A 72,089-nucleotide genomic window follows, 5' to 3' on the forward strand; every position below is an offset into this window, starting at 1 on the left:
TTCTGTTGTTGGTTTGGAATTCAGATCTCATCAGGTATTCTGTATTTTATCTGACAACCCTAACCAAGGCAAAAGCCTCTGCACAGCCCTGTGAGAGGAAGTGGGCGTGGGGACTGGGAAGGTACCACCAGCGTAACAGGTTGTACAGAGTAAGGGCCAGGAAGTTTGAGTCCTCAGGAGTGGAAACCTCTTGGAAAACAGACCTTTCAGTCCCCAGAGCCATTCACAAAGTCTCCTCAAGCAAAGATGGGGCAGAGTGTGGCCTGTAGTTCCTGAGGAATTGCTCACACGTGCAGAGAAGGGGGCCTCGGGGATGGTGGGGGGCGAGGCGGGGCAGAGGCGCCCAGGTGTGTTGAGTTAGAGTTTGCTGCGCCTTGTGGTCCACTGTGTAGTGTGGGCCTCAAGGAGTCAGCCTGGGCTCTGCGGCCATGGCAGCTGGCACACCGAGGAGCTGGGGCCAGAACAGAGTCCCGTGGTGGCCCTGAGGACTCCTGACAGTATTGGAGGTAACGCAAGCTGCCGGGGTCCAGCCCGGCTGATCCAGGGTATTCGAAGGGGAGACGGCTTAGGCGACCTATTCAAATGTTAATTAGAGATATAAAGAGTAATAGAATGAGGATAGCTCAGTAGGAAAATTCAGTGGAGAAAAGAGGCTGAGTAGCTTGGTTTACGCGGAAAATCAATATAACCCGTGATACCAGGTTAGCTCTGACCACGGAGGCCGCAGGCGCCCTCTCGAATAGCAGAAGGTGCCCCACCTTAGACACCTTCTCAAGTGGGTCTTAGAAGCCCAGGCAAATAAATGGTCCAGAGGATATCCGCGCTCCAGATGGAGACTCAGCTGGAATTTAAAGGGAAGAATGACATGGGGAGACCAAGCGTTGGTGAGCAAGGCCCGTAGCTTTATTTTCAACAGGGGCTTTTATACCCTAAGTTACACATAGAGGATAATAGGGGATGCAAAGTCAGCAGTTTTTGATCCTTATCAAAAACCAGGGTTTCTTTCCTGCAAATTTATCATATACAAATGGTTTAGGTGATTTACATCATCTTCTGGCCAGAAGGCCTATTAACATTTTATGGCTCTTGACAAAGACTTATCAACCGTAAGACTTATTTTCTCTAAGAGTAATTATTTTAAGGTTTGGCTCCATCTTCTGAAGATAAAATTGCATTCCTATAGAGTGGATGTGTAATGGGTTTACAACAAAGGAAAGAATTTATTACCTTAAGGGTCTAAAGTTACTAACACCAAGGCCACTACTTATTTTTTCTACATACCAACTATTAATTAATACATATTCAAGGATACAATTCAGGGGATGTGAAAACTTGGCAGCAAGCATTGGCTCATCAATGAAATCTTTTACTAGTTTATTCTGACAGTTTCTAACTCTCTGAAAGGTTCTAAGCTATTTGAATATCTTAAGCTTCCCGTGCCTCTCGAGGCTGGGAGACTGTAAACAATCGTATGCATAGCTGTAGGAGTCTGGGTAAACTTGTCAGGCAAGTTAGAGAGCTATGTGAGGGGTTTGGATTTAAACACTCCTAATTGCCCAGGAACTTTATTAATTGGAGCTGTAAGTTAGCTCTTTGACAGAGAGAGTGAGATGGTGGTAGGGGACAGCCCCCAGTAAAGTCAGAGGTGAGAGCACAAAGCAATAAAGTAGGCAGACTCTGGTTTTTTGGGGGTAGATGCTCGAGAATATCCGGGGGGACTCCTGAGGCTCAATCCCGCCTTTGCATATGCCGAGCCTCCTTCCTCATGACCTTTGTCACGAGTGGAGTGTCTCTCGCCGGCTCCTGGCAGCAAGCCACACAAAAAATTTTAGATTGGTGATAGCCATGTTGAAAAAGTGAAACGTGAAATTACTTGTAATAATTTATTTAACTCAGTATGCCAACAATGGGCTTCCCAGTTGGCACTCGTGGTAAAGAACCCGCCTGCCAGTACAAGAAACACAAGAGACTTGGGTTCAACCCCTGTGTCAGAAAGATCCCCTGGAGGAGGGCATGGCACCCACTCCAGTATCCTTGCCTGGAGAATGCTGTGGACAGAGGAATCTGGTGTCTCCTTTGTCCATGGGGTTGCAAAGAGTTGGACACAACTTAAGCTACTTAGCACGCACGCACACGCACGTGCCACAGATGGTTTCAATGTGCAGTCGGACAAAAATTATTAGTGAGACATTTTACTTTTTTAAAAAACTGGATCTTCAGAACCCAGTGTGTATTTTACACTCGCGGCTCGTCTGGGTTTGCCCCAGCCCCACTCTGAGTCCCATTGGTCACGTGTGGCTGCCACCACGGAAGGGGCACATCTGAGACCTGCAGGTGAGTCAAGCCTTTGCCCTGATTCTCAGGTGTCCAGGGAGGGAGGGAGTGAGCTCACACTGTGGAGGCTGGCTTTCCTGTCTTTGGGGTCATCTGATCTTCAGCGCCACCTCAGGGCCTAGGTATTACTATGCTGCTCTTTTGCCTGAGATCACTGGACAAATGCTAGTGGGTGTCTTCAACTGCCTGATTGCCATCACGGTCTGCAGGGATCTGGGATGTCTTCAGGGTCATTCCAGGGGCAGGACTCCCAACCAGCCATTGCTCCCGTCTTCCATCCTCTGTCTGGTCAGCTTGCTCAGGGTTCTGGCTGCCAGAAAAGCTGGCCAGTTCCAGTCAAGGCCAGCCCTGCCCTCCCAGTCAGCCCCTCCAGGTTGCTCCCAGGATGGGATGTGAGCCTGGCTGAAAACGTATCTGGAGTCTGAAAGGAGATCAGCTCCATCCTGCTTTTTGGGAAAGGAGCCCCTGGGGACCAAGGCCCCCAAGTGCCCGATCTTGCCAGAGAGGTAGGGGCACCCCCAAAGCCCGCCCACCTAGTGCTTACAAGTGTCCTGGGGACAGCTGGTGCATCACTATTAAACCTATTCATTTCGCCGGGCACTTGAAGGGCCCCTCTGACTGCTGTGACTCTGCAGGGCAGCCGGAACCAATTTCCTGAGGATGATAGATTTCTTCTCATTTGCTGCTCTCAAGCTGTGGTTGCTTCTGTGTACAGGAGCAAAACACTTTCAAGAGGCCGTCTCCTGGGACTAACCTCTGGGGGAGGGGCCTTTGGAAGGGGAGATGTCCTCGACCCCGTCTGCGTGGCGGTAGGGGTGAGTGGCTCCCGATGCACAGGGATGCCAGGCCCAGGGAGAGGAGAGGAGGGATGGGCAGGCTAGGGCAGAGGATGAGGCTGGGAGGGGGTGAGGAGGGGGTGGGAGGGGAGGGTGGGCTGCTAGCCTGTAGCTCCTGCTTGGATGTCCTCTGAGCGGTGCTTCTCAACTTTGGTTGCACTTCCGAATCACCTGGCACTTTAAACATCCCGATGCAGACTTCCCTGGTGGTCCAGTGGTTAAGACTCCAGGGGAGGGGACCCAGGTTTGATCCCTGGCCAGGGAACTAAGATTCCCATGTGCCACACAAGGGGCCCGATGTAAATAAATAAAATATTAAAAAAGAGACTTCTCTGGACTTCCCTGGTGGTCCAGTGGTTAAGACTCCATGCTCCCAAAGCCAGGGCCCTGGTTTCTACCCCTGGTCAAGGAATTAGATTCTGCATGCTTCAACCAAGACCTGGTGCAGTCAAATAAGTAAACAATAAATAAATATTCTGCCACCAGGCACCGCTGACAAGAGAGACAGATTTTGAAGGGTCCAGGGTGTGGCCTGGGATCCGGATCTTTCAGCATTGCATGGGTCATTCTAACATCCTGGATCCAGGCGCTCTCTGTCCTGCAGGTGTAAACAGACCAAGATAATCTTCTGTCTAGAGAAACTGTCGGACTTGCAAATGGGCCAGGAGACACTGGGCGGGCCAGGTGTGGCCCATCCCCAGGGGTTGCCCGGACCTTTGTCTTTCTTTTGAAGAGGCTGTTCTACAGCTCAGATCGGGGAGAAATTGGGCTGTAGAAAATGGAAACAGTTCCTGTCCACAACGATGCAAATGGATCTCGTCCCACACAGATAGGATTGGCTTCTGTCATCTGGAAAAGACGACCTCAAACATTACCTTTTATTGCCCCATCGACCAGTTCTGCATCTGTTAGCAAGTTCGGTCTAGCGTTCCAGATTGCCTGTCTACATGGCTGATTTTCAGATTTTCCTTTCAGCTGGTCTTAACATCTTATCAGCTCCCTCATTAATTAATGAGCTGGAAACAGTGACTTACATATGTCCATTTTATGTGTGAAAGTGCTGTGTTCAACTTTTGAAAATTATAATTCAGCCCCTCTCGGGGGGAGTGGGGTGCGCCTTCCTGCCCCCTCGGCCTCTCCAGGCCTCCTGCTGTGTCTACCGCCTGGTGCCGGCTGCACCTTCCTGTCTCCCCAGCGAGGCTCAGATGTAGTCACAGGAAGCTGCTTATAGGTGTTGTTTAGTCACCAAGTCGCGTTCAGCTCTTTTGCCACCCCATGGTCTGTAGTCCGCAAGGCTCCTCTGTCCATGGGATTTCCTAGGCAAGAATACTGGAGTGGGTTGCCATTTCCTTCTCCAGGGAATCTTCCCGACCCAGGAATTGAACCTGCGTCTCCTGCATCAGCAAGCAGATTCTTTACCACTTTTGGTCACAACCTGCAGCAATGTGGGATCCTTGTTCCCCAACCAGGGCTTGAACCCTCGCTCCCTACATTGGAAGAGTGGAGTTGTCACCTCTGGACCACCAGGGAAGTCCCCATAGTAGTTATAAATAATTTTTAAATGTCTCCCACATGGAGTTAGATCCCCTTTTCCATTCTTGATACGGTTTTTTACCTTTTTTCTTGGTTAAAGTTTTTCATAAGTTTTTCAAAGAAAAAACTTGTTTTATTGATGCTCTCTGTTTTCTATTTCATGAGTTTTTGCATTTGCCTTTGTTATTTCTTTTATCTCACTTTCTTAAGCTTTACTCTGCTGTCTTTTTTTCCTGGCTCCTTGAATTGCCTGCTTGACTCATATTTTCCACCTTTCTTATTTTCAGAGATTTCGGGCGCCCTTTAAGTACCATGTTAGCTGCATCTCCCGTGTCTTGATGCCCTACTGGACACCTACACGCTGCTTCAGACTTTCATGGCCCTTCTCCAGCTGCTGCCAGCACTTCTGCCAGCACCACCCCCCAGAGCCGGCATCCGGGCTTGAGAACGCCGGGGCTGCACACTCCGTAAATCACAGCCGTGGGGTCACAGCACTTCTGCAGCATTCTGTCGTCAGTACAAGTCACGGGGTCAGCCAGATTCAAGAGAAAGGGGAATAGACCCGACCTCTTGTCAGAGAGCGACAAAGAATTTTCTACTCTTTTCCATCCACCTTCACAATGACTATATGGCCCGTTTAGTCTACCTATATAAAGTTCAAAACAGACAAGACGAATCTACAGCAATAGATATGTGAATAGTGGTTGCTTCTGGGGGCTGGGGCTGGGGCTGGACTGAAAAAGAGTACAAGGGGATTTTCTCAGGCGCAGACAAGACTACAGTGATTGGGGGGGTGTCAGTTACATGGATGTATATGTATTTGTCAAAACTCACCAAACTGGACACTTAAGAGCTGTGGGTTTTAGTGTATAAAATTATACCTTAATAAATAAACAGGCAACAACAAATACTACAGAGTTGTCTTAGTCTTCGTTCTACTCCCCACTCAACACAACACACACACACGCACTCACACCAGAGCTAGAGACAGAGGCTTGAGAAGTAATCTTCCCAAGCTTATTTGGGAAGTAATCCCAGTGGGCAAGAGTGAGGGATGTGGAGAACAGGAGAGGAGGGAAAACCAGTTCAGGACGCATCATCAGTTTTACCAGTGCTGGTGGTGACTGGTGTCTGGTTTGACCAGGACCTTCTCAGGAGCCTTATGAAATGCGTCTCAGGACTGTCTGCCCGGAAGGACAAACGGGAAGCACTGTTTCACTGGCTCATGTGCCCCGTGGGTCCAAGCTGACTTCTTGACGTTAACTCCCTGGTACTTCTGGGCTGTTATGAAGTACCAAGGAGTTACTTGTTGCACTCAGGTGTGACCTCCAGCGCCAAGATGGCACCGATGACTCTTGCTCGTGTGTTCACAGCTCTGGGTGTGCCAGTGTGTTCTAGCACTTGTGGACACAGTGCCACACATCTGCCAGCAGTCTGGCGCACCTACCAAATCCTGGCAGACAGACAGCTGTGCTGCGGGAGGTTACTCCTTACCAGGTAGCTTCCGTGAACCTCTGATGAGCCAGCCTCCTGCTCTCTCGAGTTCAGATGCTTCCAGATGATGGAGTATCTGCTGAGACCAGTGGATCTGATACTATCCATCATCTGCACATTATCGCATCTCCTTCGCCTCCAGGAGTTGGGAGTGGAAATTTATTGAGACAGAAGGGAACTTTCTGGTGGGGAGGTAATACCTCTATAAGGATGTAATCACTCCATATAGTGATGGAGGTTTGGTTAAACAGTGTACAAATTTGTCAAGACACAGTGAGTGTGCACTTCAGATCTGGGCATTTCACTGTGTGTAAATTTTATCTCAAAAGTAAAAACATATAAAGAAATAGCTCTAGCTAATGATATGTATGCTGAGTTCTTCAGGAGAAGTGTACAGATGACAGCAATTAACTTTGCAATGCATCAAAAATTACGATGCATGGGCTGCCTCAGGCAAGTCACTGAACCCTTCTGTTTCAGGCTCAGTCTCTCCATGTGTGCTAAGGGTCGAGTTAGGCCCACCTTGAAGGTAGGGTCAAATGGAATCCGGTTTATAAAACAGTTTGTGCCTGCTACAAATGCATTCTTGATACATAGTTTTTATTCCTCTACATAGGTAGGTAAAGACACTTGCCCAGAAATACTTGGTTTTGGTCTGGAGCACCACTCAGGACAATGACTGTAGGGATTTGAACTGAGAAGACGTCTCATCAAGTACCGTATTTCTGATGTAGTTATTCAGAGATCCTCTACGTGCACCGTTTCTCGGCTTCTTTGATTCTCAGTGGAGCCTGAAAAGAAGACCTAGCCCATCTCACCATGTGTCACAGCATGTCGGTGTCACTGAATTCTTCACCACGTTTGGTCTCCCGTCTTTCTTTCAGAACAGCAGCCACAGGACGAGTAGCGTGCGCGTGTTTTATAAACTCTTTCTCCCTCCTGTCGATTTCTTGGCAAGAGTCTGATTCCATTATGATATGGAGAATCAACTTCGGGCCGCGGGAGGCTCATTGAGGTTGCTGCGATGCCGGGGCATCTATTCATCATCCGCTCCCATGCTGCTTCCAGCCTTGTCACTCAGCACAACAAATGCTTAATGGGTCCTGGCTCCCACGAGGCCTCAGATTTCACCACCAGGAGGCTCTGGAGTGGGTCTGCTGCTTCCTGCTTTGGTGAAAAAAAAAAACCAAAAACCTGGCAGAGGGGTAATTGTAAAGTTTTATTCTCCCATCTCCTCCTTCTCATTTGTAAGGGCTTGCACACACACACGACTTATTTATATTCTGACTCTGAAAGAAGCTTGCCGCGCGAATGCCTGCTGGGTAATTGAAATGACGGTCTTCAGAATTTTTCTACTTCCTGTCAGCGTGCGATCGGTTATCGACAGTGGTAGTCCTGAAGGATATACTGCTCTTGCGTGTGCTTGCGGAGGCTTCCCGAGGGTCTTTAGCAGCCAGTTTGACTTTATTTACAGCGGCTGTCTCTTCCGGTGACTTCACGGTGAAGTGCTGGGTGGTACCCGGTGGTCCGGAAGAGCCCTTCTGGATAGAGAATGATGGAAACATTGTAATAGGAAAGAATCTTTGTATTCTGAGTTCATCACTAAAGGGATGTTGCCATTATGCCTTAAATTACACATAATGGCCCATCTTCGGGAACCCTGCCTCCTAGGTAATGAGCTCTGAAGTAAAATACCTTTGTTTAGGGACTTCCAAGGTGGTGCTGATGGTAAAGAACCCTCCTGCCATTGCAGGAGACATAAGAGATGCAGGTTTGATTCCTGGGTTGGGAAGATCCCCTGGAGGAGGGCATGGCAACCCACTCCAGTATTGTTGCCTAGAGAATGCCATGGACAGAGGAGCCTGGTGGGCTACAATGCATGGGGTCGCAAAGAGGCAGACACGATTGAAGCAGCTTAGCACACATGCACGCCCCTTTGTTTGGCTCATAGGCAACATTCTAACCAGGCCCACCTGTCAGTGACTGCAGGGAGGAAGACATGCACACCTCCCCTCCAGAGGCTGACTGGAAATGTTTGACTTTACTCTCTCCTCTTTCAGTATAGAAGAAGCCTGAATTCTGACTCAAGATGGTTCTTTGTGATGTAAGTACACTATCTTCTTGGTCTGCCAGCTTTCTGAATAAAGTCACTATTCTTTGCCCCAACAACTCGTCTCTCTATTTATTGGTCTGTCATGTGGCAAGCAGTACGAGCTTGGACTCGGTAATAACATCTTTCAGCATACTTTTTCCTCATGGTTTTCCCATTCTTTTTTCTTTATGGTACCTCTAATAATTTGCCCAGGACAGAAATCAGTATAGCAGAGAGCTGAGCACACAGAGTCAGACAACCCTGCCTGCAAATCCTGGGTCTGCAATTGTAGTCGGTGAAATCTTTGCTTCTAATTCTTTACTCCCTCTCATTATCAGAATGAGAAATTGTTGCCCTTTGGGCACGTGGCTCTTTAGTTCTTCACTTTCTGCCATAAAGGTGGTGTCATCTGCATATCTGAGGTTATTGATATTTCTCCTGGCAATCTTGATTCCAGCTTGTGCTTCATCCAGCCCCACATTTCACATGAGGTACTCTGCATAGAAGTTAAATAAACAGGGTGACAATATACAGCCTTGAGGTACTCCTTTTCCTATTTGGAACCAGTCTGATGTTCCACATCCAGTTCTAACTGTTGCTTCCTGACCTGAGTACAGATTTCTCAAGAGGCAGGTCAGGTGGTCTGGTATTCCCATCTCTTTCAGAATTTTCCACAGTTTATTGTGATCCACACAGTCAAAGGCTTTGGCATAGTCAATAAAGCAGAAATAGATGTTTTTCCGGAACTCTCTTGCTTTTTCCATGATCCAGCGGATGTTGGCAATTTGATCTCTGGTTCCTCTGCCTTTTCTAAATCCAGCTTGAACATCAGGAAGTTCACATTTCATGTATTGCTGAAGCCTGGCTGGGAGAATTTTGAGCATTACTTTACTAGCGTGTGAGATGAGTGCAATTGTGCAGTAGTTTGAGCATTCTTTGGCATTGCCTTTCTCTGGGATTGGAATGAAAACTGACCTTCTCCAGTCCTGTGGCCACTGCTGAGTTTTCCACATTTGCTGACATATTGAGTGCAGCACTTTCACAGCATCATCATTTAGGATTTGAAATAGCTCAACTGGAATTCCGTCACCTCCACTATGGAAGGACTGATGTTGAAGCTGAAACTCCAATACTTTGGCCACCTGGTGCGAAGGAGCTGACTCATTTAAAAAGACTCTGATGCTGGGAAAGATTGAGGGCAGGAGGAAAAGGGGACAACAGAGGATGAGATGGTTGGATGGCATCACCAACTCAGTGGACATGGGTTTGGGTGAACTCCAGGAGTTGGTGATGGACAGGGAGGCCTGGTATGCTGTGGTTCATGGGGTCGCAAAGAGTCAGACACGACTGACTGACTGAACTGAACTGGGCATGTGGCTTTGCAGCCCATCCTGCTAGAGTGAGCAGGGTACATGCGATGTGGGAGCCTGGTCCAGCTGAGGGCTTTAGGGTGCCGTGTGTTTGGTTTACATGTCCTCCATCTCCCTGAGAAGAAGACTCAGGGAATCTGGTCCCAGAAGGATGCAGGAGGAGCTGAGCCAAAGCCATCCTGCAGCCTGGAGATGATCCCAGCCGAACCAAAGAGCTGTTAGAAACATAAACATTGGCGGATGTGACTCACTTTCCTTTACAGGACCAGAGAGTAAACAGTCTGGACTTTGTAGGCCATCGGTCTCTGATGCAAGTCCTCTACCCCACCATTGTGATATGGGAGCAGCTGCAGACAGTACACAAACAAATAAGCGATGCTGGATCTAATAGAATTTATTTATTTATTTGGTTGCACTGGGTCTTAGTCGTGACTCGAAGAATCTTCGATCTTAGTTGGGGCATGTGGGATCTAGTTCCTTGACCAGGGATCGAATCCGGGCCCCCTGCACTGGGAGCTCAGAGTCTTAGCCACTGGACCACCAGGGAAGTCCCAGGACATTGAAATTTAAATTTCACGTGATTCTTGTCACAATGCATTCCACTTTTGAGGTGTGTGTGTTTTTTTTTAAACCATTAAAAAATGTAAAGACCATACCTAGCCATGGGCCATGGAAAGACAGGTGGTGGGCTAGATCTGGCCCACTGGCCATGGTTTGATTTCCCCCTAAACCTCAACTTTTTCATCATAAGATGGAGGGAACAATAAAGTATTTCCCTCTGGGGAAATGAAATGATGTATAGGGGTGGCTTTGATGGTATTTAATCTATGATGGTTAATCATTATTAATTACGAGCAGTAGTTACGACTTTACAGCCTGCCATTCTAGTAGAGGGCAAGAGAAGTGCTCTTTGCTTCAAGCCAAACCAAGAGAGGGAATGATTCCCTTGCAAGCAAATCTTCAACAAGTGGGGCTCTGAGGGGACAGCTCTGAAGTGGGGGTCCCTACAAGGAGAGGCTGCAGGCAGCTCACTCCCAGCCAGGCTCCTGTGGATCTGCAAATCTTCTAGACTCCTTTCTCAAGACAGACTGGGGCACAGAGGAGGTGTGCCCAGGAGAGCTTGTTCTGCATCCTCTAGAGTTTTGGGTGTAAAACATAGAAACAGATGTCTGCTTCCACCTGGAGCACTCGAAGGGAGAAATGTGGCTGGAGCAGCTGGTGAAGGCTGGGCAGTTGGGGACTGTGATGAGATGGCCCAGGAAGAAAGGATAGAGGATCCCCCAACCTGTGTCTTCACTGGTCTTAGAAGGCACTGCAGAGGTTCTCATTGACTCCTGCGGTTCCGTGTCAATGACAGTGACCTGAGAAGAGGTGGGAGTCAGGGATTGTCCAGGCTGCCCTCGAGTGGACCACTGGGGAAGGAAGGGCGTGAGGAGACGTGTGGACATTCCTTTCAGAGGGGATGGAGACGATGTCCAGAGTGAGTCTGAACAGTACCCTAGGAAACTCGAGGGGGCGGGGGAATGGTGGTCTCCATGGAGACCACCTTGAGAGCAGAAGCTGCCTGGGGCAGATGGACCAAAGACGGAGTCGAAGGGCAGTGGGTCCCTTCCACTCCTGTCTCAGAGACTTGGCTGGGCTGGGCGGGAGCCTGGGACCCTTGAGAACTTTGAGCTCGATGTGAGGCAGTGATTTAAAGCCAGAAGGATTTGTAATAACTGAAAGTGATGGGGAAACAGCGGGATCTGCCTGGGCCCTCGGTAGGAGACAGAAAGCAGAATTTGATAAAGTGCAGCTGACGGCATTGATTAGAGAAAATATAAAACCATTTTATGTTTATACCCCCGAGTCTGAGATGCTCAATAAACCAGCTACGCAATTGATTCCAATCCTCATATTTTCTCTCCACCCCAGCTCCTCTACCCTGGGGGAAATGTTACAAGCCAGTTTCACCTTTTTGACAAAGGAAGAAGAAAGGAGAGCTCTGCTGGATGGCTACTTGCAAGGACTCACTGAGGCCTAGTGTGCACCTGTTATCACTGGGACCCCCCGAATTAGGTGTGACCTCAGTTCCCTTTCACTCTGAAGATTTGACCTCAGGTTATGCGTGATCCACGTGGCTTATAAAACCACGTGTGCATGCGTGTTAAGTTGATTCAGTCATGTCTGACTCTTTGCAACCCTGTGGACTATAGCCCGCCAGGCTCCTCTGTCCGTGGGATTCTCCAGGCAAGAATACTGGAGTGAGTTGCCATGCCCTCCTCCAGGGGATCTTCCTGACTCAGGGATCAAACCTGAGTCTCTTGCATCTCTTGCATTGGCAGGCGGGTTCTTTACCACTAACACTTCCTGGGAAGCCCATAAAACCATGGAAATACAGCTAAAAGAGAGAATTTATGCTTCTGAGCTCAAAGAAACCAAATGTTTGCTTCCTTTCTGGGTCTTTTCCCCTACTTTTTCTCTTAAAATTTCCCAGTTTGAACTTTATCTTCTCTACCAGTATGATTTAAAGACCTAGAACTTGAGGTACAAGCCTTAACTAATGGAGCTCTGAGGTTCCCCTAGCCTGCTTAAAATGCAAATTAAGTCACAAAAAATAAAGCCATATTCTTTGTATGTCTTAATATAGAGACATATTCTTTATGTATTAATATATATCTTAAGATCTTAACATATGTCTTTATATTATTTAAATGTCTTTAGAATTTGTTGTGGAGAAGGCAATGGCACCCCACTCCAGTACTTTTGCCTGGAAAATCCCATGGACGGAGGAGACTGGTAGGCTGCAGTCCACGAGGTCGCTAAGAGTCGGACACAACTGAGTGACTTCACTTTCACTCTTCACTTTCATGCATTGGAGAAGGAAATGGCAACCCACTCCAGTGCTCTTGCCTGGAGAATCCCAGGGACGGGAGAGCCTGGTGGGCTGCCATCTATGGGGTCGCACAGAGTCGGACACGACTGAAGCGACTTAGCAGCAGCAGCAGCAGAATTTGTTGACTTGAATTTATAGCCATCACACCTAGAAAGCTTTCTCAACTTTGAGAATCTATAAGTGTACACCCAGGGGCTTGGGGAAGAATGGATATGTGTATGCGCATGGCTGAATCCCTACCTGGAACTACCAAAACATTGTTAATCAGCTATACTCCAATACAAAATAAAAAAGTTTATCAAGAAAACAAAAATATCCACCCAGGATTTTCTTCTAGTGTTTCAATGCTTTCATTTTTTACATTGATATCTCTGATCCAAATTGGATTAATTTGTCTGTTAGGAGGGAGATGAGAGGCATGGTTTTAAAACAAATATGTGGGGGCTTCCCTGACAGTCCAGTGGTTAGGGCTCCATACTCTCATTGCTGAGGGCCTGGGGTTCAATCCCAGGTCAGGGAGCTCAGATCCCACTAGCTGCATGGTACAACCAAGAAAATAAAAATAATAAAGCATTTCTTTTTAAAAAAAATTTTAAAATAAAATAAATGTGTGCTCCCCTGAATCATGTAATGCCTCAGTTACCAACTTCCCACCTCTGTCTCACACCTGACAGGCGATGTTCATGTGGGTGATGCCCCCCTCTGAGCCTGCGCAGGACTGAGCAGGTGGCTGGAGGCTCAGGAGCGCAGGTGGGACCCAGACACAGAGGAAAGGTTGTTCTCACAAAGTCAGTGGAGGAGGCTGGAGGGAGGCATTTTCCAAGGAAAGCAGCAGAAAGAGCACAGCAGGTGTTAAGAACTGAACTCGGTGGCCTTGCTTGAGCTAGAAAGTGGGAACAGGAAGCAGGACCCTATGGATAACAGAGTGGTTTGGAAGGTGAAGGAGAGAATGGAGAAACTTAGCGTGGTAGCAGTTTGGCTAATTATCACACAAGAGGACAGTCCCAGCAGCTGGAATTTCCTCTGCTGCAGCCGGGATCTCATCAGCTTTAGGGGATACCTGGTTGCAGAAGCAAGAGGACCAGCTTTGGGGTGTCAGTGCTAGCCTAGCCTAGGGGACCTTGACCAGGTTAATTACTCTCCCTCAAAAGCCTCTACTTCCTCCTTTATACACCAGAAACAATTCCTGTCTCGGGGGCTGTTCTGAGGATTAGGCGAGAACATCTGTAAAGCTCGCAGCACAGTGCCTTGTTCCCTGGGAGAGGTTATGTGTTTATTAATTTTTCTTTTCCCCCACCCCACTTTCTTTTGATTCCACAAGAGGGATGCAGTGGCTGAGGATGCAAAGATATACACATTTCCCCAGGTGAAAAGGGTGTAAAGGCCTTCCAGATCTCTTCTCGGCCCTTTGGGTAAAATCGAGTATACAGGCCTTTCAGATGGTTGTGTTTAGGTTTGGAGGTGGTGGTGAGAATGGCAGGGGTGGGTGCTGTGGGCTGTGAAGCAGAACTTCTTTATAATGCCCAGCCTGGAGGGGAGCAGAAGCTAACCACACACTGTACCTCCTCTCCTAGGTTCCACATGTCCGTAGCTGGTATTTATTGTCTGCAGATTCCAATTGGCCTGGGACTAGAGGAAAGAAACATGGGGGTCTGAAACTGCCGCCAGTACTGTGGGGGCTTCAGGAACCAACTCAGCACCAGTTGGTTGGAGAAATATAATTCCCACATGAGACCCATCTCCTGACTCTAAAATAGAAACACACCAGCAAGGCCGACCTGTAAAGGAGGGAGGAGGCTTACTGGAGCATCTTCTTAGCTCTCGAGTGGTACCCAGTTGGTGACGTGTGGATCTGAGTCATCACCAGCAGCAGATGTCAATTTCCACAGGGGTCAATTTCCATGAATCTTGAAGTCATCTTGTAGCTATGAGAACACAAGTCACCTCTTCTTCCATGTTATTTTGTGATTACTGCTTGAAAGAGACAGAGACAAAGAGAGAAACTGACAGATGGGTGTGTGGGGACAAGAGGGGGGAGGGGGAAAGAGACAGAGACAAACAGAGAAACTGACAGATGGGTGTGCAGGGACGAGAGAGATAGAGAGAGATCGACAGACAGTATGCATGAAGGAAGGAATCTCAATAAAAGAATCCCAAGTCCAGTTTTTGTCTCTCTAGGAGTTCTCATTTTTCAATCTGTCACGGGGATGTCAGTGCTCATGTGCAAACTCAGTTCTCCATAATCCTGCAGCTCTATGGCCCAGTGACAGCCTGAGTGTGGGGACATGTCACCCATTTGTTGTTCTGACCCTGCCACACACCCACCATCCATCAGTCATGGCTGCAGGGAGCAGAGAGTTTCCATGCTCCCCAGTTGTGCGATCTCTCTCCATCTGCTGGAAATGGCCTCTGCAGACTGGAGGCAGTGGGACTGGCCCCAGGTGGGCCCCTTTGCCTCCTCCATCCCTTTGCCTTGGGCAGTTCTCCAAGGTCCCTGCAGCTCAGACCATCCTGAGGCTGACTGCCTTAGAATGACCTCCCAGCGACACCCATCAAGTTGTTCTGGAAATCTCCTTTATTCTGTGCTTCAAGGGTTCCAAAGAAGAGGAGCTTTCTAAGCAGAGGGGTACGTCTGGCCTTGCGGTTATGTTGGTGATGGGGGTGAAACATGGATGTGGCCTTGGCGATGAGGGGGCCCGCGGTGCCTGAAGAGGAAGTGGGCTCGTGGGAGTGTCAGTGGGCAAAGGACACTTGGGGCCCTCAGCTCCTTGCCCACCCCCCTTGCTCGCCTCCCCCCTGCTTCCTGCCAAACCTCGCTGGTCCCCCACCAGGTCCGCACGCTGGCCTCGTGACAACTTGTGCTGGGGTCACGTGGTGGGATGGGAGGGGGGGGTTATCAGTCCAAAACACGCCAGCCGCCGGCATGTTTTATGGGATTCTGAAAGCGTGGCGAGTGGAAGAAAAATCTTCCCCTAAGCTTCCCTCAGAAGATAGAGCGGGGAAAAAAATGAGGAATGGGAGAGATGAAAAGACTTTTTTCTTGCCCAAATAGGAGCCACACTTCAGATGAAAATAACGCATCTTGAAGGTGGTGATAAGATAGGAGAGAAAATTGCTCTCGAAGCGTTTAAGGCGGTCCCTCCCTCTTATCTTCCATGCCCCTGCCCGCGGGAAGACGGTGTTTTCAGCTGATTGAAAAGAACCCAGTAGGTGGAACAAAAGCTGGTTTCTGAGAACATTAGCCCATTGTTTAAAGTGTTTAATTTCAAGCCTTCAACACTTTCTTTTTTTTTTTTTTTTAACAAATCCATGAGGCAACTGTAGGGAGAAAACAAGAGGAGCCTACCAATTAGTGCTGTCTTGCTTGCTTGTCCAACTGCTCCATCTTTTGTTAAAGCCGTAAATGCATTTTTCCAAGCCACTTGGCTTCTCGGATGCTGTATATTTAATCTGCCTGGAACATTCCACAGATCGGGCGCTTTTCAAAGCATTTCATTAGTGCCTGTGTGACTGCCCCATGAGGGTGCACACCCATCCCCTCCCAGACAGTGCAGTGCTCAGCTGAACAGGCAGCCTTCTTGGCTGGCTTTGGTCACAGAAAATGCGTCACTTGTGGTTATGGGTTGACTTGCGTCCCTTCCAGATTCACATGCTGAAGTTCTAACCCCCATGGCCTCAGCACATAATTTGGAAGTAGGGTCATTGCACATATAATTAGTTAAAGTGAAGTGAAAGTCTCTCAGTTGTGTCCAACTCTTTGCGACCCCACGGACTATACAGTCCGTGGAATTCTCCAGGCCAGAACACTGGAGTTGGTAGCCTTTCCCTTCTCCAGGGGATCTTCGCAACCCAGGGATCGAACCCAGGTCTCCCACATTGCAGGCGGATTCTTTACCAGCTGAGCCACCAGGGAAGACCAAGAATACTGGAGTGGGTAGGCTATCCCTTCTGCAGGGGATCTTCCCGACCCAGGAATCGAACCAGGGTCTCCTGCATTGCAGGCAGATAACTAGTTAAGATGAGGTCATTAGGATGGGCCCTAATTCAATATGACCGGCGTCCTTATAAAAGGGGAAATTTGGTCACAGAGACACACATGGGGGAAAGATGGCATTCCAAAAGCCAAGGAGCAGACTTCCCTGGTGGTGCAGTGGATAAGAATCTACCTGCCAACGCAGGGAACGCGGGTGCAATCCCTGGTCCGGGAAGATTCCACGTGCGATGGAGCAAGGAAGCTCGTGCACCTCGACCACTGAGTCAGCGCTCCAGAGCCTGTGCTCCAAGCACAGCAACAAACAGTAGCCCCTGCTCGCTGGAACTAGAGAAAGTCTAGAGAGCAGCAACGAAGACCCAGGGCAGCCATAAATAAATAAACAAGAGCAAATACGAAAAAGAAAAATGTCGAGGGCATGCCTTAAAACAAAACAAAGAGTCAAGGAGAGGAGCCTGAAACACATTCTCCCATCAGCCTCAGAAGGAACCAATGCTGCTGCTGCCTTGATTTCAGACTTCTGACCTCCAGAACTGGGCAAGAATAAACCCCCACTGTTTAAGCCACCAGTCTGTGGCGCTTTGTTACAGCAGACACTAGGAGCTCAGACATCGTAGGAAAAGCCCCTTCATGGTCCAGAGGGTGCGGGAGGCTGCCTCAGTTTCACCATGTGGCCAAGCACGGACCTGGTTTAGGGGGTGGCGTCAGCTTTATTCAGTCCTGTTTCTCAGGCCTCGTTCGCCCTCACCCGCCTGACTCATGCCCGGGACCACCAGTCCAGGAGGACACTGAGGCCGGGTCCTGCTCCTTCAGCAGCCCCTCCCGTGGACCATCAGGTCCTGCTGTGACCACCCTAGAGCGGCCGCAGGTCTCAGGCGTCCTTGCCTGGATGGCACATCCCTGACCTTCAGCTGTCATCTTCCCAAGGCTCTTGAGCCCACATGGGTAAAACACTTCCTTAACATTCTAAGAGGCAGACCACCCGACCCAGGAAGCCTGGCTTTCTAGGATGTGTTTTTTTCACTGAGGACAATTGTCTGGACATTTGTCTTTTAGAGGCCTGCGAGGACCAGTTGGGTACTGAGAACATCTTCTGAGCCCGTTCCAATCACGAGAAACAGGCTAAGGGACTGGATTCTAGAACATGCTCAATGCGGCTGGTGCCTGATCAGCTGCGCCTGCCAGGGCCTGCCAGGAGCAGGGACGAGGCAGGAGGTGTGACTGAACTGGGGACCCTTCATGGGGCAGGGACCACTCTGTAGCCTTTTTTATTTTTTTTTCTGGCCTTACTGTGTGGCATGTGGGATGTTAGTTCCCCAACCAGGGATTGAACTCATGACCCCTGCCGCGGAACTGTGGAGTCTTAACCATTGGAAGTCCCTCTGTAGTCTTTTAAAGATGGGAAATGATGGAGCTGCTTGTGGGAAGTGATTTCCAGAGTGAACAAGGCTAGACGTGATCACTGTTTTGAGGTGGGAGCCAGAAAACTAAGTGGAGAGGCCGAAGTGAAAAGGAGTCCCCCTAAAACCAGGTTCTTCTTCTGTTTATGATTCCAACACTCGTTCCCCTAAAGATTGGGGAGTATCAAAGAAAAGGGGGCCCCTTGCGGGGTCCTCCTGGGTACAAAAACCTTTCTGCTTCCCCAGTTTCTTGTTTGTATGAAAAAGGCTTCAGCCTCCTCAACCTTCCCTGAGTTCAAAGGACAGATTCAAACAGTCACTAATCGGGGAAGGGAGTGGATGCAGAAATAAAGGAGGAGCAGCCAAGAAAAAATAATGCAGCGGTAAAGTGGGTCCTTCACAATATACTCCAAGTTCTTTGACAGAAGCTGAGCCCCCCTCGAAGGTGGAGGGTGGTAACTTCAGGCTGAGCATAAACATGTGGACCCCAGACTGATCGGAACTGGAAGGCTGATGATGGCAATTCCTGGATTTCCTCTTCACCAACCAATCAGAGGAGGGTCACAGACCTGCGACCCACCTCCCAGATTTTGCCTATAAAACCTCTTCCCTGAAAGCCAGTGGGGAGTTAGGGCTTTCTGAGCACTAGCTGAGCCAGCCCCCGCAGTAAACATTTCTCTGCTCCAAGTGCTGACATTTCAGTTTGCTTGGCCTCACTGTGTATCAGGCACAGCGGACAGCGTGGGGCTTAGGTGGGGGCTTAGGTGGGGCTTAGGTGAGGGCTTAGGTGAGGGAGTGGAGGACATGAGTGGAGACCTGTTCTCCACTCCAAGGTAAAAAGGGAACCTGGATAACAAGTGCTACATCTCCGAGGGTTACTGGGAGCTCAAATGTGTCTCCCCCCGCCCCCATTCATGTCCTAACTCTTGGTACCTGTGAATGTGACCTTACTAGGAAATAGTCATTGCAGATGTAATCAAGTTAAAATGAAGATAAACTTTAAAAATTTGTTTTTATTTTGGCTGTGCGGTACAGCTTGCAGGATGTCAGTTCCCTAACCAGGGATCGAACCCGGGTCACGGCACTGAAAACATGGAGTCCTAACCACTGTTCAGTTCAGTTCAGTTCAGTTCAGTCGCTCAGTCGTGACCGACTCTTTGCGACCCCATGAATTGCAGCACGCCAGGCCTCCCTGTCCATCACCAACTCCTGGAGTTGACTCAAACTCATGTCCATTGAGTCGGTGATGCCATCCAGCCATCTCATCCTCTGTCGTCCCCTTCTCCTCCTGCCCCCAATCCCTCCCAGCATCAGAGTCTTTTCCAATGAGTCAACTCGTCGCATGAGGTGGCCAAAGTACTGGAGTTTCAGCTTTGGCATCATTCCTTCCAAAGAACACCCAGGACTGATCTCCTTTAGAATGGACTGGTTGGATCTCCTTGCAGTCCAAGGGACTCTCAAGAGTCTTCTCCAACACCACACTTCAAAAGCATCAATTCTTCGGCGCTCAGCTTTCTTCACAGTCCAACTCTCACATCCATACATGACCACTGGAAAAACCATAGCCTTGACTAGACGGACCTTTGTTGGCAAAGTAATGTCTCTGCTTTTGAATATGCTATCTAGGTTGGTCATAACTTTCCTTCCAAGGAGTAAGCATCTTATAATTTCATGGCTGCAGTCACCATCTGCAGTGATTTTGGAGCCCAGAAAAATAAAGTCTGACACTGTTTCCACTGTTTCCCCATCTATTTCCCATGAAATGATGGGACCAGATGCCATGATCTTCGTTTTCTGAATGTTGAGCTTTAAGTCAGCTTTTTCACTCTCCTTTTTCACTTTCATCAAGAGGCTTTTTAGTTCCTCTTCACTTTCTGCCATAAGGGTGGTGTCATCTGCATATCTGAGGTTATTGATATTTCTCCCAGCAATCTTGATTCCAGCTTGTGCTTCTTCCAGCCCAGCATTTCTCATGATGTATTCTGCATATAAGTTAAATAAACAGGGTGACAATATACAGCCTTGACGTACTCCTTTTCCTATTTGGAACCAGTCTGTTTTCCATGTCCAGTTCTAACTGTTGCTTCCTGACCTGCATATAGGTTTCTCAAGAGGCAGGTCAGGTGGTCTGGCATTCCCATCTCTTTCAGAATGTTCCACAGTTTATTGTGATCCACACAGTCAAAGGCTTTGGCCTAACCATTGTACCACCAGGGAACTCCCAAGACGAAGATACACTTGATTAAGGTAGATTGTTGTTGTCGTTCAGGCATGTCCAACTCTTTGTGACCCCATGGACTGCAGCATGCCAGGCTTCCCTATCCTTCACTATCTCCCAGAATTTGCTCAGACTCAAAGTCTATTGAATCAGTGATGCCATCCAACCATCTCTTCCTCTGTGGCCTCCTTCTCCTGTTGCCTTCAATTTTTCCCAGCACCAGGGTCTTTTCCAATGAGAAGGGTCTTCGTATCAGGTGGCCAAAGTATTGGAGCTTCAGCATCAGTTCTTCCAATGAGTATTCAGGGTTGGTTTCCTTTAGTACTAACTGGTTTGATCTCCTTGCAGTACAAGAGAGTTGGACCATAAAGAAGACTGAGCACTGAAGAATTGATGCTTTCAAACTGTGGTGGTGGAGAAGACTCTTGAGAGTTCCTTGGACAGCAAAGAGATTAAATCAGTCAACCCTAAAGGAAATCAATCCTGAATAGTCATTGGAAAGACTGATGCTGAAGCTCAAGCTCCAATACTTTGGCCACTTGATGCAAAGAGCCGACCCATCAGAAAAGACCCTGATGCTGGGAAAGATTGAGGGCAAGAAGAAAAGGGGACAATAGAGGATGAGATTGTTGGATGGTATCACCCACTCAATGGACATGAGTTTGAGCAAACATCAGGATATAGTGAAGGACAGGGAAGCCTGGCATGCTACAGTCCATAGGGTTGCAAAAGTTAGACACAACTGAGCAACTGAACAACCGTTCTAGAACACTCCTGACTACTGGGTGTGGCTCAGCTGGTAAAGAATCAGCCCGCAATGCGGGAGACCTGGGTTTGATCCCTGGGTTGGGAAGATCCCCTGGAGAAGGGAAAAGCTACCCACCCACTCCAATATTCTGGCCTGGAGAATTCAGGACTATACAGTCCATGGGGTCACAAAGAGTCAGACACGACTGAGTGACTTTCTCTTCACCAGGTCTGGGAAGCCACTGCTGCTGCTAAGTAGCTTCTGTTGTGTCCGACTCTGTGCGACCCCATAGATGGCAGCCCACCAGGCTCCTCCGTCCCTGGGATTTTCCAGGTGAGAGTACTGGAGTGGGGTGCCATTGCCTTCTAGAAGCCACTAGATGGCAGTAAAGACCGAGTTTGGACCCAGTCTAACCGAGAGGGGGTGGAAGGGAGGAGGGAACCCAGAGGAGCCCAGAAAGGGGGGGAGCTTGAGTCACCTGTGTTGGTGAGGGACCCAGGAAGGGGGACCAAAGGCCCAAGGTGTAGGGAGTGTGGGCTGGGAGCCCCATGGTTGGACCCACAGAAGCCTCTTTCTTGGAAGGACGTCCCTTGGGGAGTCCGTCTGGCCTCTCAGTTTTGAAGCAGGCTGCTTTCCAGGGCCCCAGACCTTCCTCACAGGGCTTCCAGGGCCAGAGGTTGATGGTCAGATGGGGCCCACCTGCGTGTCAGGCCAGGGAGACCCAGGAAGTTGGGAGGGGGCACATCTGAGCAGAGCAGAGGCTGGGAGAAAGCTGGTGCTACCACCTGTCAGCTGGTGACCCAGCCAGCTTACTAAACCTCTCCTCCCTTGTGAACTGGGGTCTGGATGGTATCTACCTGGTCTGCTTTCATGAGACAGTGCCAGGCATTCAGTCCAGCCCAGAGCACTCGCCATTGTCAGCAATGCCAACTCAGTCATCCTTGTTGTTCTTAATGGTATAGGGTGACCTCAGAAAGGTGGGATGGGGAAAAAAAGACAAAACCAAACCAAACTTGACTCTTCTGCCTGCATGGGCAGTCTGGACATGGAAGCCCAGCTTTGAATGGCATCGTGGTCCACCCAGCCTTGTCTTAGACATCTTCCCAGGGTGACCCCTTTCTATGCGTCTCTCGGGATATCTGCACAGATATACCTAAGCTCCTTGCCAACTCAGGAGTCACACCATGTGCCAGGTTCCTATTGGGCAGGGCCTCTATCTGCCATTATCTGTGATGGTCAGGGGCGATACAGGAGTTGTGCCCTGGAGGAGGGGCTGGCAAGGGAAAACCAAGGGAGGAAGCCCCAAACTGGACATCAGTCTCAGGGCTAGGCTCACAGTGGGAGCCTCGCCTGCAGTCTATTGAGAAAGGATTGAGGTGGGGTGGAAGATCTAAGAGGCCACATGTGTGAAGGTTCAAGGGGCCACTGGCAGGGGAGAAACTCCAGAGAGTGGTGCATGCCAGCCTTCAGGTCCTTCTGCAGCTGGTTTGGTGAATGAGGCTGAGCAATGAGTGCTCAGAGAGGAGAGTGCAGACTGGAGCACCTTCACCAGGCTCATGGGAGCGTTTGTCTGGTTCTCTGGAGGGAAGTGGGGGATGCTTATGGGTTGGGCAGGGGCTTGTGTGTCCTTCCCATGAGGCCTTCTATGCAGAGTGTTCACTGTCTGTAAACAGAGAGAAAAAGTATCAGTAAGTGAAGGTCTCCTGCTCACTTCAGGCACTGTATTCTTTATTCACGTCACGTACATCACACAGGATCCTTCCGGATCCGTTAGTTCCTCCAAATCTTTGGGAACCTCTGGAGGATCATCTTTCGTCAGCGAGTCTGGCCACATTCTGTCTCCCTGAAATCACAGCCATCCTGCAAGATGCTTCGTGGGCTCTTTGGACCTGGTGTTGACAGTGGTGACAAGGCATCAGGGAAGTTTAATTAGGATGTTTTTAGTTTTTTAAAAATAAATACAACAATGACAGCTAGCATCTGGGGGGTGTGAGTGATGAACTAAGCATTCTGTGTGCATTGCTGTTGCTGTTGTTTAGTTGCTGAGTCGTGTACGACTCTTTTGAGACCTCATGGACTGTTGCTCCCCAGCCTCCTCTGTCCATGGAATTCTCTAGGCAAGAATACTGGAGTGGGTAGCCATGTCCTTCTCCAGGGGAATCTTCCCTGTCCAGGGATTGAACCTGGGTCTCCTGCATTGCAGGCAATTCTTTCCCAACTGAGCCACTAGGGAACCAATGGTCCCCAAAGATGTCCTCCATCTCCTGGAATCTGTGAATATGTTAGTTTCATGGTGTGCAGTCAGGGCTTAATCTTGCCCAGAGAGAGGCTCCGGGGAGGTCAGCTCTGAGCCCTTGAAATAGCCTACCTGATCAGTGTTTCGTTTACCTGGGCTCCTTGGCCAGCCAGGTAGTCCTTGTTAATGATGTGATTTGGTAGTGGGGGGCAGGGCTTGAAGAGCTTGGGCCATGTGGTATCCGCTTGAGTTTTGGAGGGGTTTCAGACTAAAGCCAACCATGTGTCTACATTACTGAAACCCATTGAAGACTCTGGGCACCAAGGCTCTGGGGAGCATTCCTGGTTGGCAATATTTCATCTGTGTTTTTGCACACTGTTGCCAGAAGAATCGAGAGCTGGCCACACGACTCCCCTGGTAGAGAACACCTGGAAACTTATACCTGGTCTTCATGGGTGCTGATTTTAACCTGTGTCCTTTCACTGCAATAAACCATAAGTATGAGAATAATAGATCCCCCCGCTCCCCTGCATTCTACGAGTCTTTCTAGTGAATTATCAAAACTGAAGAAGCTCTTGGGGGTTTCCAAAGTTTGGAGATGGCAAAAGGGACTTTGCAGGTATGATTAAAGTGAGAGATCTGAAAATAGGGAGATTCTTTGGGATGCTTGGCAAGGGGTGGGGAGGCCTAATCTCATGAGCCTTTAAAAGTGGAGATGTTTTTCCAGCTGAAGTCAGAAGAGGAAGCAGAAACACTTGAAGGGGTGGCCCCTCCACCTGCCGTTGGTAGCGGGAGCCCATGGAAGGCATGAGACAGAATGTCAACATCATTTGGGAGCAAAGACTGGCCCCAGGTGACAGCCAGCAAGGAAGGGGGAGCCTGGGTCCTGCAGCTCCACAGAACTGAACTTGGCAATTACCCGAATGACCTTGGAGACAGACTCTTGTCAGCATTTGCTGATTACAGCCCAGCCTGGCCGACGCCTTGATTTTGCCCTTGTAAAACCTGGAGCCGAGAAACCAGCAGACCAACTGGACTTCTACCCTATGAGCTAATTAATTTGTGTTGTTGTAAGCGGCTAAATTTGTGGCAATTGGTTACAGCTGCACCAGGAAATTGATGCATTCACCCTTCCTGAGTTCCTTCCATTTCTGTTTTCCAGACCAAATTGCCTGATCTCTGGCCCCTTTGCAGCAGTGTGTCCCATCCTGGCTGTCTCCAGGGTTCGTTGCTCTCAGCCCTGGCTCCGAGGTGGAGGCCTGAGTACCAGAGTTCAAAAGTATTTCTGAGATTTTCAGTATGAAACAGGGTCTTGGAAGCCTGGAGGATGAGGCAGGGAAGATGTGTTTGGCTCAACAAAAGCTATTTTGAATTTCAACACAAAGATTCCAAATCTAGAAACCTTCTCCAGCACACAGACTGCATGGAAAATTAAAGTTGCTTAAATATAATTATCTGGCTTTATGCTGAGTTAAAGAAACGAGGCACAAAAGAGTCCATTTTCTGTGATTCCACTTCGGTAACGTTCTAGAATAGGCAAAACTAATCTATGTGACAGAAATCAGAAGAGTGTTAGTCTTGGGGTGTGAGTGGGGGGTAGGGGTTGACTGGGGAAGGACAGGAGGGAACTCTCTGGGGTGACAGAAGTGTTCTAAATTTTGATAGGAGTGTGGGATGCACTGGGATACATATTTGTCGAAAATCTTCCAATTGTGTACTTCAGATATGTTCATTTCAACATATGTAAATTATACTTTGATTGGAAATTAGAAATAAAATTAGAATAATTGCTTAGAAAAATAATTGAGTAATGCAAATAAGTCTTTATCATTTAGAGGAAAGGAGCTATAGCTTTGCAGATAAAACAGACTTCTCTCTAGAACTTTGTGTGTGTGACCCCTACTCCATTTTTAATTTTATTTTAAAAGGCATTAAAAATTGTGTTAGTCTTCTTTGCTACATGGATTTCAAACTACATGTGTGTGTTAGTAGCTCAGTCACGTCCAACTCTTTGCAACCACATGGACTGTAGCCCACTAGGCTCCTCTGTGCCTGGGATTCTCCAGGCAAGAATACTGGAGTGGATTGCCATTTCCTCCTCCACGGGATCTTCCCGACCTAGGGATCGAACCCAGGTCTCCTGCATTTCAGGGATATTCTTCACTGTCTGAGCCACTGGGGAAGGCACATGGAACGCAGTAAATCTCATTTTATTTTACTTATTTTAAAATATCTGTTTATTTTTGGTGGTGCTGGGTCTTCACTGCTGTGCACGTGCTTTCTCTCATTGCGGTGCGAGGGCTTCTCGTTGAGGCAGCTTCTCTCGTTGCTGAGCATGGACTTGAGGTGCCATTGCGGCGTTTGGGCTCAGTCGCCCAGCAACACGTGGAATCTTCCCAGACCAGGAATAGAACTGGTGTCCCTTGCATTGCTAGGCAGATTCTTAACCACTGAGCCACCAGTGGAGCCCTAAATCTCATTTTAGCTTTTACCAGTCTAAAACACCCTTTAACAGGCAATCTGGGCTCTGAAGTTCAGTGGTAGTGGACAGACACTGGTCTATTTCTGCTATTCTCCACCCATGTGGGTTCTAATTGTATAGGAAGGTCACCAGTGTGTGATAGGCTGGGAGAAGACGGGGATTCTGCTGTTGGGTTTAGTCTGCCTGAAGTAGGGGCCGAGCACAGGACCTGGAGGTGCCCGTCAGATGGGCTCCAGGCCCATCCCACAGCCCCACCTGCATTTGTATCCAGGAGAGGCTGTGTCTTAACCGAGTGTGTTGAGAAAACATTCCCTCAGGCACTGAGGTGTGACTATTCTTTTCTACATCCCCTAGACTTGGTCTGGCCTTGAGATTTGCTTTGACCAACAGAATGTGGCGGAGGTGGCACGTGACGGGTGCTGTGTGCTCAGTCACGTCTGACTCTTTGTGACCCCACGGACGGCAGCCTGCCAGGCTTCTCTATCTATGGAATTTCCCAGGCAAGAATACTGGAGCAGGTTGCAATTTCCTACTCCAGGGGAATCTTCCTGCCCCAGGGATTGAACTCATGTCTCCTGCATTGGCAGGTAGATTCTTTACCACTGTACTTCCTGGGAAGCCCCACTGCACTTGATGAGTTTTGGCAAACCATGCGCTTTGAGGGGACCATGCTCCAAAAGACTGCCCTCAGTTCAGATACCAGCCCCAAATTCTGGGTCGCCAGATCACACTCACTTCAGCTGGTTGTGAATTCGAGGTTCCCCACAACCATCTTCAGTTTGGATAATTCACTTAGAAAGACTCACGGCGCTCAAGAAGGTGCTGTATTGACTATTACAGTAGTATTATGGCGGGTGGATGCAAATTTGAACCAACCAAAGGGCAAGGTGAAGGGCAGGTCAGGGTTCAAACGTGAAGCTTCCCGTCATCCTCCCCATGGCATCCTCCCCCTGGACAGTGTTATCTCCCAGTCACAATATGTGACAGTCCTCGAATCTTGCCAACCAGGGAAGCTCACGCCACCACAGCGTCCCGAGGCTTTACTGGGGTTCAATCACATACTGCTACACGGCTGATCTTCAGTTTTGTATCTTTAGAAGTTGCACCTGATGTGGCATGTCCCAAAACCCCTTCATAAATCACATTGTTTTAAAATCTAGGGTCTAAGGCCCATCAGGCAGAACATGGCAGCAGCCTAGACTTCACTTCCAGTAGCTGAGGGCAGAGGCCACACCTCCCTTTGGTTAATATTAATCCTTCACTCAGACATCATATAATTTCCAAGCCTAGACCTTAAGAGACCTTGCAGCTTCCACTGGTACCCTCTTGGAAAACCCCTTGTTTGTTGTTCAGTTGCCAACTTTGTCACCCCATGGACTGCAGCACACCAGGCTTCCGTGTCCTTCACTATCTGCTGGTGTTTGCTCAAACAAGTCCATTGAGTCAGTGGACATGAAAGTCCCTGAACCTTGTAAGAAAGCCCAGACTAGTCTCCTTAAGGATGGGATGCCCCACGGAGGGAGATGTCACCCGACAGCCAGCGCCAATCTCTCGGCAGAGTGCATAAAGGCGAGCAGGCTGTCCAGCCTCAGAGTCTCCAGATGACTGCAGCCATGTAAGTAGAGCTAGGCTAGGTTGCCAAATAAAATACAGGATTCCCAGTGAAATTTGAATTTTACATCAACAGTGAATGCTTTGTGTAGCATAAATGGTTGCTTGGGACATATTCTGAAAAATTATTTGTGGTTTCTTTGAAATTAACATTTAACAGTGCATCATGTATTCTTATTTGCCAGATCTGACCATCCTACCATGAGAGAGACTGTGAAAGACCTTCCCAGTGGTGCCCAGACTGAATTGTTGACTCAGGGAGTTAGGAGCAAATAAGACAGTCTTGTTTTAAGCCCCTAAGTTTTGGGGTGCTTTGTTTCACAGCAGTAGATAATAGATGTGACATCTCCAACAGTGAGTCTGAAACAGGACTCTTAAACTTCTCCGGGCATTAGAATCACCCAGAGAGGCTGTCAGCAAGCAGTTTGGGGGCGGGAAAAAAACTAATAGCATTTCAGGTTTAACCTAGATAGAATGTTTTTAGTGTAAAATCAAGTGTTTTTCATTTTGTAAAATTGTAGACATCTTTACTTGGAAAATCTTTGTTTCCTTTAGGAAATTACCTTCTGTTGAGCAGTGATTAAACCATAGCAATTATACAAGCTAATAATAGATAGTTTTTTAAATGCACTTTGCTGAGGCCCACCCCCAGAGTTTCTGATTCACTGGTTCTGGGTTAGGGTCCAGGAATCTTCATTTCTGATAAGTTCTCTGGTGAAACTGGTGCCGCTGGTCTAGGGTCCATACTTTGAGAAGCAGGGGTCAATTTGACTCAAGGCTCAGTGGTAAAGAATCCACCTGCCAATGTAGAAGATGCAGGTTCGATCCCTGGGAAAAGGAAGATCCCCTGGAAAAGGAAATGGCAAGCCACTCCAGTTTTTTGCCTGGGAAATTCCATGGACAGAGGAACCTGGCGGGCTACAGTCCATGGGACTACAAAAGAGTCAGGCATAACTCAGTGACTAAACAATAAAAATAATAGTTTCACGGCCAGTGATTGGTTCAGGAATGACCACGTGACTCCATTCTGACCAATGAGTGCTGAGAGAAAGTCTGCTGAAGACTTCTAGGAAAGACCTTCATAGCTCTTTTCTTCCTTTGGATGATATTCTCTGAATTCAGTGCCTGGAGCTGGCTCAGCCATCTGGCAGCCCTGAGGGGAGCCAGCCTGGGGCCCTGGCCAACACCCTGGGGAAGGCAGAGCCGGGAGAGAGAGAAGCTGGGTCCTTGTGTCCCTGTTGATCAGCTGACAGCAGCCTGCTCCCTGCCCCTCCCCAACAGCTCCTGCTCCGGAGACAGCAAACTTCTTACCTGTAAAACCAAATTGATTCCGGGTCTCTATCACCTCAGCTAAAAGTGTTTGTGTTAGCCGCTCAGTCATGTCCGACTCTGTGCAACCCCATGGAGCCCGCCAGGCTCCTCTGTCCATGGGATTTTAGGCAAGGATACTGGAGTGGGTTGCCATTCCCTTCTCCAGGGGATCTTCCCAACCAAGGAATTGAACTCAGGTGTCCAGCATTGCAGGCAGATTCTTTACTCTCTGAGCCACCAGGGAAGCCACTAGATAAAAGTACCTAAACCGATTTACCAATAAGCGATTGCCAAATGCCACGACAGATGCTAGAATGGAAAAAGACTCAGAACCTACCTAACACAGCTCCCTTAGGGGATTTTTGAAGCTTTTCATGGACTGAGCCAGTGGTGATGTTGGGGTGCAGATGTTGGGATGTGAGGTTGGGAGAGGACGCGAACCTTTCTCCTTGTGCCCAAGTTTCAAGGTTAGAGCATCAGGGTAAAGGAACCACTTGACAGCCGATGTCCGGAGTGCCACGTGCATCGTCGATACTCAACTCTATTTGGGGGGAGGAGAGCTGGTGAGGGGGACTCTGCAAGCTCTTTTCAGCTTCCCCGGAGTGGGGTGGAGGAAGTGGGGCTGCTTCCTAAAAAATTTCATGTGGGGAGACTACAGTCTTCGAGGAGAATTAAAAGGGATTTACGCTCCTGGGTTTGGCTAAAGGAGACAAATAAACCCTCGGTTATTGGATTAGCATCGCAGAGGCCGCGACTGATTCAACTTTCCTTTCGGGTGCTTCGTGAGCCGGACAGTAGAATCTCAGAAGTCCTTGGCCACTGTCCAAACCCTGCCTTGGGGCTGCTAAAGCCTTTTGTCTCTTTGGGGCATGGTCTAAAAATAAAAAATAAAGTCCAAAGTCCTCAGCACAAACCATTTAGATGCCACATTGTGACTGATGCCCTTTTTCTGGCAAATATAGTTCCCAGAACAAAACAAAGGAAGAAAGGAGAACGGGATGATGGAGCTGGGTGCCTACCAGGCAACTTGAGGCTCAGTCCTTCAAGGTCAGAGCCTACGCAGCAGGGCTCTGGGAAATGGGCAAAATAGGAAGTCATCTGTGACCATAAAGGTAATTTGTGTGAAAGCCAGACTTGGAAGGAGTCATCGGTATGACTTCTTTAAAAAAAGAAAATGGAGTTAAGGTGTCCCTGGTGGTCCAGTGATTAAGAATCCGCCTGCAGGGCACATGGGTTCAATCCCTGGTCCAGGAGGATCCCACATGCTGCAGAGCAACTAAGCCAGTCTGCCTAAACTAGAGACTCCGTGTGCTGCAAAGAAAGATCCCGAAGGACGCAACAAAGACTCTGTGTGCCAAAGCTAAGACCCGATGCAACCAAATAAATAAATATCAAAAACCAAAATGTTAGGAGGACTAAATGAGCTAATGCGTCTTAAAGACTTAGAACAGGGCTTGTTGTGTAGTATGTGCTATATAGGTATTTGCTGTAATTATAATGACTTCTGCTTATAATCAGATACTTTTTAAAAGAAAAATACTTCCTTCTTTCTTCCTTTCCTCAGGATTGGAGCATGTGCTGTGAAAGGGTTTGGGGTAGGGAGGGTCTGGTGGGGACAGCAGGGGCTGGCTCCATGGATGTGACAAGAAAGACAGTTTCTCATTCTTGGTGGTTGTCCCTGGTGGGACCCAGGGAGGGCAAGAATCTACCCCGGCCACAGAGATCTTCATCCAATCTAGAAATTCTGCGAAGAGGCCTTCAACGTGCTGTCAACAGATTGTTGCTAGGAAAGGTATAGCTTAGCATCTGACCGGAGCCAAAGTGACACCCGAGGACGGGGTTAGTCCCAGGGGAGGTGTAGTTTTCAGGTATTCAGGGAGCTCTGCCCAGTGAAAAGCACCGCATACAGGTTTCCTCCCCTAACACCTAGGGCCCTGGGGAGGAGTAGGAGAGTCAGCAGGGGACAGGAAGGCGGTGCTTACACCCCCTTTCGGGTATCAGGGAGGCACCTGGATGCCCGGTGTCCAGATGCTTTGCCTGTGTGGTTTTGCCACAAGGGGGAGCGCCAAACACCACAAGGAGCTTCCTTGCGCCGCCTGTAAAAGAAAAAGGAAAACCATTAGCATCTTCTCCTGGCGAGGGGCTTTAGCGGCAGTGGGTCATTCCTAAGCCAGGTGGTGCAGACAAGGCAAATGAGGAGCTGAGGGGCGTTTGGAGTAATTTCTCTGCCTGGCCTGCAGGCAGGGCCTGAAGGTGGAAGCCTGGCCTTCTGCAAAGACACTCAGTCTCCCTGAGAGAGGCTGATCTGGGCAGGTGCAGGAGGCTGGGAGGCAGGAGGCAGAGACGTGGGTACCCAAAGGGGCCCCAGAGGGATGGTGGGTGGGTGTCAGAGCCTGCCCCTCCTAGGAAACTGCCTGGCTGCTGCAGCTTCTGGGATTAACAGAGAACTTAGGCCCCAGAGGTCTGCTGAGAAATGAGGCCTGTCTGCTGGGGTCTCCAGAGCCTTCTGCCATGCAGCAGCTAAATATCACAGTATTGACAGAGTGCCTGGCCCTGCAGGCATCGTGGGTGCTCTGATTGCCCACAGGATGCCCGCTGGTGTCCAGGGTGGAATGTTTCTGCCAGGGCTTTCCAAGGTGAAACTCAACCTTACCTCTGCTATCAGATCCCCGGTCTCCGGCCCAGAGCTTGTAAACACACACATACACACGCATGCACACTCCTGCACACACATACACACACACATGGGCTTCCCAGGTGGCGCTAGTGGTAAAGAACCCCCCTGCCGATGCAGGAGATGTTAAGAGATGTGGGTTCGATCCCTGGGTGGGGAAGATCCCCTGGAGGAGGGCATGGCAACCCTCTCCTGTATTCTTGCCTGGAGAATCCCAAGCACAGAGGGTTACAGTCCATAGGGTCTCAAAGAGTTGGACACGACTGAAGCGGCTCAGCACGAGCACACACATACACACCTCTACCGCCTGGAGATAATGTGGTGAGACAGGCCAAGACGAACAGAAAAATGGAGAGGCTGACAGAAGCCAAACCTCCAGGCTGCTGGCTACCTAGAAACAGCTCCCCTGAGTGTGACTGAGGCAGAAACCCAGTGATTTGCCTGCTGACGTCCCGTGGACGCGCCACTAATGTCATTTGCTTCTAAGTGGGGCCGGCTGTGCTTTTCTGGTGACTCAGCACTGGTGGGGGGAACGGGGAGCCGGGCAGGGAAGGGGCCGACCTGCTCTGGGCAAGGCTGAACTGGCTGGAGAATCCAGCCCCCCAGCCCCCCATGCCGACCCCCTAGATGTTGGAGAGGCAGGGGGCTGGTCCCCCTCAGCTGGCTGCGGAACTGTGACCTCAGCCTGGCTCGGCTCTGTACATGACCTTTCGACCTTGACCGTGGAGCTAGGAGATTCCTGTTTCTGCCCTGGGTGCTCTGGGGCCACCCCCGCCCCTGCTCACAGGGTGAGGAGCTGCTGGGCTGACCAGCATCTTGGGTGCAGGCTTTAGATAACAGCCTCCTCTGGCTTCTGGCTGAAGGGCTTCCCAAGCTGGCTTCCACTGTCCCCTCAAATTCTGCATCTGAACCACACCCTGCACGGCCCGTCTCTCCTGCCCCTTCCTGCCGCCCGAATTCCTTCCATCCTCTGATCCCTCAGAGTCCTGTCCTCATCTCCACAAACTTTTTTTTTTTAAGGTATGTGTCTTTTTAAAATAATGAATCAATTAATTTTTGGCTGTGCTGGGTCTTATTGCTGTGCTTGGGCTTTCTCTAGTTGCTGTGGCTTCTCTCGTTGCTGAGCACGGGCTCTGGGGTGTGTGGGCTCAGTCATGGCGGCACGTGGACCCAGTTGCCTCAAGGCCTGTGGGATCTTCCCAGACCAGGGCTCGAACCTGTGTCCCCTGCACTGGCAGGAGGATTCTTAGCCATCAGACCGCTAGGAAAGTCCCACTATTTTTTTTTTTTAAATGAGCCTTTTTTTCTCACAAAATGGCCTTCTTTCTGCCCACCTCCTCCTGGGAGGGCTGTTGGTGAGAAGGAGTTAAGGAGAGGCTTCGTTTATGTGATTCTCCACCAGAGTCTGTCTGCAGAGGTTTGTAGGAAGGAGGCCTCCAGCAGGATCGCAGGTAGAGGAGGGAGTGAAGAAGAGGGAGCGGGGAGATGGAAAAAAAAAAAGGAGGGGGCAAAAGAGAGGGAGGCCAGGAGAGAAGCCCCTCCCAGTGGGATGTGGATTCCGGAAGGAATCCTGATGACCCCACAGGGAATGGAGGGAACGTTTGCATTGTCCTACCCCAGTAATTCAGTGAGAGACCTGATGCCCCTGGAAGGGACAACCTGACCTGCCCTGTAGACGGCCTTAAGCCCCTCTCACTGAGGTCCCCCTTGGCCCTCAAGATGGAGCCTGGACTCCCTGAAGGCCTGCCTGTCCCAGGATGGCCCTCTCTGAGGCTGTTGCCCTGAGCTCAGTGCTGCAGCCAGAGTGACGCACACAGAAAAAGCGGAGGCAGGATATGAACACAGGTTTCTCCAAATCCCAGGCCTGGACTCCACTGCACTGGGACTTCTCTCGCTATTTTCCTATGGTTGCCTGTGTGTGTGCTTAGTCATGTCCAGCTCTGTGCGACCCCATGGACTGTAGCCCGACAGGCTCCTCCATCCATGGAATTCTCCAGGCAAGGATACTGGAGTGGGTTGCCATTTCCTCTTCCAGTTTCCCTGTGGTTGGGTCTCCTCTTACTTGGATCCTGTGTTTTTGTCTAACTTACGTCCTTGTTTTGCTGGAACAAAGGTATCCACCAGTACCTTCCACAGAAGGGGTAACTGGGAGGTGATGTCTTGGTGACTCTGAACTCCTTCTGTATAGAGGGTTCTACTCTGCCCGGTCCTCATATTGGCTCCCTCCATGATTGAAAGAGACAAAATCATCTGGAACCAAACCCCAGGCCAGAGCCAGGTGAGTTCAGGTATCACTTGAGGAGGATAAACTCTGGGTCGTCAGCCTCCAGAGGAACCTGCCTCCTGCATTTGCCCAGGCCTCAGCTTCTCTGACCTTGCAGGGCTTGTTTTCCCAACCAGCCTGCCTGAGAGCTAAGGCCTGGTCTCGTGGTCTGTAACCTCTAAAGGACTACCTGAAAGGGCTCCTGCCTTGGGTACCAGCCTGGGAGGTCCAACCACAGCGGCCGCAGGCTCTTCCCAAACCCTGATTTTTTTTTTTTTTTTTGGTAAAAGAGAACATACCTCCTGACCCCATGTAGCCTACGTCCTTCTCCAGACCTGTTTCTATTGTGTATCATAAGGCAGTTCAGAGGGCTTCCCCAGTGGCTCAGTGTGCAATGCAGGAGCCGCAGGAGTTCAATCCCTGGGTTAGGAAAATCCCCTGGAGGAGGAAATGGCAACCCACTCCAGTATGCTTGCCTGAAGAATCCCATGGACAGAGGAGCTTGGTGGGCTACAGTTCACAGAGTCGCAAAGAGTCAGATACGACTGAGCAACTTAGCATTCATGCACACCAGACAGTTCAGGTGGGAAGGGCCCTGAGCTCAGAGTCCGAAGCCGGATTTGAACCTCAAACCACCATAAGCAAATCACTCAGCTCCATTTTACAGATGAGGAAGTAGAAGCTCAGAGATCGAGAAATACCTTCCCATGGTCATGTTCAAATGAGAATATATACGAAGGGTTTATATAGTATCTCAACCCCACACAGAGTTTGGGACTGTTAGGACTCTTGAAGGAAATAAAGCCATTCCCGGGGGGCCCGTCTCTTGGTTAATTTGCCAGGTTGCTGAGGGTTTCGGGGTCCGTCTTACCCATGTGTAGGTGCAGAATTGAGCGATTTTCTTAAAGCCAGAGGGATGCAGAGTTTCCAGGGACTCATTTTAAAGCAGAAGGAATGAAAGTGTTCAGAGCAGTGGTTCAACCTTGGCTGAACATTAGACTTACCTGGGGAGCTTTAAAAAAAAATCTTGCTGCCTAGGCTGTACCCCAGGACCATTAAATCAGGATCTCTGAAGCGAGGTCCTGCCATCAGTATTGTTTAACGCTCCCAGAGAATTTCAACAGTAGCCAGAGTTGAGGGAAAATCTTGCATCAGAGATTCCCATAAGGGGGTGATTCTCAACCCTGGGCCTTCAGATCCTCCTCTTGGGAGAACCCTGACGCCCAACCTCACCACAGAGGCCTGAATTGACTTGCTTTGGGGAAAAGTAGCCCAAGTGATTCAGAAATGCAGGCGGGTAGAAAAAGTTTGCTCTAACACTGTTCTCATCCTTCTCTGAGGCGACCAGGAATTAGAAGGAAGAGGCTGAGAGTGGGTATCTTGTGATCCCCGGACCTTCGGGACATAACGTTTGCTTTGCCTGGAGGAGCCAAGGGGAGCCGGTGCTGCCTTTCGACTGCTTGTCCTGCCTCCACAGCTGCTGCTGGCATTTCTTTCCAAACCATTTCCCCCATCGTTGTTCCCATCGGTGCAGCAGACCCCGCAAACCCCAGGGTGATGGAAGGCAGCTTTTCAGCTCAGCTGGAAAACTCCATTGGCAAAGTGGACGGGGCCTGGGCTGGAGGGTGTTACTTCCTGAACACATGCCTGTAGAAGAAACTTAAGGTGGTTCCTTTGCCCACCATAGTCAAGAGGTCCGCCTGGGGACTTCCTTGGTGGCTCAGTGGTAAAGAATCTGCCTGCCAGTGCAGGAGACATAGGTTCAACCTCTGATCGGGGAAGATCACACATCCTGCGGAGCTACTAAGCCTGTGAGCCACAACTCTTGAGCCTATGCCTTAGAGCCTGGGAGTCACTGAAGCCCGCACACCCTAGAACTTGTGATCCCCAAGAGAAGCCACCACAGTGAGAAGCCTGCATGCTGCAACTAGAGAATAGCCCACGCAGCAATGAAGACCCAGCATAGCCAAAAATAAAAATAAATATTTGAAGAGGTAAACCTGGAATCTGGTTCACTCAGAGACTACACACAGACTATCCCACCCTTAAGAATAAACTGTGATGGGGGGATTGTTATTGGAAGTGGCATATGCCTTTTCCCTGGAGAGAAATGAAACAATCTGAGTTTGTCCTTCTATGGAGAACTTGCCCATTGGGACATGGCTTCCTTACTGCCTAATGGTGTACAGAGCACCCTCATGAAGGAGGTATAAACCCAGTCACTTCCTGGTCCACAGAGGACCGAGGCTGGTCAAAAAGCAGCAGGATATGGCTTTCACTTCCTGACCATCAGGACGATGCCCTGTGCTAGCCCTCCTTGTGAGCTGTTGGATTCACTCTGATGCATTAACAGCCTCAGTGCCAGGCATGGTTGAGTTACCAGAACTCCTGAATGAAGACTGCAGTCCTTGCCTTTAGGACCTCCCCGCTGGTGCCCTGTCAGTGAGAACCGGGACCAGGCTGAGCTTAGAGGCGGGTGGGGTTAGAGGAAGGGATTCACTCACCCTTCCTTCGCCTGGACTTTGGATAGGGGTTTTCTCAGCCCCATATAGGATAATTATCAATTATCAAATAGGAGAATTGCTTTACTTCAACGGATTTTGTGAGGCTCAAACATGATAATGTGAGTGAATTGGCTTTGAGAAGCATTTCCAAGGCATATACACACAAGGGATTACAGGGCGAGGTCCCTCTGGCTTGGCGGTGCTGTGACTTGTGCACAGCCCACGATCCCCCGTGGAATTGGGGACTGCGGAATTCATTGCCTTTGGAGGCTCAGTGTGCTGTGCATGCACAGTGAAGAGAAACGGGGGGTGGGGGTGGGGGGCGGCCTTTGCCTTTTATGGTAGTCTGGGAACTTGAAACACTCAAACCCATCCTTCCCCCAAAGCTTTTTATAGTCCTTCAGAAGCCTATGTCTGGGCAGATCCACGTATCACAGGTATGTGGCTAGACAGGGCTCATTAATGCCCTAATTAATGCAGGGGGTAATTAAATGCTTTTGACACTTGTTACCATCTGCTGAGGTTGGAGTAAAGTCTGAAAGTTCTGTGGGTTTTATTAAAGCCTTCGAGTCCCCACCACCCCCTTGGGCTGAGGTCCTGTGTGGTTTCCGCCCCAGAAACTAAGCAAACACTATCAGAAGACGGATTCGATCCTTAACTGATTTCCATTTTAAGATACAAGCTTTGGGGATTATTACGAAATTACTTCAGTTAATTAAAAAAGGGAAAAGCTTTGAAGTAATTTACTAGTGTTTATGCATTTGGTCCCAGAGTGGTCTCCGTGGATATACTAACTTCTGGCTTTCCCTGTCACTGACTACAACAAGGAGAATCTGGGAGATTAATTACTGACGTTGATTTTTTTGAGTCATCAGATGAATCCCTCAGTAACTCCGAAGAATCTTGGTCAGATGGGTTTGGAAAACGGATTGAAGAAATGGCCCTTCTTCTTCTCCTCCAGTAAACATGGGAAGAGACCGTTCCCATGGTTGAAGGGAGGTGGATATCTCATTATGCCACCTCCCTGTCTCCCTTTTCCCCAGATGCAGCCTAAACCTTCTATTAATTGATTTGCATGTTTACACTTGGTTCTAGGAGAAAGGGAAAACTTTTATTCAGAAAGAGTGTTTTGTCACTTCTGGTGGAGTGTCTACAGTTTCCTTAATGATTAGTACAGGCTCTTGACATATACCAGAACGATCCTTTGTCAAATATATGTATCGCACATACTTCCTTTTGCTCTGTGGGTTGTGCCTCCCTAATAAGCAACCAACATCTGCCAAAAGAGAACAAGGCATTAGAGATGACTGATAAAGAATATTCATAGGGACTTCCCTGCTGGTGCAGTAGTTAAGAATCCACCTTCCAAGGCAGGACACTCGAGTTCGGTCCCTGGTCCGGAAACTAAGATCCCACGTGCCGGGGAGCAACTAAGCCCATGTGCCACAACCAGAGAGTCCACGTCCCACGATGAAAGAGCCACGCAATGCAACAAAGACCTCACGTGCCACAGCTAAGATGGATACATACACACACACACAAAGACTACTTATAAAGTAGCGTTACCAACACAACCAACCCGGGCCTAATCCACTGCTCAGTCTAACTACCAAGTCACAGGAAATATGGGGGATGAAGCAACAAGGTAAACCAAACCACGGAGTGTAAGATTTGGCCCACAGGACTCCCTACAGGTCAAGTGAGCCTCCTCTTCAACAAATAAGATGCAAGGAAAATGGGTAGATTTAAAGAAACTGAAAATCATACCAACCAATCACAACATTTGAAGCTCATATGGATCCTGATCATAGTAAAACTGTGTAATAGTTAAGACATTTGGAGACATTTGAACACTGACTGGATATTTGATGTTGTGAATGAACCAGGCTTTTTTCTATAAAGTGTGATAATGGTATTGTGCTTTTAAGAATACTTCCCTTTCAGAGATGCCTACAGAAATACCTATGGAAAAATATTAAGAATTTGCTTAAATAAAATCTTATGGGAAAGGAGATTAGTCTATCCTCGCCCCCCCCCCCCCACCATAGACTGAAGCTGATCTTTTTCTCTTCTCTCTCTCTTTTTTTTTGGCCATGCCAGGCAGCATGCAGGATCTTAGTTCTCCAACCAAGGATTGAACCCATGCCCCCTGCAGTGGTATAGAATGGAGTTCTAACCACTGGACTGCCAGGGAAGTCCCAGGGGAAAACTGAATTTACCAAGGGTTGTTAATTATTGAAGCTAGGTGATGACTCCATGGAGATTCATTATAGTATCCCTCTGTGTAATCATTTGAAACTTTCTACAGTGAAAAGGATTTTTCAACTAGGGTTTGCTGCAAGTCACAGTGGCAGATGAAGCATCACTAAAGTCTTAAAAGCAGCAGGTCCCTCTTCACCCCGTGATTTGATTTTTTGGCTTCACATGCCACTGACCCTTGAGAACTAACCCCATAGTGCTGTTCCACCATTCACAGTTCCCTTCATTGCATGAGGATGCTGTGAAAGCTTCCTGTTGCCTAGCAATGGCTGGCAGGAAATCGATCCCCTGCTCTGTAACACAGTAGTCGACTATCGATTATCTGGGTGATTTGGAGATTTGACTTTCTGGACGAACGCATTTTTTTTCCTGGGTAACTGATCAGGACTGTGGCAGGGGTGAGCAACAGATATTCCACAGAGGAGGAGGAGGGGCTGAGATCAGGTAAAAAGACTGGCAAGGAAAAAGAGAGTGGTTGGGGCAAGGGTGGAGAGCAACTAACTGATGTCAGTGACGTCAGAGTCTGCTCTCCAAGACATTCCGGGGGGCCTGCTCTCAATTCAGCACCTCTGCAGCTGGACAGCACCTTGGGAGGCCAGGTTTTTTGAGGGTGGGCCTCTACAGAACACATTCCTTCACTTGTTAGGATGGTTCCTGTTATAGCTGGCTAGTTCAGCTGCTTAATACACGAAGTTAAGGGGGTCAAGGCCCCAGCCTGGAGCCTGACATTGACCAATTGGCTTGACCAGCTGAACTAGCTTTGTTCTACTTACAACCATATTGATATGTATTAAGGGGTGGCTTTTTGCTAGATATTTAATGGGTCTGACTCCATGTAAGACCCTCACTCCTGGAAAAGCTGCCCTAAGTTTATGGTCTTCTTTAGGCTGCAGTCCGTGGGATCTCTAGGAGTCGGACACGACTGAGCGACTTCACTTTCACTTTTCACTTTTATGTAGTGGAGAAGGAAATGGCAACCCACTCCAGTGTTCTTGCCTGGAGAATCCCAGGGATGGAGGAGCCTGGTGGGCTGCCGTCTATGGGGTCGCACAGAGTCAGACACGACTGAAGCGACTTAGCAGCAGCAGGGGGTGATCAGCAATGGTTATTATTGTTGTTCAGTTGCTCAGTCGCATCCTACTCTGTGTGACCCCATGGACTGCAACACGCCAGGCTTCCCTGTCCTTCACTCTTTCCCAGCATTTGCTCAAACTCACGTCCACTGAGTCGGTGATAACATCCAACCATCTTGTCCTCTGTCATCGCCCTCTCCTTTTGCCTTCAATCTTTCCCAGCATCAAGGTCTTTTCCAATGAGTCGGCTCTTCACATCAGGAGGCCAAAGGATTGGAGCTTCAGCAATGGTGATTGCTGCCAATTTCATCTTCAGAACTATGATGGGAAAGGAAGCCTGTCACCTTAAATTAGTCAATTATTCTTCCTTTCCAACCAGTCGCAAAACTCAGTGGCATACAACCGTAGGCAATCACTACCCACTCATCTGTCCGTAGATCAATGGGGGTTGGGGCTGATCTTGTTTGGGCTCAGTGGGAATCGGCTCCACCGTGTGAGCGGGATCCAGACTCGCTCCATGTACACCCGCCCTCATTGGACTTGGAGTTATTCAGGGCACATTTGAGTCATAGGTGAAGGCAGATGGGCAATAGGTCAAGCCTATTCACATTTACGTACTTCAACCTACTGCTTATATTATGTCTGCTAACGTTTCATGGGTCAAAGCAAGTCTCAAGGTCAAGCTCAGTATCAGTGTGGCAGGGAAGTATGCTCTGCCTGTGGTGTACAGTGAATATTTGGTGACCAGTAATTTATCACACCCTACACCTGAAAGGTGATCTGTGCTCTAGCTTGACTAGTCCTGAGAGAGATATTGGTGGGAGGGGAACACTGAGTGCACATTCCAGTTAGGAACTGCATAGGCAGGGTCTGGCTCTGGCCCACCTGCCCTCCGTGGGTCTCTGAACCTGATAAGAAGTGGGGAAAGGATGCAGGACCCTGGAATCTGCTGGCCGCCAGCACAGGGGCTCTGAGAACCCCTGGAGGCTGGGAAAATATGTCTGCAGCTTTTCCTGAGCTGAGCAGCTTTGCAGCATGAGAAGTTCTCCTGTGTGTGCCTATTCGTGCATCTCTCCCTCTATTTATAGATTCCTGAGAGGGGCAGGGATAAGTAAGGCCTCCATCATCACCAAGCAAAGAAGGCAAAGGGACTGTCAAGCCTGCCAAAGACGTGTCGAAGATGCAGTCATGTTTGCACAGAAATCCCTGGCGCGCAATAAAGGCTGGGAAGAGCAAAGAGACTGAAATTAAAACACAGGCTGGCTAGTTACTAAATACAATGTTTTCTGGGAGATGTTAGCAGCTGTTTCAATTCCAGAGCATGCAATATCATGTAACTCTGTCTTAGTAGCAACTACACAGGGCTCTGGCTGGGAACTGACACAGAGTAACCAGAAAGGCAAATGCATCAGCAAACCCACAGATTCCTAGACTGGGGCAAATAGCAGGTGAGTCCAGGGAGCCCCTGGGTGCTTCCCATGGCTGAACCTCAGAGAGTGGGAGATGCTCGCCTTCCTCCTTCCTGGCAGAAAGTGACAATAAATTACCTCAGCCCTGGCACACAGGAGAACTCTTTCTCTGCCTCCTACCTGCCACCATAGGTTTTTGTTTTTTTTTTTCCCCTTTTAAATACAGGATCAGGGAGAAGATGACAGCATTTCTGGAAATAGTAGGGAAGGCTCCCTGCAGAATGTAACAATGAATTAAATCTTGAAAGATATTTAGGCCAAGAGGAATGCATAAGGACATTCTGGACTAAGGAAAAAGCAGGAGGAGACAAGGAGTCAAAAAATAACAGTATGTTGTCTGTATCAGTCAATAATTGCTGCAATAGTGCCGTGTAACAAACATTCTAAAAAGCAGGTGAGGGTGGGCTGTATTCCATGTACGTTCATTCATCTGAGGACCCAGGCACAGCAGCTACCACAGGAAGCCCTTCTGGCCATGGCGGAAGTGCTAGAGGCAAGCTCCAACGCACCTTTGCCTACGTCATGGCTGCTCCATCCCACTGATCAATGCAAGTCACTTGGTCAAGACTTGCCTTTGGTGGGAAGAACTGCAAATGACATCAGAAAAGCTCTAGGTACAGGGAGGGATGATGAATTGGGGCCAATACTAACGTCTCCCACAGTATCTGAGGGGCATCCACAAATAAACAATTTGCAGGAGTGTTGCATGCAAGATGGGGTGGGGAGGAGAAGGCATTGAAGAGACAGGCAAAGTGGACAACTGGAGCTTTGGGGTGCTATGCGAGGAGCTTGGGCTTTTTCAGTGGGCAATAGGGGGACCAGTCTTAGCTCCCACTGCTATAGACTGGGGTGTTTCAACAACAGACATTTATTTCTTGCAGTTCTGGAAGCTTGGAAGTCTAAGATAAAGGTGCTTGATGATTCTGTTTCTAGTAAGAGTCCTGGCTTGCAGATAGCCACCTTTTCACTGTGTCTTCATAAGGTGTGTGTGGGGGGGAACTCTCTGGAGTCACTTCTTTTAAGGGCCCTAATCCCACCATGATCACATCTAATCCCAAGCCCTACCCTTGTGACCTCATCTAAACCCAAGCACCTTCCCAAATACCATCGTATCATATTAGGGCTTAGGGCTTCAATATATGAAGTGGAGACCAGGATGCAATTCAGCCTTAGCAGAGCCTGTGAAGGATTTGGGGCTGCAGGGTAGCATGACCAGGTTTGTGTTTTGAAGTGTATTTGTGTTTTGACTGCACAGGAGAGATCTGAAGTGTGAAGATTGCTTGTGGTAGTGTGTGTGTGTGCATCTCTCCCTCTGTTGGAACAGGTTTGAACCGTCCTGTGATCATAAGAAAGGATAGGAAGGCAGAGAAGACAATTTTGAGAATCGTGTAGGCAAGAATGCCAAGGTAGATCAGGTGATGTGAGCCACCAGGGCAGACCTCCTGGGTTTCCATTTTGGGGGATGTGAGCCCCAAACCCACCCCCCTGCCCCAAGATTTCAGGGTGAGATGCTGGTCTGAGGAGGAGTAACAAGAATGTGCATTCCAGTGTAAACCTGCCCAGGCATCACAGACGTCTTCCTCGGGAGCCACCGAGGGGACCTTGGGGACCTTCTGTGGTTTATTCACTGCTGGACCCTTGGTGTCTCCAACTGTGCCTGATACCCCATAGGTACCCGGAAAATGAGTGGATGGTTGAGATCTGCCCAGGCATTTGAGTCTGGAATTCAGGGAGAATGCTGGTCATGATTTGGGGGTCATCCAGATTTAGGTGGTCACTACAACATCTGGGAACAAATACCCTCACCCTCAGCTCTCCTAGTTTCCCATCCGTCTAAGACACACTGCTAAATATATGTTTTTAATTTGGGGCCTATCTTGCTTTCTAAGTCTTCTTTGGGCTTCCCTGGTGTCTCAGATGGTAAAGAATTTGCCTGCAATACAGGAGACCTGGGTTCAATCCCTGGGTCGGGAAGATCCCCTGGAGAAGGGAATGGCAACCCCCTCCAGTATTCTTGCCTGGAGAATTCCAGGGACAGAGGGATCTGGCAGGTCACAATTCTTGGGGTCACAGAGTTGGATATGACTGAACAACTCACATACACACTCACACACTCAAGCTGAGTTGGGGAATTATGTTCAGACCACCCTGAGTCCTTACAAAGATTCCTTCCAGAATCAATACCCAAGGCCATTTAAATATTGTCGATACCAAGCCAGCTCCCCCTGCCCCCTGCTCATCTCCCTTGCTCAGCTCCAAATGATGTTTAATTTTTCTATAAATTAACTCCCACAGCGTCACACCACATTACCACACCTTGGAATTCCTATTTCAATCTGTGAGCAGCTGACATGCCGAGTGATGCCACGATTTTCTCCGGGGACGTTTTCCTGTAATGTAGCTGATTAAAATATAGCTGACTGCAGGAGAAGCAGCCGCGCTCCAGCCAGCCTCGGGTGAGCCAGCGAAACCCAGAGATAATGAATAATGGTTTGTGGCAAAACTGATAATGTACCTGCTATTATATTGACTGGGGCGTCGGCTCCAGTTAATCGTGCTAAATTGCTAGGCCAAAGCTCTGTTCCACTGGAGGCCCGCCTGCTACCTTCGTCTTCTGAAAATGTCCATTTGTCTGAAGTTGGGTTCCTGTATCTTCCTCCTGTAACCCCATTCAAATGAGATGGCTATTTTTGCTGGCGGCTGCCTGTGGGAGTGTGAGTTTGGAATATGCATGAAAGCTATGAACTCCATCTGCCAGCCTATGTACACACCTTCTTCTTGGGGCAACATTCCATGTGTGCTGGGCACTGGGTGCCATACCTTCCAGAAGCACGTTGTCCAGGGGAGGAGACGGATACCCTACCCATCCTTTCTGTGCCGCCTGTTAAGGGCTGTGTGTGGGGCTCAGCTTTCCCTCTAGTGTTAGTCTCTCAGTGGTGTCCGACTCATCGCAACTCCATGGACTATAGCCTGCCAGGATCCTCTGTCCATGGGATTCTCCAGGCAAGAATACTGGAATGGGTTGCCATTCCCTTCTCCAGGGGATCTTCCTGATCCAGGGATCAAACCTGAGTCTCCTACACGGCAGGCAGACCCTTTACTGTCTGAGTCACCAGGGAAGCCCCAAGTCTGTCTAGAAGTCGATTCAAATCCTGCCTCCCCCACTTTCTAGCCATGAAACTCAATCCTCCACCCCTTGTCTGTAAAGTGGTGAGGGTCTCGTGCCCACTTCAGCAGGCCGTGGCATTAAACGGGCCACAGAAGTCATGCTGAGTTCTGCGCTTGGGATAAAGCAAGCTCCTGCCCAGCGGGCCTTGTGGTCACAACCAAGGCCGGTAGAAAGGACCACCGGGCAAAGCGGGAGGAGGGAGCAGCTCCGGGAAGGCCGGGGCAGCGTCACAGAGGAGGTGACTGGGAGCAGCTCCGGGAAGGCCGGGGCAGTGCCACAGAGGAGGTGACTGGGAGCAGCTCCGGGAAGGCCGGGGCAGCGTCACAGAGGAGGTGACTGGGAGCAGCTCCAGGAAGGCTGGGGCAGCGTCACAGAGGAGGTGACTGGGAGCAGCTCCGGGAAGGCCGGGGCAGTGCCACAGAGGAGGTGACTGGGAGCAGCTCCGGGAAGGCCGGGGCAGCGTCACAGAGGAGGTGACTGGGGCTTCAGTTTGTAGGAGGGGAGAGGTCGAAGGAGCTGCTGGTGCAAGCACTTGGCATGGCCAGAGAGGGCAGGGTGAGGCCTATCCTCCGACTTCAGCCAAGGCTGGTGGGTGGGCCTCGCCATCTGCCAGGTGCGGCCCAGACTCCATCAGGCCCCGCTCGGAGCATCCTCAAAGACAGAGGCGCCATCGCCCCTGGAGACAGGCCTCCACCCGGCCCTGGAGTCGTGGCCTCCTGCCCTGTGGAGGGTAAGTCTGGGAGCAGTCCTGTGGCTCCTAGGGGTCCCCAGAGGCTGGGCTCTCAATGCATCCTTCACTGGCTTGTCCTTCCCTCCCGCTTCCTGGGATCGCACCACAACAACCCACCCATGTCCTTGCCTCAGGTTCTGTTCTCAGGGAACCCAGCCAAGGGAGAGGAGCGTACCCCTCGCTGTCCCCCCGCCACCGAGTTGACCCTTCCCCCAGCCGAATCTTGAGAAGAGGAATCGTGGGCACAACCACCCCCCTCCCCCGGCCGGTGACACTGGGACACAAGCGGGGGGCAAACCACCTCCAAAGGGAAGCCTGGCTGGGGGCTGGGAGCCTCCTGAGTGGTAACCGGGGTTTCCGCCACCACTGCGGCCCACCCTCTGTCTCACCACAGTCCTCAGGGGGCCTGGGAAGGTGGGGGAGGGGCCTCGGCTCCACCCACCAGAAGCTGCCCACCGGCGCCCAGTCCTGGAACCGCCCATGTGCAGCTAGACTGGCTGACTCGCCCAGTGCAGACTGGGGCGATTTCAAGTGCGTCAGTTGTCAAGGGCACAGAAACGGTGCCTGACAAGTCCACACATCCCAGCATCCCACGTGGAACAGTCGCTTTGGGTCCCGAGGCATCTATAGCCGGCGGGTGGGGTGGTTCTGGGGCTGCGGGTTGGGCTTGGCCCACTGCTGGCCCGTGCAGGCATCTGCTGTTGGCCGGGCCGAGTGGTCCAGGGCGGACACAGCAGGGTCCACATCGCTGCCACCCTCCACGGGCCAGCCGGGGCTGCTGCTCACCCTGGTGGTGGGGAGAGGAGGTCCCAGGAGAAAGAGGAGGTTGCGGCTTGGGCCTGGCAATGCTACACTTCGGCCCCATTTTTGTGGCCAAAGCAAGTCACGTGGTCAGTCCAGATTCAAGGGGTGGGGAATAGTCTCTGTGCTGTCACAAAGGGTGTGGGGAGATGGGAGGGCGGGAGGATTGGGGTCATTCTTACAATCAGTCCAGAGACAGCCTGTTGTCGGGAGAGAACCAGGTCCACGCTCCTTTCTGCTCCTTCTCGCTGTGCAGACTTGGGCTGATGCTAAACCTCTCGTCTCAGCTTCATCATCTGCAAAAGGAGATTAAACCCACCAGGAGGCTTCTTGTGTATAATAGATTAGAGACGACTCATCTAACCACATTTACTAGCGTGTACTATGTGCTACGCATTTTCTAGAAACTGGGATCATCAGTGAGTTGGACGAAGATGCCTGTCCTCATGGAGCTTACATTCCAGCAGCAGGAGACAGACTGTGAACAAGAGGTAAGATAAGTACGTGAAAGAGAATTTAGAAGGTGCCAGGTGTGGTGGGTGGCAAAGTAAGGCAGAGAGGAGGTGGGGGGAGTCTGGCGTGTGTTGGGGTAGGATGCAATCAGAACGGAGGTGACATTTGATCCCAGGTGTCAAGGTGATGAGGAAGTTAGCGTTCCAGGCAGAGGGAGCAGGGCAGAGGCCCTGAGGCAGGGGTGTGGCTGGTGGGTTTGAAGAAGAGGAAGGAGCAGAGTGAGTGAGATGAGGGCACTTAGGAAGTGGGGCCAGATGGCGCCACGCTTGGAAGCCCTGCAAGGACTTTACTTGGTGAAACGGGAGCCTGGGGAGAACCTGGAGCATCTGACTGCCATGTGTGGAAGGTCCCTGTGCTTCCCCTTCGGAGAATGCCCCATGGGAACAGTACTGCTGAGAACCACAGAAGCAAGACCAGTTGGGGGCAACATCACATTCCTTGTGGTGGAGGCTGGGTGGGAACAGCAGGGGAAGTGGGGGAATGATGGTCCTACTCTGGGTCTATTTTGTTTTAATGCTTATTTTTATTTATTTATTTGGCTAGGTCTTAGTTGTGGCACATGGGGTCTTTAGTTGTGGCATGTGGGATTTAACTCCCCTGACCAGGGATCGAACCTGAGCCCCCTGCATGGGGAGGACAGAGTCTCAGCCACTGGACCACCAGGGAATTCCCATCTGGGTCTGTTGTGAAGGCCCCGGGTCCCACCTCCACCGTTTACTAGCTGTGTGGCCTTGGTCAAGTCTCTGCCTTTGCAAGAGAAGGGGTTAATAATGGCATCTTCCTCACGGGGTGCCCTGGGGACCAAAGGAGCTGAAGTCTGAAATACCATCTGGTAGATTTCGGGACAAGAGATGACGCTGTGATGCAGGGCGGGCACTGAGGCCCCCATGGGGATGCCCACTGACGCCCTCCCGACCTCTGCTGCCTCCCCCTTTGCCGTGGTACAGAGAGCAGGAGGCCCAGAGTCCCTCCCCGGACAGGGTCTCAAGCAGGGGTTCTCCCTTGAGCTCTGTGGTGGGCGCCCATCCGTCTTCCCCAGCTCCATATCCTGGGTAATGGCTCAGAGAGAAAGCCCAGCTGCTGAGCTGTGGCTATTTCCTCCGGGGTCTGTGGAGACTATTTCTCACCTTCAGAGCCCGGAGGGGTTGGTTCTGCGCAGCCTGCTCTGAACTTCCTGACCTCAGGGCTGGCGGGCATACTCCCTCCAGGCTTGGAAGCCCCCTGCCCTCTCCTCCCCCATCCAGGCCAGATAAAGACCCCCAGTGGTCGAGACTCCATCCTGCTGGTTAAAGGCAATTCATTAAATGGACAATCAGATGCGAATTGGCGTGCATGGTCTTGGTGAGGTTTTTTTTTTTTTTACATAAGTAAATGGCTAAATCAGGAAAACATCTTTGGGCAAACCATCTGTCTCAATTTGAGCTTTGAAAAATACGGTCACCTAGCAATGTTCCCATGTCAGATTCTAAAAACGAAAACCAGGCAGGCAAGCGCACATCGCTCATGCTCTCAAGTGGATTGTCTGCCTCCGCTTCTTGAACCGCTGGAGACCTCCTTCCAACCACAGCTGGCAGGGTCTGGGGCCGCCCAGAGGAGGGACCAGGCCGGGGAGGGCCTGGGGCTCTTTGCAGAGGAGGGGGGAGGAGCAGCCCCACACCTGCCTCTGGGGCCTCAGTCTGTCCACAGCTGGCCACACCAAGAGAGGCATACACAGCGTTATCCGTGTTCTCCTGTTTTATTTTCGACGCTTCTGGGGCTTGCACTGTGGCTGAACGGGGCTGGCCTTTGGGGCACCCTCATGATGCAGAAATCAGACATAGCAGCTGGGCATCCTCTAGAGAAGCTGAGACAACTCAGAACTGAAAGATATGGAGGAGTGTGATGGAGATGTGGTGGGTGGCGAGTGGAGGAGTTGAGTTCCAAGTATTGGAGGCACAAAACCATCTAAAGACAGCGCCTTGGCGAGAAGGCCATAGGGGAGATTCAAGAATGGAGCTTGAAAGTGAAGTTGCTCAGTCGTGTCCGACTCTTTGCGATCCCATGGACTGTAGCCTACCACGCTCCTCCATCCATGGGATTCTCCAGGCAAGAGTCCTGGAGTGGGTTGCCTTTTCCTTCTCCAGGGGATCTTCCTGACCCAGGGATCAAACCCAGGTCTCCCACATTGCAGGCAGACGCTTTACCCTCTGAGCCACCAGGGAAGCCCCATGGAACTTGGGCTGGACCAAATACTCTGAGTAATTTTTCACTTCCATGACCTTTTCCTTCTGCTTATTATAGCACTTGAATATCAGTGAAGGCCCAAACACCCCAGGTATTAAATCAGAGGGCACTTAATGTAGGGGAGGTTGGGAAAGGCAGTCAGAGTCTGCCCTCTTGCTGCCCTGCGTGGTTACAAAGTGGGCCTGAAATGTGTCCTCAGAGAGAGAAAGCGTGTGTGAGGGCATCTCCCTTTGTTTGGGAATACATCTGCTCTGGGCTTGATTGTACTTCTTTGCTGGCTTTAAGTGGGTCTGCCATATGGCATGTGGCCAATGCCACTGTGGGCAAGGGGTGGGGTCCCTCACCTGCAGCGTGAGAGGGGTGCTTGCTGACGATGGCCCTGCACCAGCTATAAGGCGAGACCCACTGGCCATGGGGAACATGCTCTATTTAAAAGAAAAAAAATTTATTCAGCTGAGCTGTGTCTTAGTTGCAGCTTTCAGGATCTGGTTCCTGACCAGGGATCAAGGCTGGGCCCCCTGCATTGGGAGTGTGGAGTATTAGCCACTGGACCACTGGGGAAGCCCCAGGACTGACATGCTCTTGAATCTGCTCTAGCCCTTCTCATCGTGGTGCATCCAGTTCCTGTGTGAGTCGGGTCTTTCACAGTGACCCCCAACAGCTGCAAACTGGGGCTGCTGCCCTTGGTAGATCCCTCAGCAGTGAGCCCCCTCCCCGGCAGGTTGCAACAGGCACTACGCGCTCCAGAGTTGATGGCTGCACAAATGGCGGAGCAGCTAGGATCTAACGGGGGCAGAGAAGCGACCTTGAAGTTAGCGTTGATAGGAAGTTGCTACCACCCTTAGGGCTGCAGGGACGAAGGCAGATGTGGAGCCACAAGACCTTAGGACTGGGGTCACTGGTGGGGCCACCCGGAGGAGACACATCCCCTGGAAAGGCGTTGCCCCAGGGCAGAGGAAGAAAAAGGAGCTCAGGGGGTACTCCCACCCTCCCGTTCCCCACTAGTGGCCCCTGTGGCCTGAAACCAGTCAGAAGCTCACTGACATGGAAGCCCCAGGAAACAGACTGCAGGGCTCAGACCCCTGGAACTCAGCCATGGAAGGTGAGGAGTGGATCTGCGTACAAATAAGCCCAAGACTGAGTGGGTCACACATACACACTCAGGACAAAACTCAAAAGGCATAGGATGGTTTTCTTTGGCTGCTGTAATGAATTACACAAAGCTGGCGGTTCGTATATATAAGCAAATGGAGTGCATAAACCCACTGTTCTGCTCTTTGCTTTCTTCACTTAGCTGGACCCAGGAAGGACTGCCTTATTCCTTGCATCCACTGTATGAATTGCTGCCATTTATTTAACGGGTCCTCTGGATTTTATGTTGTTTCCAATATTCTGCCATTGCACATAATACTGCAAGAAATATTCATATTCCTGTGTCATATTCTTGGCTGTTGCGCACCAGTGTATTTATAGGATAAATGCCTGTAGTGGAATTGGTGGGTCAAAGGCCGCCAGTGTGTGATGGATGTCATCTGGTCAGCGGGCTGCTTTCCTGGAGGTTTTGCCTTTAACATGCCTGTGAACAATGTACAAGGGACCTGCTTCCCCACGGTCTGGCTCACTGACACAGGCTGCCATCAACCCTGTTCTTCTTGCTGGTATGATGGGTAAAAAATGGTATTTTGGTATCAGATCAGATCAGTCGCTCAGTCGTGTCCGACTCTTTGCGACCCCGTGAATCGCAGCACGCCAGGCCTCCCTGTCCATCACCAACACCTGGAGTTCACTGAGACTCACGTCCATCGAGTCAGTGATGCCATCCAGCCATCTCATCCTCTGTCGTCCCCTTCTCCTCCTGTCCCCAATCCCTCAGCTTTCTTTTTTACATCTGAGGTGAAATTCACATAAGAGAAAATTAGCCATTTTTAAAAAAAAAGACTTCAGGAACTTCCCTGATAGTCCAGTGGTTAAAACTTTGCACTTCCATGGCAAGGGGCAGGGGTGTGATCTCTGGTCAGGGAACCAAGATCCCACATGCCCCAGCCAAAAAGTAAAAAGATAATAAAAATATTTGTAAAAGACTTTATTGTGTAGAGCAGTTAGTTTTAGGTTCACAGCAAAACTGAGCAGAAGGTCCAGAGATTTCCCATAAACCCCTTGCCTCAACTCATGCACTGCGTCCCGCTTACCAACCCTCTCCATCAGGGCAGCACATCGATTTCAACAAATGAACTTCCACTGACACACCATAATCACCCAGAATCCATTGTCTGCATTAGGGTTTGTTCTTGTTCTATAGATTTTTTAAAAAATTATTTATTTAGCTGCACTGAGCCTTCACTGCAGCACCTGGGATTTTTAGTTGTAGCATGCAGGATCTTAGTTCCCCACCCAGTGATCAAACCCACATCCTCTGCATTGCAAGGTGGATTCCCAACCACTGGAACACCAGGGAAGTCCCTGGATAAATGTTTACAGATACTTACCCATCACAGCTATTGCAGAGATCTTGAAATAGCATTTACACTTATTACTATTACAAAAGTACAGTGGTTATTAGGACTTCCACTGGGTCATGCTTTAATGTGCTGTTATAAAGCTACATGGCTTTCTATTTTTTTAAAAGAGAAATATTTTGACAACTAGATTTCAATACAGTTGGAAGTTGCCTAATTCATGGGGCGTTGGTAGTAAATAGTTCATTTCTGTAATACTATCCCTGAGTATGGGCTTTCCTGGTGGCTCAGATGCTAAAGAATCCGCCTGCAATGCGGGAGACCTGGCTTTGATCCCTGGGTTGGGAAGAAGATCCCCTGGAGGAGGGCATGGCAACCCATTCCAGTATTCTTGCCCGGAGAATCCCCATGGACAGAGGAGCCTGGTGGGCTACAGTCCATGGGGTCGCAAAGACTTGGGCATGACTGAGCAATTAAGCACACATCCCTCCGTATGGGGCCAGATGCCCAGATCCCTACCACCCCTCCTCTCCCTCTGTGGGCATGGTGCCCGAGAAACTCAATTCACCTTCCACCACCCCCACTCCTTCACTCACCTACTCCGTTTTCCCTTTACCTTCTCCCCTTGCCTACCAGGAAACTCGTACTCATCCTTCAAAATCCAGCTTGTATATGGCAACGCCCCCAGTGTTGGGCACACCCATGACTCCTCTATGGACACACCATCTGACACCTACAGAATGAATGTTATAAATGTACAGAGTTGGGTGAATAGTAAATTAACACAATACAGCCTGCAGTAGGCAAATAGCCTGCTCTTCCTTTTCCCCAAATAAATGTACACTCTTTGATTTCATGTCTCTTGTTTGGAATTTGTAGGGAATAAGAGAAGGCTAGACAGGTGTTTCCTGCAGCACTGTCCATAGTAAATGACTTCACCTTTCTAGTCTCCACTTATAAAATCAGAGTCTTAAGCCTTCGTACAGAGGTGGTGTGAGGATTAAAAGGGACAGTGTGTGCAGAGTGCCTGGCACCTAACAAGTGCTCAATAAACGGGGGTTGTTATTAATCTTACAAGACAGCAAGAAGTCACTGGCAAAAGGGTGAAATAAATGAGTTATGAGAGAGTTCCCAGGAGAGAGGATGCATCTCCAGTGGAGGGATGAAATGAGAAGGGAATAGACATCTGGATCTGGGAGGTGCCTGGTGGAAATGACAAGGCTGTTTCACCTGCAAGCACTCTGCAGGGTTTTGGCTGGTGCCTAGGGTACCACCATGGAATCAGCATTAGATTTCCATCCTCCTTAAGTGTTTCACTCCTACATGATGGAGATGCTGATTGCAAATTGTCTCTTCCCTTTCATTTCAGCAAGAAATTTGACTAGGCAAATTCTATTTTGTTATGTTGCTGTGCGTATTTTAAAAGTTCTTGAAGAATCGTCCAACAATCTGTAATTCAGTCTTTTCCCTGAGTGAGATGGGGCTTGACCCCAGTTAGTCTAAATTACAGCGGGTTTTGGAAGATGGAAGCCAGCAACCACCTACGGGGGACCACCTGCCGTTGCTGTTCTCTCCTTGGAGATTATCTGGGGAGCGTGTGGGGTGATGTCAACCTCTTCCCAGGTGCAGACCCTGTGCAAAGCACCAGTTTCTCCAGATAAGTGGCTGTTCCTATGGCTCAATTATGTCTTCACGCTTCTACAAACTTTTGCCGGCCATGATTCCAGGTACAGAATTGTAAAAGTGTTGGGGGTCTGGACCACGCTTCCTGGGTGGGTGGTCTGTGACTGGATCCATCCTCTGTGTGAGGGTCCCTTCCCTCATCGCCCCTCCCTGTCCACCGTCTCCCTCTGCATTTCCTACCTGCAGCCCCTACCTCCCTCCCCTGCTCCAGGGGCTGGAAGCTGCAGCAATCCTGAGGCTCACAGCAAGGCTCACTGGGGAGAAGAACGTGGTACCTGAGCGCACCATTCAGCAGCCTGCTTCTAGTCCTGGCTGCTGCCCCATGCCTCAGTTTCCCTATCTGTAAAATGGAGACAAAGTGGTTGTTAAGTATTTCATGAATTAAAAATTACAAAGTTCTTGGACTTCCCTGGCAGTCAAATGGTTAAGACTCCACGCTTCCAGTTCAGGCAGTATGGGTTCGATCCCTGATAAGGGAACTAAGATCTCACATGCTGTGCAATGCAGCCAAAAGAACAAAAAATTATAAATTTCTAGAAGCCATGTTCTGCCCAGAGGAAGCTCTCCCTGCATGTTTGTTAAATTACATCCATTCATTCATTGATTCTTCTCCTATGACCCCATTCTTTCATTGTTATAACTTTGTCTCTTACTGTTGTTGTTGTTATTGTCATTCACTCACCAAGTCGTGTCCAACTCTTCATGACCCCATGGACTGCAGCACACCAGGCTCTTTGTCCTTCACCATCTCCCAGAGTTTGCTCAAACTCATGTCCATTGAGTCAATGATGCCATCCAACTATCTCATCCTCTGTAGCCTCCTTCTCCTCTTGCCCTCAATCTTTCCCAGCATCAGACTCTTTTCCAATGAGTCAGCTCTTGCCATCAGGTGGCCAAAGTATTGCAGCTTCAGCTTCAGCATCAATTCTTCCGATGAATATTCAGGGTTGATTTCCTTCAGGATTGACTGGTTTGATCTCCCTGCTGTCCAAGGGACTCTCAAGAGTCTTCTCCAACACTACAATTCGAAAGCATCAATTTGGCGCTCAGCCTTCTTTATGGTCCAGCTCTCACATCTGTACATGATTATTACTATTACTATCATATATTAGCCAGAGCTAATACAGGGACCTTACTTGGAAACAGAATTTTTGCAGATATAATTAAGTTTCAGACAAGGCCCACCTGGATTAAAGTGGACCCAAATTCAATATGACTGACGTCTTTATTTACTTATTTTTCTTTTTAAAAAAGAACTCTTGCTATTTATTTGAACTTCCAGCTGTGCCAGGCAGCTTGTGGGACTGGGGATTCGTTCTCTGACCAGGGATTGAACCTGTGTCCCCCTCACCAGTAGAAGAGCGGGGTTCTAACCACTGGACCACCAGGGAATTCCCCTTTATGACTGATGTCTTTATAACAGGAGACAGACAGACTGACACAGGAAGAAGGCCCTGTAACAACTGAATCAGAAATCAGAGTGATGCTGCCACCAGGCAAGGATGTCAAAGATTGCCGGCAGCCCCCAGACGCCAGGAGAGAGGACTGGGACAGATTCTCCATTGCCCCCGCCGCCCTCCCCACCTCCCACTCCCCCCTCCACAACCACAAAGGAACCAACTCTGCTGATGCCTTGATGTCAGACTTCCAGTCCCCAGAACTGTGAGAGAGATTTCTGCTGTGTCAAGTCCCCAGCTGATGGTGCTCTGGTATCGCAGCCCCAGGACTTGAATACAGCCTCCTCATCCCTATTGAACTGCTTCCCTGGTGGCTCAGATGGCAAAGAATCTGCCTGCAATGTGGGAGACCAGGGTTCGATCCCTGGGCTTGGAAGATTCCCTGGAGGAGGGCATGGCAACCCACTTCAGTATTCTTGCCTGGAGAATCCCATGGACAGAGGAGCCTGGCGGGCTACAGTCCATGAGATCACAAAGAGCTGGACACAACTGAGCGACTAAACAGCCCATCCCTATAATCATACACATTCTGGTTTAGGCAGTTGGCAATCCACTCCAGTATTCTCGCCTGGAGAATCCCATGGATGGAGGAGCCTGGCAGGCTACAGTCCATAGGGTCGCACAGAGTCAGACACGACTGAAGCGGCTAAGCAGCAGCAACAGCAACAACATTCCTATTGAACCTCACAGCATGAAGCTTTCACCAGCAGTGTTGGCTGAAGAGGGGTCTGTGTGTCCCATGGACACTCTGCTCTGAAGAGTGAGCCCATCCAGGGCAGACCAGACTTGGAGCTCAGGGCATCTGTGAAGTGGAGTGGCATGCACTGGGGTGGGGCCAGGAGGCGCTCCTCTGGGTACTGGCAGAGATGGCTGGTTCCCTCTGACTATGGACAGAGTCTCTGCCCTCCAGACACCACTGGCCTAAGTTCAGTCTCGGGGCCCATTGGAGATGAGGCTGTTGATTCTGAAAGAGGGCTCAGTGAGAACTGTAGATCAGGAGCCACCTACACACAGGTGGAAGACAGGATTCTGTCCCACCGGAGGGCCTCTGTTCCTGGGGAAGAATTTCTGTTCTGAGATCCAGGAAAAATGAGAGCTGTCTCAGATCTTTTTTGGCCTGTGTCGCTCCTGCCCCTGGGTACCCTTTTCCATGCGTTTTCATTAACAAATGTAGGAACTTAATCAGCACTGATTTCAACATGATTTAAAGCACTCCATGCATGCATGCTAAGTCACTTCAGTCGTGTCCTACTCTTTATGACCACATGGACTGTAGCCTGCCAGGCTCTTCTGTCCATGGGATTCTCCAGGCAAGAATACCGGAGGGCGTTGCCAGGCCCTCCTCCAGGGGATCTTCCCGACCCAGAGGTCGAACCTGCATCTCTTATGTCTCCTGCACTGGCAGGCAGGTTATTTACCACTGAGCCACCACTGAGCTCTTTCAAGCTCTCCAGATTTTGCAGTTTTGACTGATGTGTGTTTGTATATGTTAAACATTAGTGAGATCAGTAGATATACTGGCACGTCAATAAAGCAGAACTGATGTTATTTTATCTAAATTCCTGTCCTTGGACTCGGTCTGCATGTTTTGATTTTTGATCTCTGTGCCTCCTTCCAAAATGCTAAAAATCCCAGAATTTGCTTAGCTGTAGCCCAGGTTTGGGGGGAATGCTTTTATTCAGAGGCCTTTCTGAGGCCATTGCCTGCAACATTGACTCTGGAAGAATACCTGTAATGACAGTCGAACATGAAGCGCCCCAGGCTACGACTGGCCTGGGTCTACATTAACCAGTTAGTGCCCAGAAAACAATTTTGATGAGAAATGGCACATCGGATTTCCAGACAAACGTCAGCATATGATGGCTTCGTAACACAAAGCCCTCTGGATTAATTAGCGCACGTTTTCACAGTTACTTCTGCACTATGAGACACCTCATCTTGTTCGGATGGAGCCTGCCCCAGCCCATCACCTTACCTCTGGGCACTTGAAGACCAGTCAGTGGTGGGTAGGACATAATTAACGGGGATCAAGGAGCTTGCTGGGCCCTCCGCCACTGGAGCACCGGAGGGTCCCTCTCCCCACATCAAGGAGTAAAAGCTACTGGCTAGGACAGGACAGACCCTAGAAAAGTGTCTAAATGCCACTGTTGGTGGGGTAGGTAAGTGTGGCCCCAAAGAGGGAGCCTGGGGCTAGGAGGAACCATATAAAGGTCAGAAAAGTTCTTTGGAGGTTTTCTTAGCAACCTGATAACCCAGTTGCTGGAAAAGACCAGGGCTTCCCAGGTGGTACTAGTGGTAAAGAATCTGCCTGCCAATGTAGGAGAGTCAAGAGATGATGGTTCAGTCTGTGGGTCATGAGGATCTCCTTGAGAAGGAAGTTGCAACCCACTCTGGTATTCTTGCCTGGAGAATTCCATGGACAGAGGATCCAGGTGGGCTATAGTTCATGGGGTTGTAAGGAGTCGGACACCACTGAGCGACTAAGCCCAGAAAAGACCAGATCTGGAGAATCTGATGACATGAATCCCTTGATGTAAACCTCAGCTCCCTGGCTTATGGATGGTTCAATCTCCCATGGCCAGTGCCTCCCCTCAATCCAGATCAGTCCAGCCCCAACCTGGTCGCCTTTCCAGGCCAGCCTCGCAGGAGGACCCTGTGCTGGGTTAGATGCTCTACTGTCACCAACTTGAAATGCTTCATATTTTTTGAATGAGGAGCCCTGCAGTTTTATTTTGCAAAGGGGGCCAGAAACGAGGTAGCTGGCCCTGCTCCTGCCCTATCAGAATTTTCTGTTTTCTTGTCTGTCTCTGCTTCGGAACTGTTGTTGCTGTTGTTTAGTCTGTAAGTCATGGCCAACTCTTTGCGACCCCATGGACTGTAGCCCACCAGGCACCTCTGTCCATGGGATTTTCCAGGCAAGAATACTGGTAGGGGTTGCCATTTCCTTCTCCAGAGTTTCTTCCCAACCCAGGGATTGAAGCCACATCTCCTGTGTCTCCTGCATTGCAAGTGGATTCTTTACCACTGAGCTACAAGGGAAGCCCCCCTTCTGGACTACAGACACATAACCCTCTCGGGCCATTTTACTGACACCTGAGGGGCTTCCCAGCTGGTGCATTCCTGCCTGCCAATGCAGGAGATGCAGGTTCGATCCCTGGGTCAGGAAGATTCCCTGGAGGAGGGCATGACAACCCACGCCAGTGTTCTTTCCTGGAGAGTCCCATGGACAGAGGAGCCTGATGGGTTACAGTCCATAGGGTTGCAAAGAGTCAGACACAACCGAAGCCACTTGGCATGCATGCATGAGTCCCCAGAAAGAGCCTGCTCATAGATGGACTTATTAGGGTGGTCAGAAGGATAAGGTTTCTAAGCAGCAAAGCATGACCAGTAGAGACTGGTCAGGTGGACTCCAAGCCAGCGCTCACCCCCCTCACCACATTCAGGTCCCTAGGAGAACTCCGATTTTGACTCCTGGTCAGCACCTCTCTCAGTGGCTGCTGGCAGGTGGCACAACCTGTTAGCTGGTCTGGTGGGGCTGTATTTCATGCAATGCCAGTGAGTTTCTGCTTCTGAATCTCACTCCTGGGGAAGAACTTAACAGCTGGGTTGGCATTTAAATATCCTAAAATCGCTACTAAGAGTTTAGTCTAGGGTAGATCCTTACGCTTGCAAATGAAATGTGTCTTTGCTCATGTAGAGAGCTTGGCAGAAAAACATTTGGGGAGCAAACTAGGCTGGGCATGTGGGCAAGAAATGGAGCTGATCCAAACGGAGCGGGCGGCTGTGGGAGCCCTCCTTTGGTAGATGGGGGTAGTCTTTTCAAAGAGGTAAAGTCAGTTAACCTGTGCTCTGCTGGGCCTTAGGTGCCAGGTGCCGACAATAAGGTACACGCAAGAATAAATTCTTAATTTTGGCACTTTAATTTCATCCTTCCCTCCCGAAGCTCCAGACTGAGCAGCTGTTTAGCAGGAAAAGAAATTCAAAGCAGGGTAATAAAGAAGATTAGGTGACGAGAGCAGCCAGTGGTGTGGAACTGTATTAACCATGTTTCCAGCTTCTGTTAACTCAGTGTCTTGACACACAGATGCCAGATCTGCCTTGCTCTGGACAACTCGATGATACGCCCAGGGCTTCTTGCCTTGGCCTCCTGCTCCATCACCAGCTTCCACCCCAGCTCCCTTCTTACTCTCCACCCTGCACCTCCCCCCAGCTCAGAGGGAGTCCTCCTTCCTGGGGGCCACGCTTTTCCAATTCAATCCACAAGTCCACATCTCAGCCACATCCTTTATCAGACTCACACTCCTGAACCTAATCACCCCAGTGCCAGCCTCTATGCCCCAGAGCTGGCTGAAATTATGCAAAGTAGCCAATCCTGGGCCTGCTTACCCTCCCTCACCCCTTTCTTTCCAAGGAAACCACAATAAAAGCTCCTGCTCACAGCTCCTTCCTCTCCCCCTGCCTCCCGACAGCTGCTGATGCTTCCCCACGTGGCCTCTCCGTGGAATGGTATGTATCCCCTCTCTTGGAAACTATGAGTAATTAGCTATCTTTTTGGTGGGAGACATCTCCTGATCTTTTGTACCATAACTCAAATTTTCTATTCATGCACTCTATTTTAAAACACTAACAAACATCCAGGCTTCTTGCAAACATCCAGGCTTCTTGCCCATTTCCAGGATAGGCAGAAGAATTCAACAAATGTTTCTCTTCACCCACTCATCCATCCATCCATACATACATATATCCGTCCATTATCTATTGAGTAATTTGGTGGTTTTAAAACACCTGCCAAAGTGGAACTTGTCTATTTCCTTTATTACATTGTCTTTTAGGAGCTTTCACTTTTATTGTAGTGAGTTCTAATTATCTTATTCAGTATAATTTTTGCTTTGGGGCTCTTAAGAAGCCCTTCTCTATCTTAAAAAAGGGAGATGTACTATATTTCCTCCTAAAAGATTTAAAGGTTTTCTTTCCCACATCTCAGACTTTAACTCATCTGAAATTGATTTTCATGCATGGTATATGATAAACCCGGGTACTCTGTGGTAAAGAATCCACCTGCAATGCAGGAGATGCAGATTCAATCCCTGGGTCGAGAAGATCCCCTGGAAAAGGAAATGGCAACCCACTCCAATATGCTTGCCTGCAAAATCCCATGGGCAGAGGGGCCTGGTGGGCTACAGTCCATGGGTCGCAAAGGAGTCAGACAAGACTTAGCGACCAAACAACAATACGATGAACACCAATTTTATGTTTTTCTTCACAGATAGCCAGGCATGCTAGTACCGTTTATTGTATGACTCAATCTTCCCACCACTGACTTGTCCTGATACCTCCGTCATTTGCCAAGTTTCTGCAAATGATCATCTGCTCTGGTTTGCCTATTCCATCTCATTGGTTTATTTGTCTTAGATCCAAACCACACTGTTTTATTTCTATATATTGCTTTATAGTAAGTATTTACATCTGAAAAGACAAATTTCTTATCCATCTGAAAAACTGTCTTGGCAATTGTTGGACTTTTACACATGGACTTGGTGGCAGATGTGGTGGAACACGGAATGAAGACACCACTCTAAGGGGTAAAATAACAAGCTAGCTGGAGTCCGGGATGCTGGACAACCTCACGAGCCAAAAACATCAGCCCTGGACCACCTCCAGGTACTCTTGTGAGGGAGACATACTCCTTCTTCTTAAGTCACTATTAATTTGCATGGATATCAATTAAATGCAGCCAAATATTTATCTTAGGTAATACTATTTTTCTTATTTATTAACTTAGATAAAGATCTCGGTAAAACACTGAATCCAAATGATGGAGCAGGCAACCTTATCTTATTCTTGGCTTTAGAGAAAACAATTGTAATGTTGTACCATTGAGTATGATGCTTTTAAAAAGGAGCACGTCAAGGCTGTATATTGTCACCCTGCGTATTTAACTTATATGCAGAGTACATCATGAGAAATGCTGGGCTAGATGAAGCACAAGCTGGAATCAAGATTGCCAGGAGAAATATCAATAACCTCAGATGTGCAGATAACACCACCCTTATGGCAGAAAGTGAAGAAGAACTAAGCTTCTTGATGAAAGTGAAAGAGGAGAGTGAAAAAGCTGACTTAAAGCTCAACATGCAGAAAACTAAGATCATGGCATCTGGTCCCAGCATTTCATGGCAAATAGAGGGGGAAACAATGGAAACAGTGAGAGACTTTATTTTGGGGGGCTCCAGAATCACTGCAGATGGTGATTGCAGCCATGAAATTAAGACGCTTGCTCCTTGGAAGAAAAGTTATGACCAACCTAGACAGCATATTAAAAAGCAGAGATATTACTTTGCCAACAAAGGTCCACCTAGTCAAGGCTATGGTTTCTCCAGTGGTCATGTAGGGATGTGAGATTTGGACTATAAAGAAAGCTGAGTGCCAAAGAATTGATGCTTTTGAACTGTGGTGTTGGAGAAGACTCTTGAGAGTCCCTTGGACTGCAAGGAGATCCAACCAGTCCATCCTAAAGGAAATCAGTCCTGAATATTCATTGGAAGGACTGAGGCTGAAGCTGAAACTCCAATACTCTGGCCACCTGATGCGAAGAACTGACTCATTTGAAAAGACCCTCATGCTGGGAAAGATTGAAGGTGGGAGGAGAAGGGGATGACAGAGGATGAGGTGGTTGGATGGCATCACCAACTCAATGGACATGAGTCTGAGTAAACTCCGGGAGTTGGTGATGGTCAGGGAGGCCTGGCATGCTGCAGTCCATGGGGTCACAAAGAGTCAGACAGGACTGAGCAACTGAAATGATGCTTTTATGGTAGATGTTTCTTATCAGCTTAAGAAAGCTTCCATCTATTCTTTAAAAAAATTATGAGTAGGAGCTTCCCTGGTGGCTCAGTGGTAAAGAAACCTCCTGCCAATACAGGAGACATGGGTTCGATCCCTGATTCGGGAAGATCCCACATGCCTCGGCGTGCCACAGCTACTGAGCCTGTGCTCTGGAGCCTGGGAGCCTCAACTACTGAGCCCATGTACCACAGCTACTGAAGGTTTCTCACCGAGAGCCTGTGCTCCACAACAGGAGAAGTCACGACAGTGAAAAGCCCGTGCACCGCAACTAGAGAAAAAGCCTGGCAGTGATGAAGACCCAGCACAGTAAAAACTAACTAAATAAAATTATATAAAAGTTATAACTGGATATTACATTTTGTCAAATGCCTTCCCTGCATTTGATAATAATCATCATCATCATAAGATTATTATATATATGGACTTTCTCCTTTAACCTTTTAATACGGTGAATGATTTCAGCAGATATTTTAGTGTTAAGCTGTCTTTATATTCCTGAGTTTAAGACTGTGCTCACGATAAAGTATATATATATATAGATTGCTGGATTTGGTTTGCTAATTCTGATGTAGGATTTGCGCATCTGTGTTCCTATTTTTCTTGTAGGTACTGTTCTTGCCTGCTTTGGGGATTAAAATTCCACTACTCTTATGAAGGGAGTTGGGAAGTCCTTCCTCCCGCCCCATCCTAGGAAATTTCTATGGAACAATTTGTATTTTAAAAGGGTTAAGTATTCCTTGAAGGTTTGGTAAAACTTGTCTCGGTATTATTGAATAAAACTTACAAGTACAAAACTTACTTGGTAATATTGTCCAGTTTGGTGCTTTTTATTGCAAATAGATTTGTGACTGCTGGTTTAATGTTCTTAATGCTTGCTGCTACTGCTAAGTCACTTCAGTCGTGTCCGACTCTGTGCAACCCTATAGACGGCAGCCTACCAGGCTCCCCCGTCCCTGGGATTCTCTAGGCAAAAACACTGGAGTGAGTTGCCATTTCCTTCTCCAATGCATGAAAGTGAAAAGTAAAAATGAAGTTGCTCAGTCGTGTCCGACCCTCAGCGACCCCATGGACTGCAGCCTACCAGGCTCCTCCATCCATGGGATTTTCCAGGCAGGAGTAATGGAGTGGGGTGCCATTGCCTTCTTAATGCTTACAGGGTTTCTATTACTTTTTGAGACAGTTCTGATCATTTCTACTTTGTCTATGCATTTGTCTATTTCATCTGTTTTTAAACATTTTGACTTAAAGGTGTCCCTAATGCTCTCTTTATTGTTCTAAAGAACTCTACTGTGAAAAAAAAAAAAAAGAACTCTACTGTGGGGACTTCACTGGCTAAGAATCCACCTGCCCATGCAGGAGACACAGGTTTGATCCCTGGTCAGGGAACTAAAATCCCACATGCCCGTGTGCCACAACTACTGAGCCCAGATGCCCTGGAGCCCGTTTGCTGCAGCAAAGATCTCATGTGCCACACTGGAGACCTGATGCAGACAACAAATAAATAAATACCATTAAAGAAAAAAAGAAGCTAAAGAAGAATCAACTCTAAACATTCATTAAAAGGACTGATGCTGAAACTGAAGATCCAATACTTTGGCCACCTGATGTGAAGAGCCAACTCATTGGGAAAACAAAGGCAAAACCAGAAGGGGGTGGCAGAGGATGAGATGGTTATGTAGCATCACTGATTCGATGGACATAAATTTGAGGAAACTCCAGGAGACAGTGGAGGACAGAGGAGCCTGGCGTGCTGCAGTCTGTGGGGTTGCAAAGAGTGGGACATGACTTAACAAGTCAACAACAACACAAGAAGAACTTGTTTTAAACAGGAACGCTACTGTGTAGTTATATCTGCCTTTGAATTCCTGGTAACATTCATTTGTGATTTCCTTTTTATTCCCTGATCTTTACTTCTAAAAGTTGATCTACTTTGTCTTCTCGAAGAATCAACTTTGCACTGATTAATTAATTCTTTTGTAGATTTTGTTTCATTGATTCCTGTACTTATCTTTATTATTTCCTTCTTCCTATTCTTTGAAATATTTCTCTGGTATTCTAATTTCTTGTGTTGAATGCTTAATTAATTTTCACTATTACTTGTTAACGAGTTTTTAAAATTATTCATCACTGCTTCAGTTATTGCCCCTGTTTGGAAATGCAGCTTTTTCATTGACATTCAGTTCTAAGTATTTGATGCTTTTTATCATGCTTTATCCTCTGAATTATTTAGAAGTGTGCTTTTCAGTTTCCAAACATTTGTGATTTCTCGTTTCTTTAGTGTCAGGAAGTGACCTAGATGATATCAATTTTCTGGTATTTGTTGAAACTTCCTTTGTAGCCTAAGATCTGGTTAAATATATTAAGTAACAGACGCGTGTTTGAAAAGAATATTTAGTTCCTGTATATGTCTAGATCAAGCTTTTGCTAATTTACACAGTTCAAATCTTCTGTGGCCTTAATTATTTTCTGACAGGGAAATGTTAGATTTTTTCACTGTGATTTTAAGTTACTAGTTTCTCCTGCAGTTTTGCCCTTTTGTTTGGCCACACTGCTTGGCTTATGGGATCTTAATTCCCCAACCAGGAATTGAACCCAGGGATTTCACAGCAGTGAAAGTGTCAAGTCCTAACCACTGGACCACCAGGGAATTCCCAGTTTGCTTTCTACATGCGTGTGTGCATGCTAAGTCGCTTCGGTCATGCCCGACTCTTTGTGACCCCATGGACTGTAACCCACCAGGCCCCTCTGTCCATGGGATTCTCCAGGCAAGAATACTAGAGTGCATCACCATGCCCTCCTCCAGGGGATTTTCCTGGCCCAGGGATGAACCCAGGTCTTCTGCTTGGCAGGAGGATCCTTTACCACTGGTGCCACCTGGGAAGCCCATGCCTCCTATATTAGAGACTAAATGGAGGCACAGAGGCTCAGGCGTGGCATATTTTCTTGAAGAGTTCTTCCTTTCATTATTGAGTAAAGCCTTGCTCTCTGTCTTAATGACTCCTTTTCTGGCCGTAGTCCTGCTACACCAGTTCAATCCTTATCTGTTTTCAACCTTTCTGTATTGTTTGGGGTCAGTTGTATCTTAAAACATCTTGTATAGGTGGATTTTTTTTTCATCCATATCAGTTAGTCAGGATTTTTTTTCATCCAGTTAGTATGTCAATTAAAACACAAGTGTAATACATTTATTATTATTGTAATTACAGATATATTTGGGGTTTTTTTTTTGTTTAATTATTTTTTTTAATGAATGGTTCTTTCTTTCTTTATTCACCACACTGCACAGCATTTGAGATCTTAGTTCACCAACCAAAGATCAAATCTGTGTCCCCTGCAGTGGAAGTGTGGAGTCTTAACCACTGGACCACTAGGGCAGTCTCTATTATGGGTATATTGGGATTTACGCCTGTTGTCTTTATCATGTCTCCTCCCTAAGTTTTCCCTCTTGTCTTGTATGTTATTCTCAGCTAGCTTTTAAGTTTCAGTCTTTTTTTAAGCCCCTTGATTCATCATCATTATTATTAATATTACTGTTAATTGTAGTCAATGCATACTAGGTTATCATTTAAATCATTCTGGATTTAACTTTCACTCCAAGTCTAGTAATAGTTCTTTCAGTGAGGATCCATGAATAGCAAACTCTTTTTTTTGTCCCTGTCTGAAAATGTCTCTATTATAACCTTACAATTTTGGATGATAGTTTAGCTGGGCATATAATTCTAGGTTAGCAGACACATTCTCTCACTACTTCCCAGACAGCTTTGTTTCTAGGGTCACTGGTGATGCTGAGAAGCGTCGATCAAATGGTCATCTCTCTTCAGGTAGCGAGTCTTATCTCTTTGGTTGCTTTTAAGATTGCTGTGTCTTTGATGTCCTCTTGTTTCTCCACAATGTGTCTAGATGCCTATTTATTTTTATTTGTCCTATTTAGATACTATGACTATTCACTCTGCCTCATTCTTTCAATTATGGCAAAACTCTGTAATTTTTTCCCTTTAAAGTTGTCTCTCCTCATTGCCTTTATTCTTTGCTTCTAGACTATCTTTATTCTCTTCTTCTGGACATCTGAAGATGTGTCTTCAATGTACTCATTCCACATTCCACATTTATGATTATGTTTTCACATTTTTGTTCTCTCTATATTTCACGTTGTACTTTTGGATGATTTCTTCTTATTTACATTCTACTTCTCTAATTCTTTCTTTAGTGTTGTAAAAATTGCAGTTTATCTCACAAACTTATACTTTCAATGAAAAAAAAATTTTTTTTTTTTACTTTTAAGCCTGGTTGTTCTCATGTCTGCCTTTTTTCTTTTCAAGATATTGTGGCTCTGATTCTTTTCACTTCTTGTATCATTTAAAATACACTTTAAATGAAAAAATACACTTTAAATGTAGTTCAGATGTTCTATTAACTTTACTTATTGAGGAGATAATTCTCCTCTTGCTATTTCTAATGTCTCTTTTTGGTAATGGTTTCTTTACACACAAGTTTGCAATTTTTCGACTGTGGATCCACATTAAGAGTGTGCCACTGCCCTGTGGGAGTCCAGTATGCTCCAGATTGTGTAATTGTCCCTGAAGAGAAGTTTCATATTTGCTTCTGCCAGAGTACAGGTGTTTAAATGGTTCTGGACCAGATTTATGTTATTCTTGTGACTTGGATTTCCTCCCATCTCTTGGATTTCATAAAATTATACATTTCCTGTTTTTGGCAGAGGCTTGGGGTTTTGATTTCTGACAGATGGACTTGTTTCTGTGTGAGTCTCAGAGACACTGGCCCAATAGGTGGAGTTTTTCTAGCCGCATTTGAACCAGCTTCAGGGCAGGGATGAGCAGCTCAGAAAGACTCTAGGCTTCAAACAGGCCTTCCATTCCAGCTATGTCACCTCAGGTGAGCTCCAAGCATCACCTCTTGTCAACACATCAGAACCTCAGCCCCATCCCCAAACCTGGGAGTGTTGGGGTCAGCCTCTACTATCCTGCTCCAGTCTTTAAAGATCTATTTTCCACCCTGTGAACTTTTTTCTCTCTTTTGACTGTGAATGCTCATTTTAAAAACCTCTTGGTAGTGGCATTATATTCTTACTTATCCCTGTGCTAGAAGAGATGAGAGAAAAGCCCCCATCCACTTTGTCTGCTAGAAGCCCCTCTCCTCCATTCACCTGCTCTCTACCTGGTTTTAGCATAGACACAGATGTGTTTCCAAAGACCCTCAGATAGCAGAGGTAGGAGGGTGACACAGACCAGCAAAGGAGAGGAGGACAAATAAGGATGGAGGGACACCTGACCCAAGTGACTGCAGGCCCAGTCTCTACAGGGATGGATTTGGGGAGACCTGGTTTTAGGGTCAGGGACAGGTCTACTTAAATAGGCAACTTGGGTGGGGTGATTGGAGAGACCCCTCCAAAGAGTAGATGTCTTATGTCTGACTCTGTTATCTTCTCAACAGTAACATGACCTCATGGGAATTAATACCATGGTCGCCCTCCATCAGTGCCGTGGTCCAGCCTGGTTAGCCACCTCCCTCTAGCAGAGGTCCAGTCTACAGACCAACTCAGCCCCTGAGTGCACTGAGACCCATGGCTCTAGAATGCAGGATGGAAAGAGGACCCTGGAGGGAGAGCTTCACAGAGCCAAAAAAAAAAAAAAAATACCAGGGAGGAGGCATCAATCTCGTAAAAGAGAAGCCTTCACTTCCAATCTCCAATCAGGCAGAGGAGACAGAAGGGGCAGCTGTCATCAAGCTGTCACAGCTCCAGAGTCACGGCTGAATAATGGCTTGGAACTTCAAGTCTGGGATGGGGCTCTTCAAGCCATATTTCATAGGAGACATTCTGAGCCCTCATCGGGAGGAAGAAATACGGTTGTTAAACAGACAGCTAATGGTACAGCATTCATCTGGGGGCAAATCAGTGAGGTTCGTTAAGCGGACCAGCCCAACCTTGGAAGAGGGATGCAAAATTAGCCAGAGGATGCGAGAAAAACACTGGAGAGGAGTGGCATAGAGGAAGCTTGTCTTCCAGGCAGTGGTTCAGCAACAGGAAAGGGAAAGAAAGGGAAGGAGTTGGAGGTTTGTTTTCTTCCCTGCTCCTTGCAAGCAATGTTTTGACTCTGCGGCACAGACTTCCAAAATGAATCTCCAATCAGTGCATCTGACTAGCTACCCACCCCTACTTCCAAGATCACCAACTTTCACTGTTAAATTCCTACTCTGTGCCACTCCTAAAACCTTTGCACAAAAGCCTGCACCATCACCCCGACCTCTGGGTAATGAGAAAATGGAGAACACCCTTCTCTCTTCAAGAAAAAGCTGGACTCTACCTGCCCAGGGAAATCTATATGTAAATTCAGATACTTTGCAGTCTTTCCTGTGCAACACTTTTGGTCTCCAGCCAGGTAGCAAGTGAAGATAAGAAAGGCTGGCTGCAGATTGCCAGTCGGAGCTGGAGCTGCTAGGATGAGGGGTTTCTGTTTGGGCGGGGACTGGGGGAGGGGGATCCATGTCCCAAAAGCACGACAAAAAGTCTCTGCTTTGTCCCAGAGAGCCCCAGCAGATAGCATACTTTCAATGCCTAACATTATCATGAACGTACTTGAAAAAAAAAAAAAAGGAAGAATGCAGGTGGAAGAAAATTAAATAGGTTTAGATGTTACAAAGCAAACCTTTCTAAAGGCATGACATTCCCTAGGGTGTGTCTTCTGTCACTGTCCAAGTCGGCCTGGTGACTGGCCCTGCCTGCCTTCTGTGCTTCAAGGCTCAGAGCCACCTTGCCCTGGTGTTGCCAGGTTGAGTGGTGCAAAGGCAAACAAGTCCTGAGTCTCAGGGGCTCCTTGCAAATAGTGTCCACTGTGGGTCATCTGCGGCTCTGCCTCCACATGATGACAGAGGCAGAGGTTGGAATGATGTAGCCAGGAAATCCAGGAACACTTGGGGCCACCAGGAGGTGGAAGGGGCAAGGATGAATTCTCCCTAGTGGGTTTGGAGCACAGTCCTGTGACACCCTGACTTCTGACCTCTAGCCTCCAGAATCCTAGAGAATCCTTTTCTGTTGTTTCAAGTTCAAGGCACTTGGTTACAGAAACTTCCGGAAACTGATACAAAGATGCATCTTTACTCTGGGACCCAGGCTGACCAAGCAGCCTCTACCCAGAACACTGGAGGTTTTCTGGAAGGAAGAGAAAGCAAGGCACAGGGCTTCCCTGGTGGCTCAGTGGTAAAGAATCTGTCTGCCAATGCTGGAGACACGGGTTCGATTCCTAATCTGGGAAGATCCCGTATGCCACAGAGCAACTAAGCCCATGCTCCACAACTATTGAGCTTGTGTCTAGAGCCCAGAAACTGCAGCTACTGAGCCCACATACCCCAGCTACAGAATCCCATGTGCCCTCGAGCCCATGCTCTGCAACAAGAGAAGCCGCTGCAGTGAGAAGCCTGTGCACCACAATTAGAGAGTTGCCCCATCTCGCCACAACTGGAGAAAAGCCTATTCAGCAACAAAGACCCAAAAGTAAAATTATATCAAAAAAGAAAAGAAATCAAGGCACACAGTATGAGCTGGTCCTCAAAGCTTCCACCTAAAAGTGATCCAGTCACTCTGCTCATATTTCGTTGTTCACCAGGATACCCCTGAGTCCAAAAAGCAGGGGAATCTAATCCTCTACTGCAGAGGTTGGCGAACTTCTTTAAAGGGCCACATAGTAAATATTTTGGGGCTTCTCTGGTAACTCAGCTGGTGAAGAATCTGTCTGCAATGCAGGAGACCCCAGTTTGATTCCTGGTTCAGGAAGATCCCCTGAAGAAGGGACAGGATACTCCCCTCCAGTATTCATGGTCTTCCCTGGTGGCTCAGATGATAAAGAATCTACCCACAATGCAGAAGACCTGGGTTCGATCCCTGGGTTGGGAAGATCCCCTGGAGGAGAGCATGGCAACACACTCTAGTATTCTTGCCTGGAGAATCCCCATGGACGGAGGAGCCTGGTGGGCTATACAGTCCATAGGGTCGCAAAGAGTCAGACACCACTGCCTAACTAAGCACACACATGGTAAATATTTTAGATTGTGGGCTTCATGATCTCTGTCATGGCCCCTAAGAGAGCCATGAAATGTGTCTGCTACAGTTGAGAGAAGCCAGATACCCAGCCCAGCCTGAAGAAGCTTGCATGAAGAGGGATGGGGGTCTGTACCCCCAGAGACGTCAGGGCAGGGAAATGGGCTTTGGCTGTCCTGTGGCAGTGCCAGGAGAGGGCTGGGGCATGGGAGGACAGCCCACAGGCCCAGGTTTGTTAGTCCAAGCAGGGAGGTGGGATAGTCTTTGTGAACCAGAGAGAGAATCTGCCAGGAACCACACACGGACCTGTTCAATGGGACCGTCTGATGGGGTTGGGGGTGGTACACAGTAGGATGCTGCACGAACTCCTGATGGATGTCCAGCCAGAGGAAGGAGTCACATGGGGCCATTCAGAATTTGACACGAGCACACCAGGGGTCACAGGTACCCCCAGAGTCAAGCAAGTTACTCTTTCTCTTTCCTCCAAAACTCTGCCTCTGTATTTCTATTCGGCATCAGTTCATGGAGGGCCAATATTTTGGCGACAGGAACGTTTAAGCAATACATGGAAGCCAGGAGGGGAAGCTTCTCTTTGCAGCCAGATCCAGGAGTGTTTTTCTTTTACCATTCTGCATCCTTGCAGGAGTCTCCATGAACCCCTTGAGGTGGCCAACGGTTTGGGGTGCTGGGATTTTCTGCTTTTGAGCTGCACTTGTTCTGCATGTGGCCTCTCTCACAGGGGTAGGAACCCGGTTAAGGCACTATGAAGTGGCGCTATGGAAGTCAGACTCGAGAATGGTGGGAGAGCAGTAGAAAAATAAAACCTCATTGTCTCTGATATTTCAGGTGGCCTCAGGGTTAATTGCGGTGCCAGGAGCTGTGAGTGGGATCCGCAGTCCTCCACGGTGGCCAGGGCAACTTCTGGAACACTCCTTAATTAATAGCTGTCCTTTTCTGCTGTGGTTTCTGGGTCTCTCATCAGCCAATTGAACTGTTCTCCTGGAAACAAAGACCCGTCAGGAGGTGCTGCGCTTCCAGTAATTTCTTTCCTCCACCTCTTTGTCTGGAGAAGAGTTCACTGAATGGCGTGTCCAATGAATTCCATTTCTCAGTGACAAAACCCCTGGGGGGGAGGCGGTTGCTATAGTAATGGGGGTGGGCCACCCTCTTAATTTGCAGAGGAACAATGAGGAAGTCGCTGACCCTCAGCAGGAAGCCTTAAGTTGAAATGGCCATTGTCTCCGAGTTCTCTCCCGTCATCTCTGGGTGAGAGAGAAATGAACCCACAAGGTTGGATCAAGGGCAGAATAAGAACAATTGCCCAAGACCTCTGGGGGCCCCGGATGGTAACATTTCTGCTTCTAGTTCTTTCCAAATGTGTTTGCAGGATGCATCGCCATCCAACTCTCCTGGGAGACAGAGCGCAAATGTTGGTGGTGTTTAGTTGCTAAGTCATGTCCAACTTTTCGTGACCCCATGGACTGTAGTCCACCAGGTCCTCTGTCCATGGGATTTCCCAGGAAGGAATACTGGAGCAGGTTGCAGAAGTGTAACCTGTGCGTTTAAACTTATAACTATCCACCACCCCCAAAAACAGATTGGGAGCAGACAGCCTCCCAAGGCCAGGGCTGGGAGGAGGACGGGATGGATGGGAGGGACTTCCTGGTACCATTAGCTGCCTTCACAGTCAGGCAGAACTTGTTCGGGTTTTGCTTTTAGCTGAGGATGAGGCAAAGCGAAAAAGGGAAACCAGAGGGGAAGGCTGGGAAGAACCCCATCTCTGCTGGTCCTGATGCAAGACTGGTCATCGTGCCCAAACGACCTTCACTTTCCCCTCCATGATCTTTAGCCCTCCACATCCCAGGCTCTGGGGCTCAGGGTTCAGGCTACCAGCAGGACTGGGGGTGCACGGGCATGCACTCCATCCAGAGACCACAAAATTTGAATCAAATTTCACTTTCAACTAAGGAAAGTCAGGAGAGCCAGTCACAAGGTGTCCTTGGCAGAACAAAGGCCTCCAGAGATGTCCACGTCCTGATCTTAGGAGCTTGTGAATATATTACCTTATATATTTCATCTTTGTCCCAGGCACAGGTCCAGAGCTCCAAAGACCCTCAACCTTTCCTAAGTGTTAAGAGTATCCTCTATCATTCATAAGGAGACCCCAACGTCTTAAAAAATTGATGCATAGTTGATTTACAATGTTTTAGGTGTACAGAAAACTGATTCAGATATTCTTTTTCAGATTCTTTTCTAAGTTATTACCAGATCTTGAATATAGTTTCCAGTAGGTCCTTGTTGGTTATCCATTTTATACACAGTAATGGGTATCTGTTAATACAAATTCCTAATTTATCCCCCCCATAAGAAGACCCTTTTGATCTCACCTGAGTTTATGCTGATGAGGTAACTGAGGGTGCTCCCCCCTCCCCTAGCTACAGATGATCTGTGATGGGATAAAAGGAAGAGGAATCCAAAAAAAAAGAGGGGATATACGTATATGTACAGCTGACTCACTTTGCTATAGAGCGGAAACTAACGCAACATTGTAAAGCAACTATACTCCAAAAAAAATTTTTTTTAATCTAGAAAGACTGAGAATTTATAAAAAGTCTAAAACATCAAGTAGAATTTTTAAATGTTCATACAGCTTTCCCTTCTACTTTTTTTTGCTTCATATTTCCTGGCATTTCTAGGGCGAATTATATTACTTGTAATCTTAAAACACAATAAAATACATTCCCTAGAAAATAAACATGAAATGGCAGACTGAAAAACAAGATTATAAAGATTTTAAATAAATAAATTTCAACTCCAAAAGAAGAGAGAGAAATAAGACACAGAGAGAACCAAGCCATAGTTTGTAGGAGGGTGGAAGGGAGACGTCCAGCCTCCGGCGCTGTGAGAAATGGACATCTGCTGTTGATAATCCCCTCAGTCTACAGTAATGGGTTATACAGCAGCCTGAACTAAGAGACAGCATCAGCCCACAGAACTTGGGGGGGGGGGTGCGGGGGGCGGTGACTCTCAGGATGGAGGAGCATGAAAGGAGAGAAGGTTCCAGGGAGGAGGATTTGGCCTCCATCCTTTGCAAAGATTCCCAGACATGCAGAGGCTGCCTGAGAGCTCACAGCAGACGGACTCACACCAGACAGTCTGGGTCCCCAGAACACGTGTCACAAGGCATACACTGGTGTGTGCCCAAGGAGTGCAGGGAGGCTGTTCACATACACACAAGACTGGGTACGGTGCCTGGGCAAACCCCCACCCATATCCACTTGGGAGACCCCAGCCCAAGCTGGGAGAGGAGTCACTGCTCAGAGGACAGCCAGGGAAGCCAGAACCCCTTCAGAGAACGCGTCTTAACCGGGGTCTGGGAGGGAAGAGC

Source organism: Bos indicus x Bos taurus, chromosome 19 (genome assembly GCF_003369695.1).
Source record: "Bos indicus x Bos taurus breed Angus x Brahman F1 hybrid chromosome 19, Bos_hybrid_MaternalHap_v2.0, whole genome shotgun sequence".
NCBI classification, from domain to species: Eukaryota; Metazoa; Chordata; class Mammalia; order Artiodactyla; family Bovidae; genus Bos; species Bos indicus x Bos taurus.